This window comes from Malus sylvestris, chromosome 11 (genome assembly GCF_916048215.2).
Source record: "Malus sylvestris chromosome 11, drMalSylv7.2, whole genome shotgun sequence".
Taxonomy (NCBI): Eukaryota; Viridiplantae; Streptophyta; class Magnoliopsida; order Rosales; family Rosaceae; genus Malus; species Malus sylvestris.
Window position 1 is genome coordinate 32,786,167 of NC_062270.1, and position 63,919 is coordinate 32,850,085.

General features: G+C 36.2%; 6 protein-coding genes across 11 annotated transcripts; 4 read left to right on the forward strand and 2 right to left on the reverse strand.

The window, feature by feature from the left end:
- The first annotated feature begins 15,589 nt into the window (after positions 1–15,589).
- Positions 15,590–17,093, forward strand: LOC126589586 (chlorophyll a-b binding protein 3, chloroplastic-like). Its single transcript, XM_050254925.1, has 3 exons — positions 15,590–15,880; positions 15,987–16,148; positions 16,467–17,093. Exons 1-3 carry the CDS (start codon positions 15,758–15,760, stop codon positions 16,974–16,976), a joined length of 795 nt encoding a protein of 264 aa, XP_050110882.1. The 5' UTR covers positions 15,590–15,757; the 3' UTR covers positions 16,977–17,093.
- A 634-nt stretch (positions 17,094–17,727) lies between these two features.
- Positions 17,728–28,745, reverse strand: LOC126589585 (myosin-2-like). Of its 6 annotated transcripts, none has more exons than XM_050254922.1 (23): positions 27,749–28,745; positions 27,231–27,332; positions 26,989–27,132; positions 26,745–26,895; positions 26,589–26,616; positions 26,256–26,430; positions 26,034–26,097; positions 25,885–25,898; positions 25,711–25,795; positions 24,979–25,082; positions 24,715–24,853; positions 24,176–24,294; positions 23,367–23,519; positions 23,196–23,285; positions 23,017–23,094; positions 22,368–22,526; positions 21,486–21,689; positions 21,017–21,222; positions 20,796–20,931; positions 20,554–20,683; positions 20,124–20,251; positions 19,351–19,539; positions 17,728–18,581 (listed from the first exon to the last, which is right to left on the reverse strand). In XM_050254922.1, exons 1-23 carry the CDS (start codon positions 28,145–28,147, stop codon positions 18,153–18,155), a joined length of 3,426 nt encoding a protein of 1,141 aa, XP_050110879.1. In that variant the 5' UTR covers positions 28,148–28,745; the 3' UTR covers positions 17,728–18,152. The 6 variants fall into 6 exon arrangements, with proteins under 6 accessions (XP_050110879.1, XP_050110876.1, XP_050110877.1 ...); XM_050254919.1 differs by having other exon boundaries at positions 20,118–20,251; XM_050254920.1 differs by having other exon boundaries at positions 20,124–20,257.
- A 14,824-nt stretch (positions 28,746–43,569) lies between these two features.
- LOC126590097 (uncharacterized) lies at positions 43,570–46,034 on the forward strand. The gene is made up of 3 exons (XM_050255600.1): positions 43,570–43,740; positions 43,848–43,902; positions 45,684–46,034. The coding sequence occupies exons 1-3, from the start codon at positions 43,656–43,658 to the stop codon at positions 45,838–45,840; spliced, it is 297 nt and encodes a 98-aa protein (XP_050111557.1). The 5' UTR covers positions 43,570–43,655; the 3' UTR covers positions 45,841–46,034.
- Positions 46,035–47,029: 995 nt separating this feature from the next.
- Positions 47,030–48,469, forward strand: LOC126590096 (uncharacterized). Its single transcript, XM_050255599.1, has 2 exons — positions 47,030–47,634; positions 47,718–48,469. Exons 1-2 carry the CDS (start codon positions 47,344–47,346, stop codon positions 47,730–47,732), a joined length of 306 nt encoding a protein of 101 aa, XP_050111556.1. The 5' UTR covers positions 47,030–47,343; the 3' UTR covers positions 47,733–48,469.
- Positions 48,470–49,873: 1,404 nt separating this feature from the next.
- Positions 49,874–54,348, forward strand: LOC126590095 (cytochrome c-type biogenesis ccda-like chloroplastic protein). The gene is made up of 13 exons (XM_050255598.1): positions 49,874–50,003; positions 50,137–50,224; positions 50,388–50,543; positions 51,104–51,156; positions 51,387–51,517; positions 51,616–51,701; positions 51,839–51,870; positions 51,993–52,154; positions 52,303–52,375; positions 52,468–52,568; positions 53,138–53,230; positions 53,732–53,778; positions 54,068–54,348. The coding sequence occupies exons 2-13, from the start codon at positions 50,137–50,139 to the stop codon at positions 54,138–54,140; spliced, it is 1,095 nt and encodes a 364-aa protein (XP_050111555.1). The 5' UTR covers positions 49,874–50,003; the 3' UTR covers positions 54,141–54,348.
- Positions 54,349–57,456: 3,108 nt separating this feature from the next.
- On the reverse strand, positions 57,457–59,129 carry LOC126588401 (uncharacterized). The gene is made up of 2 exons (XM_050253488.1): positions 58,410–59,129; positions 57,457–58,125 (listed from the first exon to the last, which is right to left on the reverse strand). The coding sequence occupies exons 1-2, from the start codon at positions 59,044–59,046 to the stop codon at positions 57,653–57,655; spliced, it is 1,110 nt and encodes a 369-aa protein (XP_050109445.1). The 5' UTR covers positions 59,047–59,129; the 3' UTR covers positions 57,457–57,652.
- Between the last annotated feature and the right edge of the window lie 4,790 nt (positions 59,130–63,919).

Consider the following 63,919-nt stretch of genomic DNA (forward strand, 5'->3'; position numbering starts at 1 on the left):
TATGTATGTCAATCTTCGTCCTTTATGGCAAGGCACACCTCCAAAACGCCTAACTCTTCTTCCTTGCCGAGAATGCATCTTCAACCAAGCCTCATAAAATACTCAGTATTCCTCCTCTCAGAGAATACCTCTTCAACCAAGTCCCTCAAAAATGTCAAACTCATTTCCTCAACAAGAAACCTTTTTCGATCGAAAAGGTTTACACCAGCATCAAAATCTTACATTTTTTCCTTCAAGAGCAAAAGTTTCCCATATCATTAGGGTCAAGAGCAAGAGTATCTCATATCATGCTCTTTCCCTCTCTTTTCCTTTGCCCTTGCTCTTACCTGCAAGATAAGGAGAAAGAGAGCAATCAGTAGGAACCTAAAATCAAACTTCCAGTCAATAACTGATTGCCTAGAACCTTTCCCTAATTGCTTACCTTGCATTGCTATCAAGTAGTCATCTTCAACTGTTGTTGGAGCCGAGTCTTAAGTCACCAATAATTGGTACACTGTTGGCTCTTTACACTGAAGTTGCCAAGCATAAATAAGTCACCAAGAAGTGATAGACCATCCAAGGGTAAAGGTTGCACACCACTTCTACTATGCAAGAAACTGAAGCAGAAAGATTAACAATGAACCCATAGAAGTCTAAATGGAGAAAATTGGTGGCGGACTGAGTGAATGGAAGACCAAAGTTCAATGATGGGAATCCTACTCACAGTCCCAACAAACACTACCAGTTTATATAATTCACATAATGTACAAAAAGGTAATGAAAATTACTAATTGATTACAAGTTACAGAGATGCCGCATCGATTGAAGTCTTAGTAAGATTATCTATAAACTTGGCACTGCTTAACCGTTCATACCTGAAGCATGACAGTCGATGCATGGATTCAAGTTCCAAAAGGATAATCCATGGACACAATCATTTTAATATATCTTATGCCTGGAGCATGATCGATGTGTAGGTTCCAATGATCCAACTCTCCAGAATTGGAGATTATAAATTCAAGCTCTATAACGCTCTAAAAGAGGTTATGATCCAAATTCTCAAACAATTCATCTAATAAGAGATGACTGTCCTAAAAGAGACAATGTAAAGCCCCTGAAGAGGCAAAGATATCCAAAGTAATGAAATGCTTGTAAATATGTATGCGCATGCACACGAGAATTATATGATCACAAATTGATGATTACTAATGTCAATTTTGGTTTTACAGTAGCTACTAAATTCATCAATGATCGGTGTTGATATTGAGACACGTTCTTTTGTTTGTCGACGAAAGAAAGGAAACATTATTGGTAAAAATGGATAGGCAATTTCATTACAGTTTAATAAGAACGCAAAAAAATGGACCTATATATTGTACAAATAGCCAAAGGATGTTGAACCTAGAAGGTTACATATGGGTATTTGTGATACAATGAAATACACTAGTATGATATGACACCCGGTTCCTAGTCGAAACCTGAAATTGTAATACATTCCTTTAAACATGGTTTCTCATTGTGAAACCTATTCATTTTAATGGAGAATTATATATTTGCCTGAAGCATATCTCCATAAGTAATTCCATCAAGTATACATGGAAGCAAATTGCTTTGTATAAAATTCCAAAGGAGAATGTGTCATGAACTGTAGAAAATCCCTGAAGGATTCAAATAGCTTGAAGTAAGCCCTAGAAAGGTAAAACACAAATTATGTACACAATGCCAATGGATGGTATAAATTGCCTTAGTGAATACTATCATTATGATATTATTGCAATATACTAATCTCTTATAAGAGTTGATATTAAATTGGGACTTGTGAAGAGTCTAGAAAGATTATAAAGTGTTAAAAGGAATATTGTTCGAGCTGCAAATCGAACAATATGCCAACACGATTCTTATCCACCAAAAGAGTTTTATGGTGTTAAAGAACCATGTGGATTAAAGGTCATGAGTTGAACACTCAACTAATTAATTGATATTTAGACACTAAGGAAGATCATTCATCCTCGTGTGAATTGATATTTGGTCCAGAAGTATCACATCTTAGTGAAGTATGTGCCTTATTATATTTAGCCAATACATTGAATCAAATGAAACATTTTTTGTGAGGCACAATACCAACATATAGGTATTGGAATGAAATGAAGCTTATCTATTGATATCTCCGAGAAATTACAGACATGTACTTGTTCTATTCCAATGAAGTTACTAATAGCCATGGTCTTATTGGGCAAGCAAAATCTGAATACCTCTCTAGCCTGCATACAAATCGCTCTCGGAAAGGATTTGTATTTACATACGGAAATATATTGATTATGCAATGATCAACGAAGCAATGATCGTTTGTTGCATCTTCATATCTCTCAGAAATACATACTCCATGAAGCTAGTCATGAATGTGTTTGGCTGATACTTGTTGCCTATTAAAACTTGGAGCACATGTGATCCATATTCAGAAGCAAACACTTCAACTATCATGCGTGATATCAGATTACATCAACTTAATAATCAATCAGATTGGAGAATTCGAAATCAATGAGAGATACCCATTAGGCGGAGCATCCAAAACAGAACAAGGTTTTAACGAGGCAACCGAATTTGACATATAGTCATCCAAGGGGCAGCGTTGTAATGTAATAGGTAGATGGCCCACATGAATAGTTCTTTACTATTCATCTGAAGAAAAATTAGATGGATTACTTTTTATGCAATATTCATTTTTAAAAAATTTGTAAAGTGAATAGTGTTGCTACATTATTCTGTTGGATGAAAACCTCTATAAAGGGAGGCTCATTCGTTCATTGTAAACATACAATTCAAAATCAAAGAGAGAGATGAGAAGAGGAAATAAGAGAGATGCGGAAGAAATTAACAATGAGCTGAGCTAAAGAGAGAAGAGAAAATAGTGAGATTTATCTTTGTACTCCTATTGTTTCACATAAAGAAAGAAAGTATTGTTGCTGCACCCCAAGGATGTAGGCTCGTAAATATTGTGTCTCATTTATTTTATATTCCACAACACACATATCACCAATTTTATAACAATTATCACATTCCTAGAATTTGTTGAAAAGAAGGGAAAAACCAAAAAACAAAAAGGCTCCCATCATCCTAATAATAATGCCATCACCCCCAAAAATAAAAAAAAATAAAGTCTCCCATCATCCTAATAATCGGTGTAAAAGAAAGAAAATATGAGCTCTTTCTTCTTTCTTTTTTTCGACGTTTAAAATTTTTCTAGCAAAGCATGGCCGTTTTCCCATCTTCTTTAACACAGAAGCCGCCACCCCCTCCCAAAACAAAATCCCTACTTAACCGCTGACTCATTCCTCTTTGGTTGGGGTCGGCAGGCAACTTACTGGCTCTTTCTCCTTTTCCTTATCCTCTGTAGCCTTCTACCCCTCCCTCAAATCATCTTTCTGTAGAATTATCAGACAGACATGGCAAAGGCTCTCTTCCAACAACACCGATATTGTCCCTAACTTGATAATTACCACTTGCACATTCCATTAGGTGTGGGTTTTATCACAAAAGGTTTCGCTTTTCATTGGAGTGGAGTTAAGATATTTAAACTCTTCTTTTCATAGAGATATTGTCGATGTAGGATATTTCAACATACCCTATCACGTGGGACCAATTGGTGGGTCACACGTGGCAGATCCACACATCGACAACCATGTGGAGCCAATGGGACTCACCCTACACTTGGGGTCAAGGGACCAACCATCAACGCATGGGGCCAAAAGGACCCAATTATCACGTGGCAATATGGGCCCGTTCCTTGGCTCTGACATCATATTGAATTATCAAAGAGACGAACTGAATTCCCACCTCCAACAACACCGATATTGTCCCCAACTTGTTAACTATTACCTGCACAATCCATCAGGTGTGGGGTTTTATCACAAAAGGCCTCGGTATTAGTTAGAGTGGAGTTGGGATGTTTAAACTCTTTTTTTCACTGAGATACGGTCGATGTGGGATATTTCAACATTTTTTCCCTCCGATCTGGTCCCCCTTCAACTTACTTCTTCCCAGCCCCTCTCTCTTCCCTCCCATATTTTCTGGTCCCCAGTCCCTCTCCTCAATTTTCATGGTTTATTTCTCTTCCTTGTTTCCAATAATTTTCTTAATTTCTTGTTTTCTTGACCTTATATGCCCCTTTCTTCCTCCGTAGCTTGTCCCGTCGTCAGTTTTCCACCACCGACCTTTGCTACTCGGCCCATCGCGTGTCTCTCAGTAACAGCGCACTTTGGTGTTGTGTGATTGTTAAAGTACTTTTAGCACTAATTGGTACGATTATGGGAGTGCTTTTTGCGCGAGTGGCTCACTCACCCCCATTTTCCGTTCATCCAGCTTGTTCGTGGGTTCTTCATCTTGGTGGTGGTGTGACTACTATGGTGGAGGCAGCAGTCTTCCAGATCTAGGGTTTTTGTTGTTGTGGACTTGCTCTTTTGGGGCATCTATGATGTATTTCCTTTTGAACTATACTTGTATTTTGACTGTCTTTGGGCTTTTTATTTCATGTAATAGTTTTTTAATTAAGAAAGTTTCTAGTTTAACCACACAAAAAAAAAAGGAAAAGGCCATTATGCTAGGACCCGTCCTGCGGTTGTGTCAACAATTGTCTAGCGAGTCTAACAGCAATCGCGCGTGTGAGGCAAGTAGCCTTCTAGCAACACAACAACATTCAAGGTGGTGGGCCACGTTTTTTTACTCATTGTTGGTCCCTATATATAAGTACATACACTATGTATCTAGTGTCCCTATACTTTAAAGACTCAGTTTACGATCCATTGGAGATTCATTGTCCCTCAATTTGTTTATCCCATTTTATATGTTATTTGTCCCTATTTAGGGACTTCAATCAAGATGCTCTGAGCAACAATAAGAAGATCGACCACCTGAGCCCCGTATCAAAGAGGGCCCCCTTTTTTTTTAATTAGTACACATATACAAAAATACTATAAAAACGTAAATATTTAATATTAGGTTATGCGAAAGTAAGTTTTTAAATCTCAATATTTTTTTTAAAGACCCAACTCTAGTGTAGTGTAAAGGCCCAAACGAACAATATATTGATAGAATAATTAAAAAGAAAGAAGACTTTGGATGTGGTCTTTAGCCACTAATGTTCTTTGACTGAAACCTTATTGGTTTTTAGTTTTTATCGAAGTTCCTAACTTTTAATATTAATGTAATTAATGTATTTTCAAGCTGACGACCTTCGTCAAATCTAATCTCTACTATTATACAAAGCCTTGAGTGATTCTTCAATCAACCCAACTATTTTTAGCACAAACCTTATTGTTCTTCAGCAAAAAGCAATTCCCAGCTCTTCAGCTACAAACTCAAAACCTTCCTTCAAAGCAAACGCTGCTTATGACCCCTGAGATCTAAATTGTTATAGTTCTGTCACCCCATGGTATGATTTGGTTGACATGCAATTCCCTCTCTAAGGAGTACGTTTTGTACTAAGTCCAGTCTGAAGACAGTGATCTCAGTCGTCTAGCATTATCTTTCCCTTCATGTCCTGAATCTTGTTAAGAGCTTTTACTACTTTACATTTCTAGTGCGTTTACATTTAAAGTCATGTAGTTCGGCCCATCGACCTAATTTTACTTTATGAACATTTGCTTGACTCCATCATGAAATTATTAGATGTGCACATATAAACCACATCACATTCCATCATTCAAGCAATGTGAAATTTAAAGTTCACGCAAAGTCATCACAGTTTAGCCGTCTGATTATGCAAATCACATTTCAAACTAACAAATTATGTTCCTTTGCACATTTAGGATGATTATTCGGTAAAGATGTAAACATTTATGAATTTGGATGATTATTTGCATGGATGACACTTAAATAAACACCAAAGTACATACAATTTTTTATCATTGAATGCATTGTGGAGTAGCCATACAGGAATGTCCATATTTTTCTTCCAACATCTTATTGTAGAAATATTGTATATGGGTGCATATACATATGAGGCTTTCTATGTTGCGTTTCACTACAGTTTTTAACTGCAGATATGTCATTGTATGCAGTCGATATTTTGCAAACTATCGTCGTTAATGTGTACGATACTATACGATATAGTTATCGATATAGAAAATTTTATATAAACTCAAAAACAATGCCATGTCTTAGGAAAAACTCTAAATGTTAAAACTTTTTAATTTTTCAAAGGGTAATGCTAGGTAGACTAAATTTGCAAACTAAATAATGTGTCACCAATATCAAACAAGCATGTTAGTTAATACTTAAATAATAATTCAATCAACTTTTATGTCATTTAGTTTACAAATTTAGTCTCCCTAGCATTACTTTTTTTCAAATTAGTGGTGATGAGTCGGATGATATTTCGGTTGTAATTTTCTATTTCTTTGTACCTATTTTACCCTTCTAGCGTAGGCGATTCATTAATCAAGGCAAGTAATGTTAATTGTTTTATTAACGTTTTGAATTGCAATTTTTGGGTTTTCAATCAATTATGGTGTGCCAAACATGTATATTTAGTATTACTTAACCCTAAAATTCCAATAAATCAATCCATCCTCAAAAACAAGAAAAAAAAATTCCACATGCAGATGGTTGATTGCCCTAGTGGTTAGGGTTTTCTCTTCAATCCCCAAATTCAAACCCTCTCCCCTCCCCCTCAATATAGATTAGTATGGAATGTCGCTTACAATACAAACAATATTTCACTTATAATACATAGTCTAAGAGTAATGTTATTATTACCATTAAATATACCATAATTTCTTACCACCTTATGTGGCAATTGACATCCGTAGAGTGGACGATGTCTGAGCTTCTTAGGCATCCTAGAATCCTGAAAAAATTGCAGAGCGAGGTAAGAGAACAGACATTTTAACTGAGGATGATTTGGTTGGTTGGAATGCACCACTTGAAGGCAGCGATCAAGGAGAGTCTCCGATTACATCCTCCAGCTCTAATACTGCTATTGCCAAGGACGTTCTCGCAAAATGTGAAAATAAACGGTTACGACATTAAAGGCAACACACAAGTTCTTGTGAATGCATGGCAAACTGGAAGAGATCCAAAGTCGTAAGACCTGCAGCCGGAGGAGTACAGGCCAGAAAGGTTCTTGGATAGTACTATAGATTATTAAGAGAACGACTTCCAATTCATTCCGTTCGGCGCTGGAAGACGAGGCTGCTCAGGGATTCGGTTTGCCATGGCTACTAACGATATTGCTTTGGCAAATTTAGTGCACAAGTTCGACTAGGGACAGCTGCCTGATAGTACAAGAGGGGAGAACTTAGACATGACTGAAAACATTGGTGCAGCCCTACGTAGAAAGTATCGTCTTAAAGTTGTGGCTATTCCATATTCTTGCTGAAGTGTGCCACCGTGTGTATATTTAACGAGTCAGTCACGTAATAAAACTGTTTCAAGGACAGTGTGGTCCTATAATGGCCTTCAGATAGTTGCCCAAAAATAGAAAAGTACCTGCCGTCCAAACCATATTTCGATTAAGTAATTTGAATCGATTATGTTCTTCTGACTATGTGTACTTCTTTTTCTTAAATCAATCAAATGTCTCTTCCCAATCAGGTCATGATAAATAATTCATTGTGAGATGCAAAATAATGGATTATATAGTATTTTAGAGGATGATCAAGGGTCTGGTTGGTCACGTTTTACAAATCGGTTTTTCATTTTAGAGATACAAAAAGGAGTGTAAAGTATGTTTGGTATACTATTTTAAAAGAATAAGTTGGAAAAAAAAAATACCACAACATGCAATATTTAACTTAGGTTGTAAGACAAAGTTGGTGTTTTAAGAAGAAATAAAAAAAAATTATGCACTATGTTGATGCACAAAATCGGATTGACTTTGAAACAACGTGAAATGTCAAGGTGTGATCTTTGTAAGGTTGCCTCGATCACCAAATGTAGGTTATATGTAAAGAGATAGAGATAGGGAAACAAACACAAGATGTATGTAGTTGACTCTAAGTTAGGCTATGTCCACAAGAGTAAAGGAGTTCTCATTAATAATGTAGAGTTTACATGATACAAAGGTTTATGTATAATCATTATTAGTGAGTTTTAATAATGAATTAAGTAGAATAATGAAATTAGTGTTTGAAATGAATGATATGTGTGCAATGAAATAAAGTAAATAAGAAACAATATTTATGTGATTCGGCCATGCCCACGTCCTTGGGGCAGCTGTAGTACTTTATTTCATTATCTAAAATAATAGGAGTACAAAATAATTATCACTATTTTCTCTTTTTTCCTCTAGCCTAGCTCACTGGTATTTTTTTATGCATCTCTCTTCTTTCTTTCCTTTCTTTCTTTCCTTTCTTTCTTTCTCTCTTCTTTCTTTTCTCTCTTCCTTTCCTCTTTTCTTTCTTTTCCTCCGTATGTTTCTCACCTCTCTTTTTTCCTTTAGTCTTCAATCAAGAAAAATGTCTGATAAACTTGCCAAACCTACCAAGCCACTCTCTTTGACAATGTTGTAAAGGTGTGAGTCATCCATTCGAACCAAATAATAGATGGGAGCAAGTGGCCATCCATAATTACAACAATTAGGGATTAGTTGTAGGAGAATAGTCTCCTTTTAGAGTTGAGGATAGTCACATGCTTTCGTCCGCGGTCAATGTGAGACTTTATGAGCTTTAATCTGATGTTAACATGTGTCGCGTTGTGATTGGCTTCTTGGTTAGCAAGAAACTCTTGAGCATCCTCCACACTAATCCTTTAGTGGATCCCTAAAGGTATGAAGTTGAATGGTGTTCAGTAGTTTTGAAATTAGTGAAGTATGGTACAAACATACGACACCACCACCTTATTATAATGGTCATCACAACCGACACCTCAACCACCATTGCGATTACTACCACAATCACATCATCACTCCCCTCGAACCATTTACACCTCCATCTCTGCCACACCACCATCTATAGCACCATCAATTCCACTACCTCCCAACCACCATTTAAACCCCACCACCTTCACCACCACCACACTGTCAACAAAAAGAATACAGAAGAAATGAGCGAGAAAAATATTCAGAGAAGAGTAAGAGAATCTTGGAGGAAAAGACTTTTCATTTCACAACTTAACCTTTACAAGATATTTCCTTCAGATATAAATACTCACAGGAACTACTTTAGGACATAACACAACCAATCTCCTAATGACACTTGTCAGTCAATACAAGACTAACAATACTTTTCACCTATGTATATCCTAACATTCCCCCACAAGCTTATGTTGGGAATGTCCCAACATAAGATTGGAACAATGATCATTAAACAAAGAAGAACATAAGTCTTTGGTGAAGATATCTGCATATTGATGCTCAGAAGCAACAAACTGAAGGTAATGGTGCCTTGTTGAACTCTTTCTCGCACAAAGTGACAATCGATCTCAATGTGCTTGGCTTTAGAGTGTAAAACTGGATTTGTGGCAAGATCCATTGTTGAGATATTATCGCAGTGAATAACAGGTGCAAGAGAACCAGAAATATAAAGATCCTTAAGGAGTTGTTGTAGCCAAACCACTTCAGCAGTTGTGGTTGCCATTGCACGATATTTTGCTTCAGTAGAAGATCGACTAACAGTGTGCTGTTTTTTAGAACTCCAAGAAATAAGATTGTGTCCAAGGAAGATGACAAAACCAGTTGTAGATCTCCGATCATTGGGATCACCACCCCAATCGGCATTCGTATAAGCTCTCAGATCCAAAAAACCAGGTCTGAAACATAACCCCCAACCTATAGTGCCCTTTAGATACCGTAGAATCTTCTTGACTGCACCAAAATGTGACTCCAAAGGTGTGTGCATAAACTGGCAAACTTGATTGACAGAGTAGGTAATATCAGGTCGAGTGAAAGTTAAGTATTGTAAGCCACCAACAATGCTTCTATAGCTTTTCCGGTCTGCATAAGGATGACTGTTATTATTCAACAACTTGAGATTGGGGTGACAAGGAGTAACACAGGGCTTACAATCAATCATGGCTGTTTTGTGTAGTAAGTCATTCACATACTGGGACTGATGAACAAAGAAACCCTGGGATTGATACTCAATTTCCAAACCAAGGAAAAAATGCAAAAGCCCCAAGTCCGTCATGTCAAATTCGGTAGTTAATTGTTGAACCACAAAATGAACAGCAATGTCACTGTTACCAGTGAAGATAATATCGTCCACATAAAGTAACAACACAACCATAGATCGCCCATCATGTTTGATAAACAAAGAAGAATTAGCATAAGAAGATTTGAATCCTAAAGTGACTAGAAACTTTGTAAATCTGTCATTCCAAGCCCGAAGGGCTTGTTTTAAACCATAAAGAGACTTTTGAAGTTTGCACATAAATTCTGGATGATCTTTATCAATAAAGCCCTGTGGTTGACTCATGTATACTTCTTCATCCAAAACACCATGCAAAAATGCATTTTTAACATCCAACTGTTTCAACTTCCAACCATGAGTAGCAGCCAAGGACAATATCAACCGAACTGTTGTAGGTTTAACCATTAGGCTAAATGTCTCATAGTAATCCAAACCTGCAGCTTGAGAGAACCCTTTTGCGACAAGTCTGGCCTTATACCAAGCCACAGAACCATCAGGATTTCTTTTGACCTTATAAATCCATTTGCAACAGACGAGATTTTTATTTGGTGGAAGAAGAACCAGATTCCAAGTTTTCTGTTGGATAAGAGCTACCATTTCTTCATTCATAGCATGTTGCCACTCACTAGATTTAGAAGCAACATTAAAATATTGAGGTTCTGTGATACCATCACTCTGAACCTGAGCCGGAAAAGCAGTCTTCTTCTTAAAAATGCCCGACTTTGAATGTGTCTGCATAGGATGGGAATTATAGGATGCAATAGGCACAAGTTACAGATCAGGAGCTTGAGAAGTGACAGTAGATGGACGGAGATCAATATCTGTGTGAGCCACAGAATCTGGCCTTGATGAAGCAGGTGTACTTGTGGTAGAGGGGACAAGGTCACCATTGAGCAAGGACTGAGACTAAGTGAGCGGAAAGACTACAGTGGAATTATGCCAAAAAACTTGAGGAAGAGGTATAGGTATAACTGGAGAAGTGAATGTATTTGGATGAACTATAGGAGAAGCAGCACAGCAGAGGATAGAGAGACTGGAGGATGACTATGTGGTTGGACACCGGGAAAACTGTCTTCATCAAATAAGACATGCCTGGATACTATCAACTTATGTTCATGAAAAGAATAACAAATATACCCTTTGTACTGAGATGCATACCCCAAGAAAATGCATTCAGTGGTTTTTTACTCAAGTTTGTTGGACCTATAAGGTTTCATAGATGGGTAGCAGGCACACCCAAATATCCTCAAATGTTCTAACTTTTGTGGAGAGTGACATAAAGCCTCAAAGGGTGATTGCATGCCTAAGACAGAGGTGGGCATCCTATTAATTAGGTAGGTGGCAGTGGCACAACCTTGATACCAAAAAACAGAAGACAAAGAAGCTTGATGAAAAAGGGTAAGAGCAGTTTCAACTACATGTCGATTTTTCCTTTTAGCTAAGCCATTTTGAGCTGGTGTATAAGGACAAGACTTTTGATGAATAATGCCATTGGTTTGAAGAAAATTTTGAAACACATGACCAGTGTACTCTCCACCACCATCACTTTGTAAGATTTTAATAGAAGCATTAAATTGATTGAAAATAAAAGCATGAAAGTGCACAAATACTCCAAACACAGCAGCTTTATTCATTAATGGAAAAATCCAAGTATATCGAGTACATTCATCAATGAAAGACACATAATACCTATATCCTTCTATTGACAAAGTAGGAGAGGGACCCTACACATCAGTGTGAATGACTTTAAATGGTATGACAGACTTTGAAGCAGTAGAAGGAAATGGTAACTGAGTAAACTTGCCGTGCAAGCAAGATTTACATATGTGAGGTGATGCATTACAATTGACCAGAATGGATGACTTACGAAGGGAAAGTTGGACAATGGAATTAGTTGGATGACCCAACCTAGAATGCCACAAAGTAGAGGACACTTTTTGACCTATATAAGCTGCTGGAACGTGTTGAGTAGATTTGAGCACAGGTAGAGGATACACTGCATTACTGCTCAGTCCTTGATAAAGAGGTTTCTGAGTGACCTTGTCCTGTACACAGAGAGAAAACTCATCAATAATACAACGACAATTATTATCTTTCCACAGTTGATGCATAGACAATAAATGTTGAGATAACTGGGGAACATGGAGAACTGAATTAAGTTTTGAAATTATGAGAAAGAGTATTAAGAGTTGAACAGCCAATGTGTGCAATGTCCAAACCTTCACCATTAGCACCAGTAACTTTCCCTGTAGAGGAATAAGGAGTAGCAATCTGCATGTTAGACAGATCCAATGTCATATGATTAGTAGCCCCAGAGTTTAAGAGCCAGAACTCTTGTTGTGGTGCGGAAAGTGATGGAGAGGATCGCACATTCATAGCAATATGAGACTGAGACTGAGATACTCCACCCCCTGAAAAAGGTACTTGAGACTGAAAAGCCACAGAAGAATAATAAGAAAGTGGGGAGCCAGATTGAGGTCCGGAGGGAGCCATTGAGAGTTGAGAACGTGGATAGCTCTACGGAGAGAAACCCTGTGTTGAATGAAACTGATCAGAAGAGGAACCATTTCTGTCAAAGCATGTGGCAGCAGTATGACCAACCCTATGACATATCTGACATCCATTCTGAAAACAAGTAAGTGCAGAATGTCTTTTCCTGTCACAGATTTGACAAACTTGCAGTGGGTGATAGGCCTGAGAAGAAGACCTTTGGGACCTGGAAGAGAGAACACCAGGTTGAGAAACGTGGGCATAAGGATTTGCACCATAGGAATTTTATGAAGAGAATTGAGACTGATTACCTGAGAAGAATTTATTTCCTTTTCCTTTCCCTTTGAAGTTATTTCCCCTGAAATTATTGTAAGTGCCAGATTCTTGTTGTGATATAAAAGCAAATGGTCTTGGAGTGAACATAGGTGGCACATGAGATGGAAAAGCCATTGGTTGCAGTGGTGGAAAAGACTGAACAGAAGACTGAACATGAGAACCAGGTGCAAAACATCCAAAGTTTGAGCCTGGATTTGAAGGGCAGAACTTAGTACCAGATGAACTGCCAGCATCAAATATAGAACCTAAGGATTGAGCTATCATTGCAGACATAAAAGGAACCTATTTTGTTGTTTCATCCAATGTGAACTCTTCAACCTTAAGTTGGGACCTTAATTCAATCAAAGAAACAAGACTTTCTCTACCACGAATGACAGCTTTAATAGTGTTGTATTCAGGTGGGAGTCATCTAAGGGCAACAATAACAACATCTTCATCAGGCAGAACAACACCAGTAGCAGCCAACTTATCCTTTGCATCTTTAATCCGTTTAAGATAACCATCAATAGACTCAGGTCCTTTCTTAATATTCTGCAAATCAATCTTCAGTTGCACAATACTAGTTCTTGTCAAATTGGCAAATCTTGCACGAAGATTAGTCCAAACTTCCTTAGAAGTCTGACAACCAATCACACAAGAGAGTGCAGCAGTGGACAAAGTCGCAGTAAGTAGCGTCATCAAAGCTTTGTCATGGATGGTCCAGATTTTATAAGCATCAGACACCACAAGTATATTGTCAATAATTTCGCCTTCAGAGTCAGACTCATTAAACTTTGGTGGACATGGAAGTGAACCATCAACAAATCCACGAATTACATTACCATCAAGTAACAATTCCATTTGAAAATTCCACGTAACATAATTCGAGTCAACAAGTTTGATAGTAACAGTATTGCCTACACTAGGAATCAAAGAGGAAATAGGTGACTATGTAAGAGCTAACTGAGGAGATGTAACCATGACAATTAAACCAACAATTACTTCAATGCGAAGGAATTCACAAATTGAACAGGTAGATATCGAAATCACCACTCCAAAACAACAATTAAGACCAGGTAGAAGATCGAATCACAAACCAGACGAAAAACCCAAAAAAAAAATTAGGGTTTATACACAATCGCAGATGTGATGAAGAGAAATTCAACAGATCAGCAGTAACAGAGAATAAAAGATATCACCTCTGTGTGCGCTAAGAACACAAACAACCAACAAAATCATCGACGAAATCACCGACTAAACAGTGCAACGAAAGCACCGACTATCGCAACCAACAAACAACAGCAAGAATTAGCAACAAGAACAAGCACCAACCAAGCATGGCGGAAGCAGTAGGATCGCAATCAATGGCGCAAGCTTTTGATCGGCGATGATACCATGTCAACAGAAAGAATACAGAAGAAATGAGAGAGAAAAATATTCAAAGAAAAGTAAGAGAATCTTGGAGGAAAAGACTTTTCATTTCACAACTTAACCTTTACAAGATATTTCCTTCAGATATAAATACTCACAGGAACTACTTTAGGACATAACACAACCAATCTCCTAATGACACTTGTCAGTCAATACAAGACTAACAATACTCTTCACCTATGTATATCCTAACACACACATGCCACCATCGATATAGTTGCCTTCGCCGCCACTGCCGGCTATCATCACCACCTTCGCCATCATGACTCCCACAACAATTGCTCCCTCCTCCCAACTATTGTCACCACCCATACTAGCACTACCACCTCCATTATCAAGCCCTGTTAATATAGTCAAATAATCTCGGGATCATCTTAACGAGATAATCATCTTGCAAATCATGGCCCCTCATAGGCCATGATTTTCGAGGATATATACTAAAAGTCCCCTGACTGAGGGCTCTTAATGTCGCCGTTCATCGCGTCTCCTCAAGTCCAATAGTTAATTGACAAGGGACGTAAGAAAAACTCCAGCACGAGTAAAGCCATTACCATGCTTGTACGTATATAACCTTAATTACTTGTGAAAGACTAAAGAATTCATAACAAGAACTTATTAGTTGGCTCATTATGCACTTGTTTAGGTGCGTATAAAACATGACCTTTAGTTGGCTCATTATCTGTTTACTTGTAGGTAAGGGGTTCAAATATCGTGGATGGCTAGTTTGAAACCAATTTATTATGTCACTCTTTAGTGTAAATTTATCATGATATAATAAAATGTGTTGTTTCAAGCCCCTTCCCCCAGGCAAGGGCAACATGTCCCTATCAGTTTGGAGAATGACTAACATGCAATGGGTACATAGCTACTATGGCATCCCAAGCCAATAATATAATATACATTATACAGTAACATGTCATGTGTAAGTTTTTGTTATTTGATATTATATTATTAACCACAACGTCCGGTATAGTAGTGAGCCCGTTTTGTTTAAGTTACTCCCAAGCAATTAGAGACGTTAAATCACAACCACCATTCATTGATCCATCAGGAATTTGCCGTAGGGCCCCATACAAACACTAAATCCATCTGTGCCACACAGTGCAAGTTTTACCAACAAATTAATATTAAGGACTTGTGAGTTTGTGATGTGCCTTTGGCTAGATAAAATGCGGATAGAAAGATATGAGTTAGAGATGCTTAAAAATCCTTTGAAGCCTTCTCATTGGTTGATTCAAACCGTCAGAATCCCCACCATTACTTCCCACTCCTGCATTCTCAACCACCCATCTGTGCATAATATTGCACACACAGCTTTCCTTTCTACACACTTCCAAGCTTCAAACACAATTCCACCAATTAATTCATCAGAACACAAATCAAGTCAACTGAATTAAGTTTTCAAAGCTTGGAAAGTCATGGCAGCAGCTGCTAGCTCAAGCACGCTTCTAAGAACCACCCCATTTCTTGGCCAAAGCCGAGGGCCAAGTTTTAACACTCTCAGAGATGTTGTCCCAGTGGGAACTGGCAAATACACCATGGTACGTATCTGTGTAATTTTTTTTTTTTATTCGAGCGATGGTCTACACTAAATTAGTCTAAACTACAGAATGCATGTCTAATATTCGGGGTTTGTGACATGAATAGGGGAATGATTTGTGGTATGGACCAGACAGAGTGAAGTATTTGGGACCCTTTTCTGCTCAGACTCCTTCGTACCTGAACGGAGAATTTCCTGGTGATTACGGATGGGATACTGCAGGGTTGTCAGCTGACCCAGAGGCCTTTGCTAAGAACCGGGCTCTTGAGGTATTTCAACACTTCAAGTACTGTTAATTTTTCACTCCCATTAGTGTTAATTTTCCACTTCCCAAATAACCCAAATAGTTACAAAAGATTAAGAATGAATGAAGCAAGACTTTAAGCATATTTTTCAAAAATACATGCATGTTATTGCCTTCTATTCGCAATTCAAAACCAAAATGAGTGGAGACTGATGATGCAGTCTTTATTCACAGTCGAACAACATAACTTTTTTGATATTTGACGAGAGATTGTTGTTGATAACGATTATACTACTTTGCATTGATTTGGAAGTAGAGGTTTAGTAATGTTGTGCAACTTTAGGTGATCCATAGCCGGTGGGCTATGCTTGGAGCACTAGGCTGCATCACCCCAGAAGTTCTCGAGAAATGGGTGAGAGTGGACTTCAAAGAGCCAGTGTGGTTCAAAGCCGGAGCTCAAATCTTCTCAGAAGGAGGCCTCGACTATTTGGGCAACCCCAACCTAGTCCACGCTCAGAGCATCCTAGCAGTGCTTGGGTTCCAAGTCATCCTCATGGGTCTCGTTGAAGGATTCCGTATCAACGGTCTTGATGGCGTAGGAGAGGGCAACAACCTCTACCCCGGAGGGCAATACTTCGACCCCCTCGGCCTTGCCGATGACCCTGTCACCTTTGCCGAGCTCAAGGTGAAGGAAATCAAGAATGGGAGGCTAGCCATGTTCTCCATGTTTGGGTTCTTTGTCCAAGCCATTGTGACTGGGAAGGGTCCCCTAGAGAACCTCTTGGACCACCTTGACAACCCTGTAGCTAACAATGCATGGGTCTATGCCACCAAGTTTGTGCCCGGATCATAAATTAATCTTCAGTTCCTCTAATTAGTAATTATTAATCTTGTTTGGGAGAATGTAATTGAACAGAAAATTTTATGGAGATGTTAATACTTGCCGTTTTAATTGATCAGATTTCTCAAATGTCACTATGAGTATCAACTCTATAACTGTGATCCAATCTTCATAGTTCCATCATTTAATATCTACTTTGAATCATTTCTTTTGTTCGAGCTATATTTTAATTTAATCTAAATAACAAGAGGGAGATATCAAACTTGAGTGCAAGGAGACAACAGACTGCTCAAGCCCTTTAGCTAAGCCCAAGTCAAAATATAAATTACTCATCCAAGCGGATTTTTTTTTTTTTTAACAAAAGATATTATCTAAACCAATGGATGTGGAAGTGAGCTAAATCTCACAATAGGCTAGCAATAATGTGATTCAAATTCACCTTTGCTGAGAATTAAACCTAAGACCTCTCACTTACAAGTAAAAAAAAGATATCATTAGACCGTAATACTAAGTGACCTGAAACCTTTCAAATATACACAACGGCACAATAAGAAGGATGAGTTTCTTTCACGTGTCATCGCTTCTAAATATACAATTATTCACCTCTATCCTCAACATATATACTTTAAACTTATAAAATTATCCAATCCAATCCTAGGCACCAAACTCCCCCACACAAACACATTGCTAAGGAGTTGAATATAGAATAACCATAACCCTACAATTATATATGTAATCTGCTTTTAGAAAGATAAAAAACACATTGGAAAATCAGGTACTAATCACTTCATACGCAGACAATGTGAACATATTTTCCCACATCTTCACTAACAAGGTCTACACTGTAGCACATTACATCAATGCCAACTGATTATACACAAACTAAGTAAACTAATCAACAAAGAAATAGCGGCTGAAAACCACTTAAAAGTCCCTAGTTTTCTGTTCACTTGATCATCAACGTTCCCACAAAGTCACAAAAATTTGGTAGATCTACAAGTTTCTCTCCATAATACTACACCGCACCAAGAATCACCAATATGCGATGCGAGATATATAAACAGAGGAGTAGCTAGCTACTGAAGGAGGTAGCTTACTGAGAAAGTTACTTCCCTTCTTCAATCATCCTCTTAGGTATCTCCTTCTTGGTCCACCATGAGATGGTGATTGATCATCTAAAACAAGATACTACAATGCTCTTGAGCCTATCTTTGCCCACCATTTTCTCTGTCGTTTTTCCTCTTCTGAGTGCCAAATTTTATGAAGCTTTGTCTTTGTTTCCCGTAATCTTGCCTTGTACTCTTTCTTCCAGGACTCAAACCGGTGTTTAAGTTTTCGTAAATCTTCCTCAGGATTCATATTTGCAGCTGACTGCCCAGGTTTTACCTCAACTAGAGCTTTCGCATCATCATCGAATGTCTGTCTCCGCTGCTCAAATTCCTTCACCAGACTGCTGACTGCATTTGAACTGCCATTAGCCTCAAGCCCTGCTCCATTGAATCCCATGGATGTGGCTTCTTCAGAATCGTATCGGGGTGATGAAACAGAACCTAGTCTTCCAGGTTGACCAGCAGTATTGTCAGATGCAAGACTCTTTCTGGCTGCAGCAAGACTCGTCTGCATAATAATAGAGAGTATTAAAGGTGATGCAAAGTTCAATCTAAGATGTCAATCATCAACAAGGAACCATCCATTTCTTTCAAAGGAGACAAAATGTAAATATAATGTGAAGATGCATGTGCATGCACATTGGTTGTGGTGAAGTAAATGATGATCCCAAAAGCTTACGACTAAGGTGGCGGTTCATCAATGTTGATCGAAAAAAGGTGGGGGTTCAACAAACTTCATCAAGTTCTTTTTTTTTTTTTTCTCAAAATTTTTAATACAGGGGGGAGGGGGAAGAGTTTGAAACTATTACAATAAATTAGGGGGGGGGGAGTTTCGAACCCATGACGCATGGGTACAAACACAACACCCTATCGAGTTCAACTTAATAACATACACTAACAGTTGACTTCTTCTAAGTCGACATAAACTGGATAATCATCTCCAAGTCACCAGAACAACAAACTCACTGGTCAATTTGGGTTTTCATCGCATGCAGCAAGAATATGATTTTAATTGGATGAAGATAACCATCTCTGGTGCAGCTTTATAATGCAGTTTTACAGAATAAATTAAAATTGCATAATTTTAGCATCCATTAGTTTTCCAGATCTGAATATTCAGATTGACTGTGAGTTGGAACAACCATACAAGTTGCATCATTTTCCCCAATTCTTCGACTCATTTCAGGATTCGCTTTTGGTTCTATAAGCATAAATTGCATAATACCACTTGTGCATATCTCTTAAAACTAAGATCAAGCATACACAAGAAAACTCACCTGTAAAGACGCCATCTGCTTTTGCCACACATCCTGCATCGATTTCATCTTTGATTCATATTCTGACCATCTTGTTTCAAATTGCTGCAGTTGCTCCTGTAATTCAGCATTTTCCTCCTCCTTCCGCACCAGAGTTGCCTCAGCCTGAAGCACCCGCCTTTGAAGCTCTGCCAAATCTGATGGCAAATCCTGTTCAGAAAACATTTCCATTTTCAGTTATTCAGATCCGCAAACCTCAGAGACATAAGAGAGTGGAAAATAGTCGGCCTTTCATTTACAAAACCTCCAAACTGAAAAATTTACCAAAATGCACAAGTATTTCTTGCAATTTTCAGCTTTAAGTGTAAGCATACTGTTTCAAAGAACAGATTTTCACAATTTAAATTTTTCGAGCCTTGGAGAATTTTGTCTATATAGTGGGGCGACTTAAATTCAATAGCCAAGGAAAATAAAATTCTTTAACCACACTGGAAAAGACTTCTATTTAAAACTGAAACTCAAGTTTAAAGCTAATGCAGTGCTTTTGAAAACTCAACCTTAAACCTACCGGACTTGTTTTTGGTTCTATTAAATAAAGTTAGATTGTTTCATGTGGTTAGGTAAAAGTAAAACTATAACTATTGAACAATTTTTTGACAAATCAGCTAAAAAAGAGCAAGTATTGGGTAATGACTAGTCAAATTTCAGTGTGGTTTCAGCATTAAGATTTCATAAGGAGATGAAGCAAAGGAAACAGGTTTAGCAAGTAATTACTTTATCGGAAGTACCTTCACCTCTGACATCTTCCTGCCGGCCTTCCTTTTAGCTTTCCCATTCTCAGGATGTGACTTCTTCAAATTTTGACGCTCATCAAGAGTTTCATGAGAACCTGCTTTCCTTCCAGTATTTTCACCAAGACCGTCTGCATCTTAAAAGTAATTTTCATTAATACTAAAAAGTAGTCAAAAGTGATTATTTTTCATTATACATGAATTGGGCAACAAATGGAGTTTGAACCACAAATTCAAGCATGTTCACTTCATAACATAAAGAACAGTATGGTCAGCCAAACTACAACGTCCTGAAGAGAGTCCAAAATTTGTATTGAACCAGGATTTTGTTTTTCAGAAGAAATATCAAATTGTACCAAACAATGCTGTAATATATGATAAAAACAGCTAAATGTCTTGACCAAATGAAACTATAAAAGTTAGTAGGCATTACTTGATGGTATCTTTGGGACTCCTTCCTTAAGTTGATCAAAGTGGCAACGAGCCCGGTGACCACGGAAGTATTTTTGGACACCAATTATTCCTCTCAGAACTTTCTTTCTCTTATCCTCCAATGATGCAATCTATGAACAACCAGACTCAGCAACATTAGGAAAGCCACCAGAGAAATAAACTTATAAAAAAAAAACAGAAAGTGATGACGAGAAAAATTTCAAAACTCTTAAAGGAGCTCACCTGCCCTGTTCTAAGAAACACTTTTGTATAGCCAATTTGGTACATCTCAGGGAGGACACTGAATCTTTTTAGAACAGCAATGGATAGACTTAATGGATCCCGAGGTAAATCGTCCTCCAAAAGTAGAAAACCATACCTAATCCAAAAGACACATGAGAAAAGATAGTTGAGAAAACCAGTACTAACTAAAAACCTGAAACTCCGGTTCAATGTATACCAACCTTCCTGCAAATTCTTGATGCGCCATTCTAGTAGGGTATCCAGATCGTGATATCCTAACAACCTCCAAAACTCCACAACACTTGAGCTGTTGTAAAACAAGGTTTACTTCATACATGCCGGGAAGCTGCTTACTGTTTGGCTTTACGCAGCTAATGAAGTGAGGGGTGCTGCTCTCCAACTGGTGCAGTAGTTTAAACAATTGACCCTACAGGAATGAATGATGTACAATTAAACTTTAAACGATGCAGTACAGCTATGTCTCAGCCACTGTTAAATAATTTAGAATGAGATGTAGCTTTCTGAACAAATAAGATCATCGACCCCCATATGTTACCAAAAGAAAACTATCATCCAAACTCATCTAACAGAGTCCCATCCTACTCAGATGACATTCAAAATTTTGGCATCTGATCTAAGCATACAAAAGCTACTCCTATATCCAGCTAAAACTTGTGCAAGCATATGTACCTTGAAGTCAATACCAGCGCCTGATTTTGAAGGGTCCAATGCATCTATCTGGTACGAATCATTTTCAGGTTTCTGGAACTGCTTAAGCTCTTTGGAAGTAAACAACTGCAGAAGCCGGCATCTGCACGATGACAGGAGTTGGACGAAAACAGAAGGCAACTTATCTCTGTTTTTTTTTAGGAAGCCACTTGTGTCATATAGAACCTAATAAAAATACAAATGTTAGTAAAACTATTACACTATGAAAACCAATAGCAATTTTATAGAAATAAAGGTCATCAAACTTGCATCAATGTGTACAGGCTTACATCATGTATTGCCTAGTACGAAAACATAAGTTCGACTATCCTCAAATTACATTTAAGAGAATCAAGAGCAACCAATGCAATGTCTCGTAAGCCAGTCCTTCCTTATGGTCAAGGCTTAAGTTATTTAATAAAGCCAAGGAACAAGTCATAAGGAAAAAAAATGTGTTAATCAAGTGGTTGCAAACTCGCAATTAACAATGGTAGCTTGAGGAGACTCAAATTAACAATGAAGATTGGTGATGAGAATGAGGATAAAGGTTAAGAATTAAAGAAGTAAAAATTTTGGGAAGGATGAGTTGAAGACACCTTTGATATCAATAAAGCCAAGGCAACAGTCATAAGGAAACATGTGTGTTAATCAAGTGGTTGCAAACTTGCAATAATTTGTCACCACTGTTATTTTTACCTTTCCATGATTCACTTAGCTACTTTCTATGCACTACTTTCAGGGCATGCAGAAAGAATGATAAAAAGCAGAGTCAAACAATTCTTAAGTTGGTGTGTACATATACAATAGTGCAAATGAAGTCAGCACACAACTAAAGCTTGGGAACATGCTCAAACAAAAACTAACCTCTCCAGCATGATGACGAATACTGAAAGTGCTTCCTTTTTCTGCTTTAAAGCAAGAATTAGCATTCAAGTGTTGCTTAAATTTATTGGCAAGGGTCAAATCATTTGCCTTAGGGAAGTTCGATTCCTCATCCAACACGGATAGTAGCCCAAAAGGTTTCTGCCCACAACACAGTAAAAAGTGGCTTTAAGGATAGAGGCAAATACTATGATCACTTCAGTAATACACCCTTCTTACTTTGCAATGGGAGAAGGGTACCAAATGAATTTACAATTTTTTTTTTTTTTTTTTTTTGAGAAGAAACGAACCAAATGAATTTACAATTAAGAATCAATTAGAACATACAAGTGGATAGTTGAGGGGTTTTCCTCCAGCTGAGCTAATAAAGTTTTTCTTTAAAACATATAAAGAGAACAGAAGACTAATACCACCTAATTCATTGCTTTTGTAGCTATCATGCAATGTGAAACTCTATTAAGATATCATAAGCATTAATCAAGGTAAAGCAAAATGTGAAGGCCCAACCCCTAATTATCACAAATTATACAAGTTGATTTGAATGTCACATATACTATACAGTGAAAATGAATCTAATGAAATTCTGATGAAAAATTAGCAGGTCAGTGATATAGAAGGCTCAATGAAATACCTTCTCAAACAGATTCAAGCATTCTTGATTGTCTTGAAAATCAACTTTAGTCCAATCAACCCCATCCAATTCACATTCCTGAAGTAAAAGGAATAAGCAATCACAATTCACACATTTAGTCATAACATGTAGTCTGACACTAAGCAACCTTAATGCTACATTGCACTTGAGATGCTCACCTCCTGCTCAAGCTTAAATAAATGTCGGTTGAAATGTTGTTGCAGCCTCTCATTTGCATAATTAATGCACATTTGTTCAAAGCTGTTCTTCTGAAAAATAGCCCTTAAGATCATTACTAAATACACAAATCTTATTGCAAACATCACCAAAAGTGAAGTATATATTAGTACCTGGAATGACTCAAACCCATAAATATCAAGTATACTGATGGATCTCCCAGCACGGCATTTTCCCACTGCAAGTGACTTATTAATTTGTTCTACAAGCCAGTCAAACAAGCTAACATAGATAAATTTTGCCAACGCATCTCTTGCATCAATTGCCTGAATACGAAAGAAAGAAAGAAAAAATAAGCCTCATTTTCATCAAAAAGTGCATTTAAAGGCTGACAGGACCAATGTTTTAAAAGGTTCGCCTCAGGGCCCGCCTAGGCGCCTTCTGAGGCTGGGCTTGAGGGTTGCCGCCTCTGTTTTGAGGGAGTGGGCATAAGGCTTTGCCGGAGCTGCCTAGGCGGCGGAAGGCACACCTCAGGGCTTCTTTTTTTTTTTTTTTTTTTAACTCTCAAACCCGAATTTTGGGTAGGGTTTTAACTGCCTCATACCTCTTCCTTGCACTATCGTCTCTTTGCCTTTTTTTCTGATTTTTATTTTTTATATAATGGATGTGTGTGTTGTCTGCGTGCATTGTTATATGTGTGCTCATTGTGCTTTTCATCATTTATTTTATATATATATATAATATATGTCTATATATGTGTGTATATATTTATGAGTGTACTCAGGGTGATTATTGGTTAATAATCTTCTTCTTTTTTAATATAATATATGTGTACGCTTAGTGTACATATTAAAAAATTTAGGTCCCGTGAGGCTTCGCCTCACTCCTAGGCCGGACTATCCCTCGGACGCCTCCCCCACGCCTCACGCTTTTAATACACTGGTCAGGACTCAAGCATAGATTGTTACAGAAATTAGCAAACCTGTCTCAGTGTCAGCCTTGTGTCAATACTATCCTTGGCACCACGGATTTCGGGGGTGGACAAAGAAAGAATTAGCTCCTGGGAACTACAACCCATCAGCATGGAAGCAATGGTTACAGCTGCCCAATGGAAAAACGAAGAGAAGTTACTCATATGTAGGCATCTGTTCATGTGCTCAAGTGTAAGTCTAAAAGTAATGTTTGACTTAATAGAACAAACACATTCTGAGACCGCAGATGGTTGACATGGAATGAAATCAGACACCGAGGGAAACCTCTTACAAAAATTTGGATAGACAAAATTTTAAAGGTCTTTTTGGACATATATGTGCACAACACTCTTTAACACTGCTCAATAATATGACTGCAGTAGCGGACCCCAAAATGCCATTCCAGTGATCCAGTTAATGACCAGATAGAAAACCTTAGTAGTTAGAACTATCATTAAAAATCCAAGCCAGGAATGCAACTGGCTTAGAATCAGCATTCTATACAAAATATCCCATGGAAAGATCACCAAGTGAATGACCTATTTCTTACCTTCATCAGCTAACACTTCCACATGCTTCTCATTGTCAATCGCTTGAAATGATATGTTTCCCAGCCATAACACTGCGGCCAGCAATGAAAACATGTGTTCTTGATCTTCCTTACAAACTTGAACAACATCTAGCGCTTTCTGAGGAGATGCAAAAACAATACAACATGGGAGAATGTGACACTTTGGTTATAGAAGGAACAAACTGGAAAAGAAAGTATATTGATTGCATGAATGGTGATATAAACAATTATCTCTTTACTTACCACAAGTGTATGAAACTTTCGCACATCATCTACACCATCAATTTCCAAACAATCACTCTGATTAAGATACTTGTACTCACTAGCCCTTTTAAGGTTTAGCCTCTCTGCAACCAAAAACAAACAATGATTCCCCAATACTTGTACAGCAGAACTGTTGAAGGCTCTAATTTTGGCTAATAACAGAACTAAACATTAAAAGGCAAATGGTTATCATAGAACTTGTAATGAACCCATTTAATATGTTTCCTGCCAGCTTCTGAAACACAAGCAAGGGCCATTACTGATATAACTGATCATTGATAATCACCATACGAACCAATTTTGTAAAAAGCAATCAAGAAGACTAGACTGGAACTCAATATTTTTATGTGGCGTTAGTGGTTCCAAACATTATGTGGTGCTATAGTGGTCCCAAACATTAGGTTCCATGCCAACTACTGTATAGTTTTCCTTTCTTGCTTAGAAGAGGAATTCAACCTAAGATTTACTTTTCACGTAACCTCAACCCATGCCAATTATGTTAAAGCTCATGGGTCATACAGCAAGATTTCAACAAAGTAGACCCCCGAACTTATGATGTGACGATTTCAAAATCACTATAATTTATAAATCTAGGCATCCCATAAAGAGGACATAAATTTAGAAAAGAGATTAATGGGCACGAATTTGCCATTTTGCCACATATGGTGAAACAAGCAACTAGAATTGATGATTAAAATAAAGCTTCCCTACCTTTTAGCGTTGATGGAGCGCCAGCACAGAGTTGATAAAAGACATGATACGACCTCTCACCGTTTTCTAGTTGAGCAACTCTGGACTGCTCAAATGAGATATTATAGTGTCAGAAAAGGCATATTTAGACAGCTAAAACTAAGCTGATTAAACTCATAAAGGGCAACTAATTACCTTGTCCAAAAAAACTGTTCACAATCATGATAGCCGCATTGGAGTTGACATGTGAATGAGGTAGTAAAATCAAGTCAGTCACTCTGATTGAAATGCAAGTCAGGTAATAGCATACCAGAAAAGGAATTTATTCAATTCAAACAGCTTACATGTTTGGATAAAAGCACCACATATTCTTCCCGCAGTGCTAAAATGAAGTTCAATCAATTTCCCCTGAAGCAAAGCAGAAATCATGTTTAAGTGCATACCCTTTAGACCTCAATTAAGTAATGAAAAACAAAGGATGGATATCAGTAACAAAATAAATAACCAATTCCAGGCAATAATTTTGAATAAAACTTCAAAAAGAAGAAAGAAATAAAGTAACTTACGAATCGGCTAGCATTATGATTTCTGGATGTTTTTGCATTTCCAAACGCTTCTAGTATACAATTGGTCTGAAGGATTGCATTTGCATGCTCTGTGCCACAACTGCCACTACCAATAGCAGCCAAGTATTGCATTGCAACTTTTGCTGTCTCGGTTTTCCCAGCTCCACTTTCCCCACTGTAAAAGAAAATCTATTGACTATTTATTTGCAAACTACATTCTGATTTAACAATGAACTTTATGATCTAGTATAGGATAACACTGCACACAAGTACTAAGCGTGATTCACAAAGAAGATTCTAATATACCAGAAACCAATTTGAAAAGGTTCTAACCTTATGATTATGGACTGATTTACATCATCTGCAAAATAAAAGTTACATCCAGGAAAACGGTCAAAAACAAGTTACAGAACAAGTTAAACAATGCCACCATAAAAAGAAAAGATTCGGCACAAAAGTAAATATATAAATAAAATAGGTGTCATGCACCTGTCATCATCTCGTCATAAGCAGCGTCTGCCACAGCATAGACATGAGGTTTGTCTGTTAGTTTCTGCCTATAAGCTCTAATAGAATCTTTTCCATAAATTTGAACATCTTTGAAAGGATTGATTGCAATCAAAACTGGCCCGGCTTTGCTCTACGGAAGAAAAACACGAGAATGTAAAAGGAGAATAGAAGAAGACATGAATCTGAAACGAAAGCATCAGCAACAGGAAAATGTGATACTTACATAAATCATATCCTGGGAATATCTACACTGAAGATTGTAAAGAACAGCAGGCTCATTCAAATAACTAAGCTGTATAAGATCATCCACACCTTCGAGAACATCTGGGTTTGCAGGTAAGAGGTCAACTCTGTGCACTTTGATTACCTACAGTAACAGAACAAGGGCATAAACAGCCCATCAATCTAAGTGCCTTCAGTAGTTGAAATGGGATTTGGGGTGAAGCCAAAAACTGATGAACTTACATTTCCACTAGAGAGTGAAACAAGTGCAGCGTCCCCTGAAGTTGACTGTATCGTTCCTAACTCCCACAGCCCACTAGGTAGCCAACACCAAACACGAAGTTTCTGAAACCAAATATTTCAACATCAATTCATGTTTTACAAATAAATTTCCTATGCCCAAAGAACAAAGATGCTATATTACAAAATGATATCAAACAAAAATAATTTTTTTTCTTACGGATCTATGACATTTCAACAAAAAGGTTTGACCTCTAATTTTAAAGTACAGGTGTTCATCATAACCAAAATCCAAATTCTGCGGAATCATTGCAATCATATAAAATCCATGCTCTATCACATTACCCAAAACTTATCATATGGACTAAAGTTCTTGGACTACCATACTCCAAATAGCACTGTAAAGTTCAGTTAAGAACACAAAGCAATGCGTAAGAGTAAAGAATCATAAAAAAAATAAAAATAAAAATAAAATAAAATAAAAAGGAGATCAGCCAACTAACTGTCACCCTCCTAATTACCTTCTTGATGAAATAACCAATGTTGTCATCGCAATCCGATTTTGCAATCTTCTCCGGCCTCGTTCCACTGTCCTCAGGTGACCCACCGTAGGGCGACTCAACAGTTTGATCATTCTCCGTCTTCTTCACGCCAAAATGACCTGCCTTGAACCCCAAGTCCCCCTCTTTTCTCTTATTCAAACTAGGTAAACACTCCAGAGAACCCTCTGCGTCTTCGACCCTGAAGTTGTTGGGCATAGAGCGGCGGGCTGATGGCAGACGAGCCTTGGAAGGCGGCCGAGCTGGTAATGCCGGCGGCAATTCCTTCGGCTTTTCGACCGTATCTCTTCGCTGAAGCGACTCCAGCATTTCCTCCAACGAGCTCCTCGCTATCATCGACGGAGACGCGGAAGCCATCATTTTCACAACCACAAGCTACAAATTCAGTCTATGCACACCTCCCGAACCCCCAAATTCACACCTCGAAACGTCAATTCAATCCCTCAGACTTGGACCCCGACCCAATTCAAACCCCGCATTGCAAAGAAAACCAAGAACCCACAAAATCCGAAGATCCGAGTGTCCAGAAACAGCGACCCAATTCTTCAAATTCTCCCATCAGACTGAAACCCAAAAACCCAATTGGGGATTGGACGGACGGCGAGCTGTGGAAATGGAAATGAAAAATCTTTTTCTTGTTAGGCGAGAAAGAAAAACCGAGGGAGACGAACTCCGAAACTGGGCTGGCTAATCGAGGGGTTTACGTTTTGGGGATTTTGATACTGAAAGCCGAAGCTACGAGGTTTAGAGAGAGAAAAAGAGAGGAGAGAAGGAAGGGGGGAGGTTGAGTTTGTTGAGGAGACAAACCTCTTTTTCTAGAGAGAGAAAGAGAGGAGAGAGAGAGAGAGAGAGAGAGAGAGAGAGAGAGAGAGAGAGAGAGGGAAGGAGGAAGAAGAAGAGAGTTGGGAAAATGGAGGAAAGAAAATGGACAATCTGTTTGTCGTATGAAAACAGATAGATGAGCCCCTGTTTCTGTTCTGTTTGTTTTTATTCTCCTCTCTTTTTTTTTTTGAAAAAAATAAATAAATAACTTTTTCTTGCCAAACGATAAATTTATTATATTATAAATTTAAATGTTAGATTAAAGAGTTAATGGTGTTTGAATTTATTCCGATGCAGAGATAGCACTCCTTTCTACTATGATGGTAGAGAGCCACTTGAAAAAAAAATTAAATAAATTGGAAACCAACTCTTGAGTTGGAGCGTGCGAAGAAGATTAATATAAACGTTGGTTTGCTTTAAAGCGTTGTTTTGTTTGTTATTTTCTTTGGTTTGAATTTAAATCTAATTTTTTATTTCTCTGCAGATTGGTTCCAAAATTTTGCCTCTTCCAGTTCAGAGAGCCGTTTGGTTCCGATAATAAGGATAAAAATAAAATAAAGAAGTTAGAATTTAGGGATTTAAAAGATGCAAATTTTGAATAAAATGGGACCTACTGAGCCACAGTGGTAATTGTTAGTTAATGGGGTTTTGGATTAGCACGGAGATTTTGAGGAAATTACAATAATAGAATCATCCTATTTTTGGTTTGATCAATTTTTATTTGTTACCAAAGAAAAAGATTTTTTTATATTTTTTTATAGGGTTTGGTGTATTTCTATTTTCTATTTACGTACAATTTCACAATCACACCCAACAAACTTGAAAATGTCAATTTTACCATTATTAAACTAAATTTCTAACCGGGGGGGTGTGTGGATCACACCCTTTTTTACTTCTCACTCTCTTTTAATTTTCGATCGTCGGATCGGATAAATTAAAGAATATCAAAAAACATAAATTAACAAAAAAACGTGTAAAAAATTAAAAAGAGGAGTGTGGATAATGATTTGTACAAATGTGGTTGACCATTTTTCTATTTTTTTTTTCTTTTGTTTGAAGTTCAAGGGGACAATGTTTAAAAATTAGTTAGGTGAAATTAGATATCTAGCATCTCTTAAAAACTTGTAGTTTCTTTATTTGTCAAATCTTAAATACTTGCGTTTAATGTGTAAAATATCGTTACTTTAACAAAAAAACGTGTAGAGTATCACAATCACTAGAATCATGATGCTCATATTTATCCTCACCATTCGTAAGTGATTTTGATACAAAATTATTACTATCCCAAACCCCACTCTCAATATGTTACATAAAAAATAAAAAAAAATCTTAGAATATCGCTTGTGTAAAGAAAATAAAAGTGTCAAGTTGTTTGTTAGTAAAAATATAAAAGCACCTATTTCAACTCCTGGTTAAATTTTTTTATATATTTATTTAAATTTGGTATAGAATTCAACGTCTACAAAAGTTTCACTTATGTTTACCAAAAAATAAACTTCACTTATAAATAGAGAAGAGTACTATTAGACTCTAGTCCTAAGAGACAATTGTTTGATCAATTTTAAAGAAAATGAACTCTGGTTAGAAAGTGCGTTAAAATATGTTATGAAGTAAACAAATATGAGAAACTTGTGCAAATATATAATTAGGTGAAGGACTTAAAACCCAACTATCATAGAATGGCATTTGCTTTCGAAAGAAACAAGTATACTCTCATTTTTCTCTTTCGTATGGACCACACTTCACATTATGCTCGTCAAATGATGAACCAAACTTCATCGATCTGGTCCCAACAATATATATCAAGCTTAAACGAGCACAACATGCATGTTTTCTTAGCATATATATAAAAAAAAATGGCACATCTCGAAATAACTTTGGAAATGTTTCTATCTTCGGTTATTTTAGATTGATGGAGCCCTACCTATTGAATTAAATTTGGACGTGACTCAAAGCTTTACTCTACATATCCTTTATGTATAAGTGCTTCTATTTTTGAATGAGATTGATATTTTTGGGGTACAACCCTTCATTTTAGCAGTGGTCTAAAATATCATAAGAAATTTAGAATAACAAAATGAAAAAAAAAACATAAACTCATTTTGTTGGTTAATTTATTTCTTGTAAGTTCTTGCTAAGAATGCTTAGCAACTCATTTCTAAAGTAATCGAATAATTTTTTTTAATTCAAGTAATACCAAGACAAGCTGAAATTCTGTTTTGAAGTGAAATGTCAAATTATCAAAGAGACGGATTAAGGGCTCACTTTCAAAAATATCAATATTGTCTTCAACTTGTTAATTACCACATGCATAATTCGTCAGATGTGGATTTTTGTCACAAAACACCTCAATATTAGTTGGAGTGGAGTTAGGATATTTAAACTCTTGTTTCTTTCTTTCTCTGGCTGATGTGGGACATTCAACAACTAAAACTTTTTATCTTAATTCACAGATCAAAGTCACACCAATTATTTTTTTAAGAATAATTTAATTTATTTTGTTCTGACTATTGATGTTAATGTTGTTATTCATACTCGACTGATAAAATTATATTTTGTTTTCGAAAAAAAATTAAACATTAAAATGTTCAAAATAGCTAATATATTGAAGAATCTAGATTTTGTATTAAAAGTTTTTGACATTGAAGAGGTATGTTATCAACATCAGTATTAGTTTGAATGGAGTTAAGATATTTAAACTCTTATTTATTTCTTTATTTCTTTGGCCAATGTATGACATTCAACAGCTGAAATTTCTTATCTTAATTCATAAATCAAAGTCGCACTTATTATTTTTTTTTCAAAATAATTTAATTTATTTTGTTCTGACTATTGATGTTAATGTTGCTATTCCTACTCGACCGATAAAATTATCTTTTACTTTGAAAAAAAAAATTAAACATGACAACGTTTCAAAATCAAAATAGCTAATATATTGAAGAATCTAGATTTTGTATTAAAAGTTTTGACATTGAAGAGTTATGTTATCCACATAAAGGGTACATGAGTAATTTGACCTTACCAAGTCGCACACATCAATCAATTCATATTTTAAATGGAGGGGATTCAATCATAACGGTAACGTGGCTCGCGCTAATTAGGGCAGAAAGGAAACTGATGAAAGTCAAAAACAAGTTGAAAAATAAAGGTAATACTAAATAAATTAAATTTACGAAATAAGGAATAAGTACATAAATAATAATTTAAATAATAATTTAATAATCAATAAGTACATTATTTGATATACAAAATTTAATTTAAAATTTTAATCCTTTAACATTATCTGAAAAAAATAATATCAGGGCCCAGCAAACACCACCATACCTCTTTCTCTTCCTGGGGCAGGGGATTTTGGAACTTAATGTTATAGTTGCTTTCCCTTTTTTTATTGCCAAATCCTTTCAATGCGATGCTACGTACATCAGTCTAATCTGTGACCCCATTTGGTTGAACTAGAGTCATGGTATTAGGTTGAATTGAGATTCATGCCTGCATACACTAGCACATAGTCCCTTGAAATGTAATTATTTTTCTTTTAGTTTATATAAATTCTCGTACGAGTTCTATTTTAGTGACCAGGAATTCATAGTCATATGGTATTAAATTTAAGTTATAGCATTTAATCAATAAAAGATGGAAATAAATAGATGCGTTATAATGCTTTAATCTTATCCATAAAAATTGTTCTAATCTGAACTATTCAAATCAAATTTAATAGCGAGTGAATATGCATTCTTTACCAAATGACGAGAGGATTCTTCATTTAATCTATGTTTATTATGGAAAAACAAAAAATATGGAAAACTTCAAACTTGTTTTGTGGGAGTTTTCTTCTTAATTTAATAGTAAAGTTAGCTTCTATACTAGTTTAAATAAAAAATTTAATAACAATAATTTTTGTCATTAGTACTACGGCTTAGTGATATTTCTTTTTAGTTGTAAGTAAAGTGTCTTAAGTTTAAATATTATGACGGGCAAGTTCAATACAAACTTACTAATTACTATGGCTATATATAATTTGGCTTAAATTCACCTCCTCTTTGTAAAAATATATCATTTAAAATACAAAAAAGAGATACAACTGTTACAACATAAACTATTGTTTTTGAACTAGTACATGCTTACCACAATCATAAGGAAGTGGTTTTGGCAAAAGCCAATCGATTATATGTGCAAGACTCAAGACTGTGATTAATCTCTTCAGGTGAGGCAAAGGACAAACCATCATCTTTGTTGGAGTGCACGCATGCATGCATGTATATATGCAACCAGCACGTTCGTTAAATATAGCCACATTAATGTAATGCGATTAAAAGAAAGTTCGATCGATTGTTTTTTTAGACAAACACAACACAACTTTTTTTAGACATAAATAATCGTCATATATACTTTATCTTTTAGAGGATTACATATATAATATTCTCTTAACAAACAGGTTTTTTTTTTTTTTTGTCGACTCTTAAAAAACAGTTGGAGCACACGCACACAAGAGCCAACCATGAAGGTGTGCAACAGGTGCCACAGTACAGGCCCCCGATTCAGAAGGGCCCCTAAATTTTCATTACATGTATACAGATGCATATAAAATAATGGAAAAATTAGTATCAGGTCCCTAGTTTTTACTGTTCATTGACTAAGACCTTATTAGTTCTCAAATTTTGATTCAAGTCCCTAGCATTAATGTGATAATGAATTTACATGTTTATTATATAATTTTTTAATATAAAAATTAGTAATTAATTTAGGGTTTAATACTCACACCTCTATTAAACTTCTAATTAATTTTCAATTCAAACATTTCCAAAATAATAAAAAATTAAATTAAATTAAGTTTGTACCTATTAGTTTTTTTTTTATATATATAAAAAGATTCTCAATGTTTTAATCTTAAATGTACCCATTCATATAATTTTTCAATTTTTTTAATCTTAAATGTACCCATTCTCAAATATATCAATTTGTTATATGTAAAATGTACCCTTTTTTTAATATAAAATCCATTCAAATTTTTTAATCCATGTTTAAACTTATATGGGTACATTCTTTTTCGTTGATTTGAGAATGTATCCATGTTTTGGTACAATAACTTTTTTTGTTAATTTTGGTTAATGTACCCATACATATATGTACACACACACACACAATATAATAGAGAGTATAATTTATATTTTATTATTTTTAATCCCATAAATTATGGGTTTTATTTAAAATCTCATTAATATAAACAATTACAAATTTCAATTTTTATTTTTTAATTAAAAAAATATAGTAACTTACATTATTACATTAATGTCAGGGACCTCAATCAAAAACTAAAAACTAACAAGGTTTCAATCAAATAATATTGATAGCTAGGGACCGCATCCAAAGTGTCCCTAAAATAATTAGATGCAAAAGACAATCTTATATGTGGTTCTAGAGCAAGCAGTTTATCTCTTCTTTCTTATAGCCCATGTGCTGGGTTCGAATCCTAGTGATATTGTTTTGTTATATTTTAAGCTTTTGCAAATTTGTAAACAGGAGATAACAAAAAGACATCCAACATATATCGAACTTAGGACCTTTGAAGGTAAGGAAAAATACCTGGCTGATCAAACAACTTATTTTTGTTGCAGTAACTTGTAATATTTTAGTTTTATAGATGAAAAAATAAAAAAAATAATAATAAAGAAATATAACATTAAAAAAAAATGAAGGGCCTCCATCTAAGTTTTGCACAGAGCCCCTTAATACTCAGGGCCGGCCCTCACACACACACACACACACACACACACACACACACATATATATATATATATATATATGTATGTATGTATGTATGTATGTATGTATGTATGTATGTATGTATGTATGTATGTATGTATGTATGTATGTATATAGTAGGTATCATTTAAATCAAGATCATATCACGTACGTGTTTAAATAAGACTTAATTGTGATGGTTTTGTACGCATCCTACCTTATCATGATATATCACTGTTTTAATCTTCTTCTTTTTATTTTTTCTTTTTTTTTATGCTTTTATGACAGAGGAATGCATAATAGATTTTAAAAATTCAAATAAGGATTCATCTTCACATGTAAATAAAAGATATTAGGTTCGACTGGCGAGTTCAATTCGATATTACTCTTGTCACGTTGCGAGGGTTAATCCAACTCCCTTCTCATAATATCGTTGTATCAAAATAAAACTCAAATAAGAATTCCTTATTTTAAAATGGATAATACTTGCATTCCACTTTGAAGGGATGAGGAAATTCCCCCATTTGTGAGTAACGTATCTTGACCAAATAAAATCAACGATTTGAAACATTCAATCTATTATTCTTAATTTGAAGATCATCAATATAAAAAATCATTTAATTGGAGAAACCTAGTCATTCACATTTATAAAAAAGATTGACGGTTTAGGTACCAAGTATATTCATGATGAACCGTCTATTTAAATAAAGATTAATAAATTGAATGATTCTGATTGTTGATTTTATTCGGTCAAGATACGTTATTTGCAAATGGAGAAATATGTGCATCCTCCACATGGGCGCGGTAAGTATTATTATATAAAAATTGTCGTCATTAATATTAGGATCTAATAGTATTCATCTTCAATTGTAAGTGCGAGATCTAAATTTGGCTCATAAATAATTAATGAATTCGATACCAAATTATTATGACAGTTTTATGGTGTGACAGCTCAAATTCCTCTTTGTAATATAAAATATACATTTGAACACAAAATAAAAGTAAATACTCTTTTTTCACAAACATTTTGGCATTGTACCATATGCATATATATCTACTTTCTGTGGCAAACGGCATCTTTAATTTTTCTCTGCAAAGCTGAAGAAAAAGAGGAAAAGAGAAAAAGGTTTTGCTTATTCTGGTAGTGGTAGTTCCAAAATCTCGAAATCCTAATTGGTTATCATAGCGTGAACCTGATATATGGATTGAGATGGAGCTTTGATATATGTAAAGTGACAAGTTTTGCCTCTAAAATAACAACAAACTCATTCAATCAATGATTTTCATCCAAAATGGTTCTTGATAACTCATCACTTTGGTCTTTAAGATTAAAATTGATAGAAGCGCTTCTTGAGATTGTCATCCGTCAATTATTTTGGTCATTCTGTAAGAAATCTCCATTAAATTAAGAGAATTTTTGTTAAATCTATCCATTCCCTTGAAATGGTGGTTTCTTTAACTCAATATAGATTTTTCACATATTGATCAACATAATTGATGGTGGACAATCTAAACGACTACTTCAATCGATTTTAAATCTCAATGATCAAATTAAAGAGTTATGACAACTTAGCTAAAAAGCTTTCAATTAATTAACAAAATCCCAAACCCTAATGAACGTGCCACTTGCTTAATTTCGATGATGGTGTTTCCCAAAGGCAATATACCAAAAAGTTTGTCTGGGAATATGATAATTAACTTACCTAACGATGCGGATCTAAACTGGCACACAGTCTAAAAATAATATTTCAATCCCAAATTTTACATGTTCGATATTTCTCTTAAGCAGCAGACCAATAATTAGGGCATGCACCATGTCCACATGGTTTGATTTTTATGAGGCGGATCTAAGATTTCAAGACCGGGGGTTCCAAAATAAAAGTTCAAAAAAAAAAATATATTAGACTAGTTTGGTTCCATATCACTATTTTTATTGAATTTGGTTCATTAAATAGTCAAAATTAATCAACCACATCAAGTGGCTCAATGGTAAAGGCGCGGATTTCGGCTTTCCAAATACAAAAAACAGGGAGGTCCTAGGTTTGAGGCTCCAAGCCGGTGCCTATCTGAGTTTTCCAGACCCCTAGAAGGGGTGGATAACTGTGGCTTGCCACTAGTTGTCCCGCTTTTAAAAAAAATTAATAATAATAGATTAATCTCAAAGGTAATAAAACCAACAAATTCTTCCCAACAACATAACACATCAATTAATGACTTTACAAAGATGAAATTTGTTAATGTAGCATATATATTACAATTGGGAGTTAAGACTAGAGTATAGGATTAAAAAACTTAAATGAATTTGGAAGAAATAAAATTAAAATTAGGCAGCTAGAGGTGGTGGAATGGCAAATGGTGCTTAGGGATGGGGTAACTTGAGTTTAAAGTTGGGAGGTTGCGACAATTTGGGGTTGGGAGTTTTTAAATATAATTTGGGGATATTAGAAAGGACCGGGGTTCTCGGGTTCTGTATAAAAAACAGAGATATTTTAGTTTTTAAATCTTTTTTAATTACCTAGCTAAAAAACACTGTCGTTTCGGCTAGATCTTTAAAACAAAAATTAGAAATCTCTTCTTCTTCGTTACAAGCACTGCTGCATGCACATCCATGGAGGTAACAAGCCTCTCCATTGCACCTGCCCAAATTGTTGGAGAGTCCCAAAGGTCGATCACAAGTGTTTCTTCGGGCTTCTAAAAGATTCTAGGACCTCCTGGAAGCCCTATATGGATCCGCCGATGACCGAATGCCCTTTTATGCATGTCAATTGTACCTAAAAGCTTTAAAAGGCTTGAAAGTTGGTATTGGCAATAATTCAGCATCTAAAAGCCTGAACTAACTACTGGAATTTAAAAAGTTTAGGGTCATCATTTGCTTAAGTAAGGTTTCTAGACAAGGAATTTGAGTGAACCAGGTATATCTTCATAATAACAATTCGGGTGATGCTAGACAGTAAAGAGATCAAATTTTAAACTATTTTTTGTAGACAGAATAATATGACAATTGATAGTTAGATTTTTTCTTTAAATCATTAAAAAAAAAAGCCCAACCATCAGTTATCACATCATGTGGTCATTAAAAAATGGTTCAAAAATTTAGTATTCCTAGCATTTCCCTAACAATTTGGTCCAATAACATAATGTCTTAATATATAACATTGTATTATTGTGTTATTCAATTAAAATGCCATCAAGATAGTGTACTTGATCCATATAATTTGTTCTTGTAATTTGAGAGACTCCAACTTCTTCATCAAGTTTATTAATTCATCTAACAGTATATCCTGAGTCTTATTCAGTAAAAATAAATGAAGTCTAAAGTGAATACTCCTTAGATGAATATATACTATATTAGAACATCATTTGGTGAATAAAATTTAATAAAAAGAATTTGGTTGAATATAATAAGGGGTAGTGCTATTCACATTCCAAACAACCATTTTTATCTCTTTTACACTATTTTCAATTTTCAACCGTCGAATTAAATAAATTAAAGAATAGCAATGAATAAAAATTAATAAAGATGCATGAGAGATAAAGAATAGTGTCCCAAATAACACTACCCTAAAACAAGACTTGAAATTAGAGGAGATAGAAGCCGGGGTTCGGGTCAATCAAAGTCAACACAAATGTGGCTTGGTGCAAGGAGACTCTACGTGCTGGAGTGGGTTGGGTTGCCCGCGATTTTGCAGGTCTGTTGCAAGCGGCGGGAGGCTCGGGCGGTTTATTCTGCCATAGTGCTGTAGCGGCTGAGGGCACTGCAATTTGTGACGCCTTGGAGTTATGTATTAAGCAAGGTTTCGACACTGTGATAGTTGAATCTGATGCAAAGGTTCTTATCCAAATGATTAGGAAGGAGCTAACCCACGAGTTTAGCTTGGAATGCATTCTTGGTGACATCGAGACTCTAGCACGTGGCTTGGAGTTGGTAACTTTTGATTATATTTTTAGAGAAAGTAACTGTGCGGCTTACTCGGTGACTAAGTATATGTTTAAGGAGGACCGTGTTTTTGTTTAGGATTGTATTGACCCTGATTTCCTGTTTAACATCTTGGAGCAAGATGCAAACCTTTCTGTCCATTTATAAAATTCCTACCTTGAATTGAAAAAAAAAAAAAAATTGGAGGAGATAGAAAAATGGAGTATGGATTTGCTTTTGTACGAAACAGCATGTGTCAATGTCATTGGCTGCCCCTACCTTCTCTATGTTGTCATGTTGGACAACGGAATTCCCTTTAATCATTATTGGTGAAAGGTAAAGTTCTGACAACAACTGAGATATCTGGTGGGAGGGAATGTTCAATCGATTTTTGGTCTTAAAAATGGGAAAAAGATCTTTTCTGGTTTTACTCTGTGAAGATTTTAGAGATAATCACATCCTAATCGTTTATCTTATATTATGCTGTCAATTTTTGTCAAATACTATATATGTTTTATTTAAAAGGTCGTACCTAGTGTACAAGGCTCTCGCTTTACGCAGGGTCTAGGAGAGGTGAATGTCGGCTAGCCTTACCCCCATTTATGGAGAGGCTGCTCCCAAGTCTCGAACCCGAGACCTACCGCTCATGGGCGAAGGCACTTGCCATCGCACCAAGTGAGACCTCTACTATATATGTTTTATTTAAAAAATAAAAAATAATTTCTAACCGTACGATACATAATGAATGACTAAAATATAAAGATCCTTAAAATTAGATCCGAATGGATCCAATTCCTTAAAAAATGGTTGCCAACTCTCCATACTTAAGTACTTCTTAGCAGCTTTTGTTCATCTGTTATCTTGCTTGGTTGAGTAGCAGCTTTTGTTCCTCTGTTATCTTGCTTGCTTGAGTAGTTTCTAAGGTGAAGGACAATGCCAGTACAAACAGTTTCATCACATTGAATTCAATAGTAAATTAGAAAGCCCTAAACGGAATTTACAATAAGTGATCGACAAATGTCAAATTCAAGAACAAAAGCATAGAGTTCGGATCCTAGTCGGATCTTTTTTGTGAGGATTCTTGATATTCTTGAATCATATTCGTTCATCATACATCGTACGGTCAGAAATTATTTTAAATATTTTTATTTCAAAATAAACATAAACAATACTTGAGATTCGGATCTCTTCCACCAAGGCCACCGGATCAAGTGATCAGGACCTTCCAAATTTCATCTAACGGCCCATCTGTTTTGATCCCTTAAAAATTGTGATAATTTTTTGCCGTTTGATGAAATTTGAAAGACCAGGATTACTTGATTCGGTGGTCTTGTTGAAAGAGATCCGGAGATGATCTTTTTCCCTAGGATACCATAGAGGTTGCAGAATATTCATAACTACTTGTTGACCAAGAAAGCAACCCTGACTCATGGGCAATAAATATAAAAAATTTCAAGAAGATCAAACTTCCTTACAACAACAACAACAACAAAGCCTTTTCCCACTAAGTGGGGTCAGTTATGTGAATCCTAGAACGCCATTGTGCTCGGTTTTGTGTCATGTCCTCCGTTAGATCCAAGTACTCTAAGTCTTTTCTTAGGGTCTCTTCCAAAGTTTTCCTAGGTCTTCCTCTACCCCTTCGGCCCTGAACCTCTGTCCCGTAGTCACATCTTCGAACTGGAGTGTCAGTAGGCCTTCTTTGCACATGTCCAACCCACTCATTCCTAATCTTATCCTTTCTCGTGAGCCCACACCTCCAACAAAGCATCCTCATCTCCACTACACCCATTTTGTGTACGTGTTGATGCTTCATCGCCCAACATTCTGTGCCATACAGCATCGCCGACCTTATTGTCGTCCTATAAAATTTTCCCTTTAGCTTCAGTGGCATACGACGGTTACACAACACGTCGGATGCACTATTCCACTTTATCCATCACTCTTCAGATCAAACTTCCTTAAAGTCTCTAAAAACCCAATGTTAATTATTTAGGCAAGACATTCTACCAAAGTTTTACTGTGCTCATTGCAAACCAATGCGTCTTATAAATCTTGTCGTTCCTTTTAAATCCATAGCCTGTGCAGCCTGAAAAGTCGAAAACGTCAATTCATGAATTTATATTTTGAATCATTTTCTATGTTAAACAATTCCCATAATATTTAAGGGGAAAAGAAAAAAAAAGGCATGGGAGTCTGGTTATGTTATGTGGTCTGATAAAAGTGGGCAACAACTGGCTGTTGCTCTTGCTGTTTTGTTGGTGAATTGTTCTGTTCTTGTTGGCCCTCCTGGGCTTCTTGTTTGGTACGATTTGAACCCAATTGATCATTGTGTAACAAGTCCTGGCCCATTTGAAATTACAAAATATAAATTGCCAAAAACAAAAAACCAAACCTGTCCAGCCGTGTACTGCATCCATGTCAATAATGTGCAGCCATATGTAGTGGGGAAAACATGGATTGAAAAGTGCAAACTGATATGATAAAATAAAATATAAAAAAAGCAGTAGCCACTTAACTTGATTTGTTCACTTATTTGTATCAGGGCATAAGTAATTAGCTCTTTGTTAAATCTTTTGAAATTGCCTGTTAATCGACTATGAGTATCAACTAGCTCATAATCTACATGTATTTTTCAATCCGAGTTCAAATCTCCCTCCCCTGTTATAAACAAACTTGAATACTCTACAAATTAGAATTAATGATTGACACAACAATGGACAAGCACGTGTAGATATAGGTATGGAAAATTTTCGAAGGATCATCATCTGGATTATGAAAATGATGGACTCATTTTAAGCAGAGGTGCAACTAAAGCCAGACTTTGGAAAACTTGAGCTGACTAGGCCTTGAGATTAGGGTTGGATTTTTGCTAACAAGATTAGTAACCAAATGTGCCAAGTGGCTAAAATAAAGGAGTATGGTGATGGGTGATTAATACCGGTCCAACCACATAGGGGCATGTTTGGTGGAACGGACTTGATAGGAATTTGTATTTCAGACTGGTTAGGATAGGATTGGAGTGGATAGGTTGAGTTTTTTGTCCACTGTTTGGTGTAGACGATCTCAATTGTACTGGAATTGGATTGAAAAGTGAAAACGTGAAAGAAAATAGAAAAGGGTCGATGATGCGGGCTGGGGATGCGATGCACTGGCAGTGTTCACCATGCATGCACGACAATACCACCCATTCACCAACAACCCACGACGGTTGCTCACGATGTCGTTTCCGGCCCGCTCACACCTTTGTTTGGGACAACATGTCCCAGCTAGCACACCAACACAAGCCTTGTACTATACTAGGTGTTATTTTATAAACGTGAAAACGCAAACTCGTTTCACTTTTATCTCTCATCCACCAAGTCGCCGTTGGCAACGTCAACCAAAGTTCATCGTCAACGTCGTCCTTCTCTCATCTCTCAAAACCCAATCAATCTATATTTCTCCTCATTACCATTTACTAAATTGATAAGTCATTGCTATGTCATAGTCCCACTGTTGATAATTTCTCAATATAACATCGTTTCTCATCATTGGCTTCGTTGATGTAGTTTGTGACTTCCTATGTATTATAACAGGCTAGTACGATCCGCTTGTACCGGTCACTTAGTATTATGGTCTAGTGGTATTTATTTTCATTTCTAAGTAAGAGGTATTGGATTCGATTCTCGCCAAATGCGAGTTTAAATCATATTATTGCTAGCCTATTGTGAGACTATGCACATTCTTTTCCTCTTAATGTAGAAGCTTCCCCAAATATGAATCCCATAGGAATCAACAGTTAGAAATCAGTCACCTGATGAATAATTTCAATTGATGTTTTCCCACTACAATGGACCATGAGGAAAACACTTACAAATGTAGATCCACTTTCTCCTTCATTAAACTGAAATTCCTTTAAATTCTTTTTCTATTACAAAGTCACTTGGTCCAGAACGACTTGTAAAGTGCATCCGCTTTTCGAGATGCCAAACGGAGACGAAAACTGCAAAGAGACGTATTCAAGACCGTGCAACTCGTACATGAACACCAAGGACATAGAAATTAATTGAAGAAAATTAAGGTTTGCTATTTCTGTAGGATAATATAAATGATTATAGTCATAATACACACATATATTAATAAACAAAGCAGTAAAACTAAAAGGTAAGGAATGATTTGGCGTGTGATATCAAGAATTGTGTTGTTAGCTGTGGACGCCTCTTTACATGCAGGTATAACAATTATCTACAACTCCAAGATACAATCCTTGAATCTCATAAAGTGTCTGATCTATAAACATGATTATGGCAAACGGGGTCGTGATCAATTGCCCATTAATGGTGAAGATGAGTAGGAGGATAATAGGAAGAAAAAAAAAGAGCATTTTGGAACAAGGCTTTTTTGAAAGGTAGTTTTCTACAAGGGCTACTTGAATCAAATTTTTAAAAAGAAAAAAACTTGAAAAGAGAGATTGTTTTTTTTATGGGAGACTTTAGATGTGGTCCCTAGTTATGAACAATCTTTGACTGAAACCTTGTTGTTTTTCAATTTTTGATCCAAGTCCCTAAAATTAATTGATAATTTATTTCTATGTACGTTACTATATTTTTTAAATTAAAAATTAAAATTTATAGTTGTTTATAGTAATGAGATTTTAAATAAAAAACCATAATTTGTGGGATTAAAAATATTAAAATATAAATATACTATTGTGTGTGTGTGTGTGTAAACATGGGTACATTCATAAAAAATAACCAAAAAATTATTGTATCAAAACATGGGTACATTCTTCAAAATGGGTACATTTAGCAAAAATAAAAATGGGTACAAATAAATAAAAAAATATGGGTACAATACAAATAAAACTTTAAAAAATATGGGCACAAAAAGAAATTAATATATGGGTACAAATTAAAATTGAAAGGAAAATTGGTACAAATTAAAAAAGGGTTGCAAATTAAAAATGGGTACAAACTAAAAATAAAAATATATGATAAAAAATTTAGCCATAAATATAAATATACTAATTGTAACATTTTTAATATTAAATGAATATATTTAGAAATAAAAAATATTTTATTATTGAAATAATTAATGATATTATTAATACAAAGGACCTTGATCAAAAATTGAAAAGTAATAAGGTTTTAATCAATAGAGTAGTAAAAATAAGGATGAAAACCTAATTACTCATTTTTTTATTTATTTTTATGTAAGAGTGGGCAAGATGTCCGAGAAAAAACAATGGGCTAGATGTCCAAAATCCTCATGGGCCAATGGCCCAACAGGGTCTAACGTAGTTAAAGGTCCAATTAGCCCGCTTTTCCGCGGGTTCTCTCTCCGTGCAACGAGCTAGGGTTTATTATTCCCTAAAACCTCTCTCAGATTTTCGGCTCTCTGTACATAGCCATGGCGAAGAACAGGAACAAGAAGAAGAAAACCGGCGCCGCTTCAATGGACATCGCCGAAGATCCCGTCTCAGATCTGCCTCAAGGTATCGAATTGGAAGAAAACACACGAGAATTTGGAATCATTTTTTATAATTCCTTCCAATTCCATGGTTATGAAATTTGGATTTCTGACGTTTTGATCTTTGTGCAGCAATGGATACGTCAGAGTCTGGAGCTCATAACCCAAGTGCTGCTGCTTCCAATTTGTAAGTATCAAGTATTAAAAACCAGTCAATTTTTATTTTTTTTAATTTTTTGAAGAATTTTAGATTGCCAATCAAGACCACAAATTGAAACCCTAAACCTTAATCACAAGTCTAAGCATGATTCCATGTGAATGAATGAATTGATTAACATTCTGATAAAGTATGCTAGGTTCTGTGCAGCATTGAGATGGTATTATTGTACGGTTACGTGTGAGATTATTCGTTATGGGTTTTAATTTTAAAAAAAATGAATATATATATATATATATATATATATATATATATATATATATATATATATATATGGGTAATGCTATGGAAACTAAATTTGCAAACTAGATGATGTGTCACCAATAAAAATAAGCACGTTAATTAATAGTTAAGTAATGATTTAATCGTCAACTTCCATATCATTTAGTTTACAAAATTTAGCCTCTCTAACATTATGTGTGTATGTACATACTTATGTCTGTATGCATTCAATGCATGTTTATCTGTCTTCTTCTTTTGTGTGAAAATATCGGCGTTTACTTTATAAAATGTAGTAATAGTCCCTTATCTTTAACTCAGTTGAATCAATGATCCCTCAACTAAAAATTCATTGCCATTGGTCCCTCAACTTTAATCCAACTGGAGAAATGATCCTGAACTTTAACCTAATTGGAGTAATGTTTTCTCAATTTTAACCTAATTGTAGCAATGGTCCTTCCAACATAACTCATGTCGACAAAATTCTGACGAAGTTGACGAAAAAGACCATAGCTACACGTTTTGATGAGTTGAGGGATCCCAATTGTAGCAATGGTCATTCCAATATAACTTATTTTGACACAATTGTGACGAAGTTGACGAAAAAGACCATAGCTACACATTTTGATGAGTTGAGGAACCAATGGTAATGAATTTTTAGTTGAGGGACCATTACTCCAATTTGATTAAAGTTAAGGGACCATTGCTACAATTTACTCTTATAAAATGGTGCAGAATTTCAAATTTTAAGCTTGAATGTATATTGTTTTGGTTTACATGCTAGATGTTACCCAATTATATGCATATTGTGAGCAATTCCAGAATTCGATCAAAAAATGTCTTGGTTGTATATCGTATGTCTGAAAGTTTTATTAAGTCCTCAAGCGAGATTGCTCCGTAAATGGCTCGAACGGTTTTATTATGGACAGTGATCAGTGGCATTACTGAATGATCATCAATTTGATAGTCAACTTATGATGGTACTCTAGTCCCAAGTTCTTCAACAGAGGGCATCTCTGCTACTCTCATTATGAAGTATTTGTTGCGTACAAGCTAGCATAATTACTTCTTTGCCTGTTTTGGGGCTGTGAAAATCAGTTTTACCACATTTCTATGTTTTTGAGGGTCAGTTGAGCATGCTAGAATTGGTAATGAGGAGACTTGTTTTTGTCTCTAGGTGATACCTGTGACTGTTCATGTCACAGGTGCAGGAATATAGGGTTCAAATCATGGGAAGAGATTGAGGAAGGGAGGGTTCATTGATGTGTCACGTGATTGCCATTTGATTATGTTTTGTCCTTTGAAAATAGGGTCAAGTATTTAGTATTTTGGTGGCTTCGTAGTTACTTTCCCCTCCGATTGATGTTTTATTTGTTCTTTCTGTGATGTCTAAGTTGTCTGTTCAAGTTACTCGTTTATGTTTTTGTAATCTTCCTTCTCTGGTTTCGTTTTATTTCTATATCCTTTGTTTTCCCGAAGCAATCTGTTTTCTGTTTCATACACCTTTATAATCGTGAAAATTTCTCTGACAGAAAGATAAAGGGAAGACAAATGAAGAGATCGAAAAATGCTCGAAAGAAAAAAGCCGTTGTGAGAGCTATATCTAAAACAGAGAAGGCTGTTGAGAAAGTTAAGAAGCATGAAAACAAAACCTTGAGAACTCAATCTGCAAAGTTGCTGTATGACTGAGGATTCTGGTCGACCATATTGATAGTCTTAAGATTCAACTCTTTTTATGATCCATGTATCAGTTTCCTTATAAGTTTCCTTCCCAATTGATATTTTGATAATGAATGTAATTAGTTGGATGTTTTCGGGTCTTGACGTTGAAATTTCCCAGATCTTCATCTATAAATGCTTAATAGCAGGTTCATCGTCTACAATCCAGCCTTGTGTTGTACAATTCTAATACAGATTCAGTCGACGGAAAGGCATATCGTAACTTACCTTAAGCTAGAGCAGGCGGATCAGACGAAGCAGCCTTTATCGTTCCAATTTGAAGCTTTCCTTTCGGAAACAATTCCATGTAATGTCACTGAACACCAGTTCGTAAGAAATATTCGGAACAACAAGATATTAGGATCGCAAATTTAATAACCTAGTCTACAATTAACTAATTACAATCAACTTATCTATAGAAGAGGAATCGGCACATGCATAAGAACGTCTTATTCTCTCTCCAAATTATATGTTCTTACTATGAATAGAGTTTAGCACATAATAGAACGATTATTTATTTCATGTACAATCTGGGTTCTGTAGATCATAAATGATGAATCAAAATATTTAAAGAGACATTCCATAATTTTCACAAAGCAATCCACCTTTGAGATTGTTATGGGGTGCACAAAGGGGAATTGATCCTGTAATAAATCATTGACTCCATTCTACGGGAAAAAAAAAAACAGGAACTTCTTGAAAAACACTAACGTTAAGTATCAAGTTCTACAACGCTGAAGAAACACATGCCATACTTCAAGAAAAAGCTTGAACGATCTTCAACAAAAGCGTACTCGTACACGAAACCAACACAGGGGATAAATGTGAGTTCTTTAATACAGTTGGTATTAGACCAAAGTTTAACAATGTGAGTCAATTTGGAATTTGCTTCTACAAGACCATCTCTAAGACCAACTCCAACCATGACTTATAACCTAAAATTCCCCTTCCCCCCCCCCCCCAAAAAAAAAACCCACTCCAACTCATGACCTAAAATAAACTTAAAACCTAAAACTCAAATGGGGGCCAAATTCCAGTCACATTTTAAGCCACAAAGTAAAATGGGCCCCACATTTCTGCTAAAGAAAAGCAACCCCGTGTTCCCCCAGCTTTCAATGCAAAAAGTAGTTGTTGGCTACTTTATATCATCAGCCCAATGCAAAAAATAGCGGTTGGCTACTTTATATCATCCAAGTTCAAATTTTTTTTTTTTAGTTTTTTATGTATATATATTGAATCAAACGGTTTAGATCGAATATAATCAAATCTAATGGTAAAAAAAAAAAGATCTAACTGTCCAAATTTAAATCCAACGGCTAAAATAATTAAAAACAATTATTTAACTTAAAATTCAACCAAAAACTCTATAAATACCTATGTATTTGTTCAAACATCCACACAAAACTCAATTTTCTCCTACAATTCTTCCAATTTTTCTTTCTACCATTTCTTCTCATTTCCAAAATTTTCAAGATGGCAAAAGAGCATGTTAGAGGTCGTAATTGGACCTTTGATGAAGATATTCCTTTATGTTTGGCATGGATATCTGTTAGTGAAGATGGTGTCGTCGGCACCAATCAAAATAGAAAGGATTTGTGGGGTAAAATCGTTGATAAGTTCCATGAAAACTCCAACACCGGTCGAAGGGAAGTTGGTGATGTTTATGATCGGTGGAAGATTATCAACAAAGCGTGCACTTTGTGGAAGGGAAGCTTGGAGAGAGCCATGGTTGACATGCCTAGTGGAAGGGGCGCCTCAGAAATTGTGAGTTTCTTTGTTGATATTTTACTTGTCATGTACATAATAGTATTTTGCAACTAATTATTTTTATGTATTTGTTGCATTAGGTGACAAAGCAATGATAATTTACAAGACAAGAACTACACCAAAAAATCAAGCTTTTAAGTTGCATCATGCTTGGAACATCCTCAAGGATTGTCCGAGATGGGGAACCGATGCGAATCAACAATGTGGAAGATTATTTCATAATGAAGCCCCACCCCCAAATGATGTTAATGAAGGTGTGAATTTTGCCGACAATGAAGGTATCAACCAAATGAGCCTAACTTCTTCTTTGCCAAGGCCCTCGGGTAGAGATAAACAAAAGGAAGCAAAGAGAAAAGGGAAGTCCTAAGATCCGATACGTGCACAATTTGCTAGCAAAATGGCAAGAATGAACGAAAACCAGTGTCGTCGGCAAGAAGAATCGGCCCAAATGTTTTTGGCCATGAAGCAAGAAGGGGATAGGGAGTAAGAAAAGTACGAAACTAATTTGATAATGGAGGACCTCGACAAATACACTCCAGAGAGGAAGAGATACTTACGTGGTAAGCAAAAAGAAATTTTACGAAGGAATGCCACAATGAGTATATTTCAAGATGATGATTCATTTCAAGACTATCACCCAAGTCCACCACCAAGTCAAGATGATGGATATCATTATTAGGTTTATGTAGTCTATGAGTTTTCGATTGTATTAAGTTTATGTGGTTTATTAATTGTCTTTTTTTTTAAAGTTTATGTGGTTTATCATGATTTTCATGTATTGATTTAGTGATTTTTCAAAATTTATCGGAATTTAAATATTTTTAGGTTAAAATGTTCATAAAATTAATTTAGGATAGTCTACATAATTTGTATTTTAAAGTTAATTTAAAAAAAAATTAGCCTTAATTCATTTTTGATAATCTAGGGCTAAAATTTTAGGCCAAAAAGGTTGGAGTAGAAAAGTTGTTTCTGGGCTAAAACCTAAATTTTCTGGGCTAAATATTTTTAGGTTTTAGGTCATGATTGGATATGGTCTAATGGTGGCTTATAACCTAAATTTTCCCTTCCCCCCTCCCCCCCCCCCCCCCCCCAAAAATCCATTCCAACCCAAAACCAAACCTAAAACCTAAAACTTAAAATAAAGGCAAATACCGGTCACAAATTTAGCCCACAAATTGAAGTGGGACCCACGAATGAGACTGATTGTGCTATGAAGCCCAAACGCCCATCCACACTTCCTCCACGTGCAGACGCGCAAGTCATTCAGCCGAGGTGAACCCCCACCCACGTGGGTGTGTCCCCCGGCGTGTCAGAAAATATATGTAGCCAACGGCTACTTTTCTCCATTGCACGGATGTGGTAATTGGACCATTGGTTAATCCAATGGTCCACATTCAAATGTTTTTTTTTAGTTTTATATTTATATATTTATTGAATCAAACGGCTTAGATCAAATATAATTAAATCTAACGGTAAAAAAAAAGATCTAACGGTCCAAATTTAAATCCAACGGCTAAAATAATTTAAAAACATTATTTAACTTAAAATTCAACCAAAAATTCTATAAATACCTATGTATTTGTTCAAACATCCACACAAAACTCACTTTTCTCCTACAATTCTTCCAATTTTTCTTTCTACTATTTCTTCTCATTTCCAAAATTTTCAAGATGGTAAAAGAGCATGTTAGAGGTCGTAATTGGACATTTGACAAAGATATTGCTTTATGTTTGACATGGATTTCTGTTAGCGAAGATGGTGCCGTCGGCACCAATCAAAATAGAAAGGTTTTGTGGGGTAAAATCGTTGATAAGTTCCATGAAAACTCCAACGCCGGTCAAAGGGAAGTTGGTGGTGTTTATCATCGGTGGAAGATTATCAACAAAACGTGCACTTTGTCGAAGGGAAACTTGGAGAGAGCCATGGTTGACATGCCTAGTGGAAGGGGCGCCTCAGAAATTGTGATTTTCTTTGTTGATATTTTATTTGTCATGTACATAATAGTATTTTGCAACTACACTTGAGTTTTTAATAAAAACATCACGCGTGTGTATAATAAAGTCGCTTTCTAACACAAGCGTTTAAGAGCAAAAGTGATTCCTAAAAAAAGTAATTACAACCAATGTCTAACTCTTATAACTCATGCCTCTAATCATAAACATCTGAAAACAACTATTGGGCCTCAAATGTGTCTTCTGAGTTTTAAACCCAATGTGCTGTGGGTGTTACTGGAGATGCCCATTAGCCTAGTAAGCCCATATATGGTGATATTATTTCTTCCAAAGTTTGTGTTGATATTTCTGCCAATGATTGCTTGCTTGCTTGCTTCCACTGCTGCTGTGTGAACCAAATCCGAAAAATTTAAGGTAAAAGCAAAAAGCTTTGAGATTTTCTCTGCTCAAATCCACTAATGATTGAAAATGTAGCCGAACAATTTTCTGGGTTCCCGATCATTTCTTCCAGTGTTTAATTTTTATGTTTTGAGATTTCTGTATGCAGATGAATTTGGCTATCAACAATTGCGGCAGTTATGGAATTAATCCTTTCACAATTTCAAGCTGCAAGGGTGGCCAGAAAATCAGTCACAGTGAGTAAACTGTGATTATAATTTTGCATGTTGGGATATATTATCAAGTTCAAGCACTGAATCTTTTGTATATATTTGTAGAGATTTCGTGTGGGTTTTACTACTAAATACTAATTAATGCATGTTATGGCATTTTATTGTTTCCCAAATTCGTGTGTTGAAGGTAAAAAGTATATGGTGCCCAGCAGAATGCTGAAGGGACCTGCTTCTACTTCTACACCTCAGGATGCTTGCCAAGATTCTGCATCATTGGCAAAGACTGATAGAAGCAGCAGCACTAGCAGCTTCCCAATTAAGACTTTTTTAAATTCCATGGCAGGTAACAAGCCTTCGTCTTTTGCAGCTTCGCTTAACACGGATTAACTTCTGTTTCTATGGCCTCTGTTTATTTTCTCCCAAAGAAGTGAGCTTTCATATGATTAATGAATTGAATAGGTCTATCTTCAAAGGTAGAGACATATAATTAGCCAGGAGCTTTTGATTTCCTTTGTCTTCTGGATACCATTGACAATTCGTGAATATTTTTATACCCTTCGAACTGTGAGAAATTAGCTGTTGTTTTAGCTCACTCGTTTCCTGATGGTTTTTTGGCGGGTTCGGAAGGTTTTTTTTGTTGAAATTTGAAAATGTATTAGTTTTGAATAAGTTATGGAAATCTTCCATTTATATTTGTGGTTTGGCTATTCATTTTAACATTTACGTTTTATTGATTCACTTGCATATTTATATAATATACATGTAGATAATTACATTCATTAACAGCCATGGCACGAAGGAAATCTTCCATGTTACTTGTGATTCTCAGTTGATTCAAGGCGATCGGATGTACTCTATAAACTTTCTTGTAACTGAGTTGGTTTTTTGTTTCTCATTTTTCAGCGGCGAATTTGGTCTTTGCCGACTTGGCAAAGGCTAGCACGGAGAAAATGTTGGTGAGAATTTGCTTCATTGCTGCTGCCATTATACCTTCTCAGTGATTTTTTTTTTCTTTTCAAAATTTCGGTATCATTTTGCTGCACAGTCCTTACAGTTTTTGTCGTTCTGTTGTTTCATGATGATGGTTTAGATTGTCAGTACCTGGGTCAGAACTACTATTAAAGTCTGTATCCTAGTTATAGTTCTCATATATAATCTCAGGAACTAGAATTCTTTTCCGAGACAGGACGGTGCTGTTTCAGTATATACCTTGGCTGATGGAGGCCCTGGAGAATGGTTTGGAGGCTTCCTATTTTCTGCTGGACAAGATGCTAATGAAGCTGTTCAAGACCAGCTATCAGCCCTCAGTTTCTCTAGGTTCAGTCCCACCTTCACGTCTTCATTTACAATTTTATTTTTGATGATTTACTGTCTTCGAATATGCACTGTTTCTCATTGCTTGTTCGTCTTTACAGTTTGGCAGTTATTTTTGGGGCTGGGCTGGTGACCAGCCTTTCTCCTTGTACTCTTAGCGTTTTACCGCTGACCCTAGGTTACATAGGTGAGCATTTATAAGTCTTTTATTTCATGGATATGGAGACAAATGGGGGGAGAGGAGTCGTTTTGCATGAAGATAGACAGTGACTCCTTTGCATATATCATGCGTAATGCTTATATGAATTTATTTGAATCATACAGGAGCATTTGGCTCAGGGAAAAGCAAGGCAGAGGTGATAACTTGCTACTTTTGATTGCCTTTGTTACTCTCTCTTTCTCTTTTGCTCTCTTTCTGACAGCTGACACGCACATATTCCTAGCAATAGCATGAGGTTAATGTTCCTTTATTGGTCAGGTTCTTGGGAATTCAATTGCGTTCTCCTTAGGATTGGCAACTACACTTGCACTCTTAGGCATAGGAGCCTCATTCGCTGGAAAGGCATATGGACAGACAGGGCAGGGGTTACCTTTGACTGCTTCAGGTTTAGCTATTATTATGGGCCTGAATCTCCTTGAGGTATTTATTCATGTGCTAACATTTTTTTTTTTTTGGCCTAGAATGCGCTTATTTTATTGGATATTATCTTTCACTTTGATTGACTACTCTTTCTGATTTTATGCTATCCCTTAGTTTTATGCTATCACCATATGGGTTGATGTTGCAGGTAATTGAACTACAGCTCCCCTCATTTTTTAGCAATTTTGATCCCCGGGCTGCTGCTGCTAATTTCCCTTCAAGTAACTACCCACCATAATGTTATAGACTTTTGTGGTTTAGATAAAAGCTGGTTGTCCAACTGATCTTACAAGTTTCAACTTGGACGTATTAGGTGTGCAAGCATATCTAGCTGGGCTTACATTTGCTTTAGCTGCCTCACCATGCAGTACGCCAGTGCTGGCCACTCTGCTTGGATATGTTGCTACGTCTAAGGTAAACTCAAATGTTTGATGTTCATGAATTTCTTTTTAGCTTTCAGGTTTCTTGAGATTACTGATAGCAAAAGCTGTTGCTTTACATTTGTGCATGCGTTAATAGCCTGGCATATTCAGAATCTCTTACTCTTGAAAGGAGATAGATAGATGCAGAAGAATCTTTATATTTTTAGTACAAGTTCTTCACTAATGCTTGAGAGACTCGACTGATGCTCTTGGACCAGTTATTAAACTCCCTCAAACCCTTTGTTAACTGGAGGTTATGGATGATCACATTTTTGGAGGAAAACTCAATATTTTATTGTAGTGTAAATCAGTTGCAGTTAGGCAGATGATGTAGGAGGGTCATTGTAAATTCCTTCGATGTTGCTTATTGGTCTCAGTCAATCATCTCTGGAATGTCATATATAAGATTTTTATTTTATCCATCCTGATATCATATTATAGCATGCAAATTCAAAACAGTTGATGCTCTCAGTACTCTTTGCCAGCTTAAGTTGTGCCTTTCGCAGTTTGTGTACATACATAGCGGATATTTTTAGTTTAAGTGGACAAATTTTATTACAGAATCCAGTTATAGGAGGCAGCTTACTTTTGACGTACACAAGCGGTTATGTTGCTCCTCTACTTCTTGCTGCTTCTTTTGCTGGAGCACTGCAGGTATGTGGTCTATCACCTTCTAGATGTGTTGTAAGTTCTGTTAGAACATAACGGTTAGTGAATGCTTCCAGTATATTTCTTTCCTATTGCGTTCTCCCGCCTGTGACGGGCCTCATACTAAAAGATTCAAGACTTATGAGTGAATGTCTCTGGAAAGTCTGCTTAGCAATGTTGGCAACTTTAACCTTCCATTTCATATGTAATTGTGAGTTGAATATTGAATGAATTTAAATCACAAGAAACAACAAAGAATGGTTCGGAAGTTGGGAAAAGAAAAAAGAAATCAGAAAGAATATGCAAGAACACAATAATAGAAGTCATATCAACTGACAAAAAACTACGTGGATGGGAACTCAAAATGAGATCATAGTCGTTTCTGTGGAAACCTATGCATTCAATCTTTTGTTTCAAAGTCGTGATTAATTAGAGTAAATAATTATCGTATTCTGCTTCAATGTTTTTTCCTTTTTCCTGAGCAAAACCTATGTATGTTTTTTGTAGAGCCTACTTTCATTTCGCAAATTTTCAGCATGGATAAACCCAATCAGGTAACACTCAATACCTTTCCTTGTCGTTTTAATTCTTCGAAAACTTGTTAGTATATTTGAGTTCACCCAAATTATAGGAACTAAGCTCCATCATCAGGAATCGACTGTTGAGGTGGTATATATTGTACAAGTCTGTCAACTTTCAACCCCCTTCCTAGTGAGCACTTTGGTGATTCTCGGGCCATCACAAGGCAACTAGGATGTCTTATGAGCTATTTGCTCATTTCTCAAATACCTGGGGTCGCTGAACGACTTTCACTAACATATTTGAATTTTGTTGTTTTAACAGCGGTGCACTTCTGTTAGGAGGGGGTGTGTATACTTTCTTGGATAGGCTTTTCCCAGTTACAATGGCAATGTAGAGATTTGCTTAATGAAATAAACGTCGAAACACTTCCACAATGGCAATGTACAGGATGCAACAGTTCTAGTTATGTGTAAATCTATACTAAAATTGCATAAGATGGTAAGAGCGAAAATAATGTGAATCCCTTGTAAAGTATTCTGATTTCATCATTCAAACTGAGGTAAATAGGAATCCTGTAAGGAAGAACATCATATTTGACCAAACCATATTTTTGTTTTTTGTTTTCTTCTGAATAAACAATATTATCTACATTAAGGGGGGGAGGGGATGAGCTTAATCTCACAATGGGTTAGCAATAATGTGGTTCAAATTCGCGTTTGGCGAGAATCGAACCTAAGACCTCTCACTTACAAGTGAAGAAAAATATTATTAGACCGTAGTACTAGGTGGTTTGACCAAACCATGTCAGTTATGAACTTATTAGGAAAGCCTCATCGGTTTAACTGTCAGCTAGAATAGCGAACATTTTTTCGTTCTCTTGACAAAAGGAAAGGTGTTTAATGACATTATGGCATGAAAGGTTTTGGATGTTGGCCATTAGGTAAAGATTCTTAGCCATTGCTAAGAGCTCATTGGTGGAACTTGCCCTAAAAACCGAGCAATACCCGGCTGTTCAAAGATGAGTAGGAACTTTGAGCTTTGTGCTTACAATTAGAAAACTGTTTATAATATTAATCACTTTGTAAAGTCATCTTTGCAAAAAGTGAGTTAAAACTAAGATCATTTAGTCAATCTATTGAAGCAAAATTCTAGATGATCCACAATGCTTTTACCAATTCCGTTCATCGATTCTTATCCAATTCGAAGACAAAACAATCTTAATTTTAAGTGATTTTTTGCAAATATGATCTTTATAGAGTGCTTTACATATGAACAGTTTCGATCATAAACATAAAGTTCTTCAAATCGACAACGAACAATTCAGTGTAAGAAATCCTACTCATCTTTTGAGTAGCGAAGTATTATTAGCGCCTAAGGAAAGGGGTGCCCAATAACTCCGAAACGCGTATGGTATATTTTTTTTCTAAACATGGATACGGTTTCCATACACCGCAAACTCGTCGACGCATTCTGTCGATTGAATTGGCCGATGGTAGCCATTTTCTTCGACCATTGACACAAAGGAGAGTGAAAACGATGTCTAAATTGTGTAGGTCTGATAACCTTCATATTAGGAATTGGGAAAAATGACATCATTAATCAGAAATGATGTGGTCCAAGAAGATGGCAACAGTATAAATACAAGGGAAGGGAAGCCCAAACGGTGGATACTGGTGGAGTATGCAGACTGGACTATTTCTTCAAGTCTGAAATGGAAGATTTTGTAGGCCAGCCAAAACAAAATTTCCACTATTTTTTATTTACGTGGTTATAAAAAGCACTTAACAGGTTAGCCACTACAAGTACGTGGAGGTGTACTTTTTCTGAAGTGCTTTATCCAGAAGCAGAAACATTTTCCAAAGCTTTTTGGCCACGTCCACAGTGCCAAATTTAGGCTAAATATTTAGGGATGTGATATTTACACAACTCATTTTACTTCTCACATATCTTTTTAATTTTCGACTATCGGATCAGATGAATTGAAGAAGATCAACGGAAAGACATTATCAAGGAGTGTGTGAGAAGTAAAATAGAATGTGTGGATAGCACACCCCAATATTTATTGGGGTTAGACTTACCTCACCACCCACCGCCTTCGCAATTATGATACAAACATGATGTCTTCTTCTCTTCCAGGGTTTTACTCCATAAATGTTTCATGATCTCATCATCTCTGCATTTGAAATGCTTTGGCTGCTGTGATTGGTGAAAGGAATTCAGAGTAGGGCAAAGAACTAGACGAAAAATACTTGTACTGAAAGCATTATGGGCATGAGAATGATTGGGTATGCGATAAATAACTCCCTACGTTAATAGGATACTCGTCATTTTTCAGGCATGCCATATCAAACCAATAGAAGGGACTTACTTTTCAATGCGTTAGTAAACACATGAGCAGGAATGATACTCATACCATTTAGCTTTATTTATTTATTTATTTATTTTATGTGAACACGCCCTATAATTCTTGTATTTCTTTGTGTTTACTATATATACTAACACAGGTTATTAAGTACATGCTATCGATAAATAAATACTTGAAAATTAGCAAGTAATTGATCTCATTTCCATTCCTCCGAGTCTCAACCTTATTCTTGATCTCCTCAAGAAGGTTTTGGTAAACAAATGAATCTAGAAGGGCTCATAGTCATAGCCAGAAGCGGATCCATCCATGGACCCGAGTGGTCTTGGGATCATCAAGGTCTTAAGAACCGCTTGTGAGGATCTCTGAGAACCACCCAACAGTCTGGGCAAGTGGTGGAAGAAAGAAGGCTACCATGACTGGATGCTATGCAAGGGAAGCTTTTTGTAAAGTACTACGAATTCCAAATGATCTTTCATCTCATACCATCAAATTCACTAAAATACTAAAGCAAAAATTATGATATTTTTGTATGTCATATATATGTTAAACAATACACCTAATTAAAATAATAAACGCAAATTCACAATGCAAGTATAGTTTCTAAGTGTAAATATACACTTACTAGCTCGTTTAAAATAATAAACACACATTCTCAATACTCTAAGTGTAAATAAACACTTAATAGCCCGCCCTCCCATTTGTGCCTACTATACCTTGATTAGGACTACCCAATGTTATAATTATGAATCCACCAGTACCGGTCATTGACATAAAAGTTTTTTAATATTCGAACAATATTACAATTAACGTAATCTAATTCAAAAATTTGGACAATGAAACTCCAACTTAAGGGAAAAAAAGCATGTTGTTTAACCAATTTCGCTACACTTGAGTATGCAGATATTGATTTGGATTTCAAACATCTTTACAACTTAACCGTTGGAGTTGATTGCAATTTTCAATACCCACAAAAACAACTTTGCATGTTTTTTATTTCTTTATAATTATAAATACAAACAACAAAGCTTTTTCTCATGGGGTCGGCTATATGAATCATAAAACGCTATTGCGCTCGATTATGTGTTACATCTTCCGTTAGATTCAAGTATTCTATAAGTACAACTTAACCGTTGGAGTTGATTGCAATTTTCAAAACCCACAAGAACAACTTTGCATGTTTTTTATTTGTTTATAATTATAAATACAAACAACAACAAAGCATTTTCCCACTAAGTGAGGTCGGCTGTATGAATCATAAAACGTTATTGCGTTCGATTCTATGTCACATCTTCCGTTAGATTCAAGTACTCTATAAGTACAACTTAACCGTTGGAGTTGATTGCAATTTTCAAAACCCACAAGAACAACTTTGCATGTTTTTTATTTGTTTATTATTATAAATACAAACTACAACAAAGCTTTTTCCCATTAAGTAGGATCAGCTATATGAATCATAAAACGTCATTATGCTCGATTTTGTGTCACGTCTTCCATTAGATTCAAGTAACTCTATAAGTTTATAATTATAAATATATATTAAACTAATGAGCCATTGGAGCCTTGGCCCCGCGGTTCACCATCTTCTGGTACTGATTCAACGACTCCTGCCTCTGCAGCCTCATTTCCTCGTTAAACTTGTTGATGAACGCCTCCACCCGCCGGTTCAATTCGTCCTGACTCAGCGACGGCTCCTTCCTCAGCCGCCCCGACCCCGACGACCGAGCCAGCGACGGCGAGTTCGCGCTGCTTCTCTCCTGCAACGTCTCCGACTTGTTCATCTTCGGCTTCGGATGCGGAGAGTTCGCGCTGCTCCGCTCCTGGAACGTCTCCGACTTGTTCATCTTGGGCTTCGGAGGCGGCGTGTTCTCGTCTATCCCCCGCACTTGCGTGTCCCACGTGTCCGACTTCTTCAGGTGCCTCGTTAACGGCACCGAGCGCCCTTCCGTTATCGTCCTCCACGTGCTCTCCAGCGTGTCGTTCCGCTTCGGCTTCGACACTCCCAACGACTTTCCCCCTGCCAAAACAAACTCGTTAATTTACCATTGTGACATCGTCTACTCAAATTCCACGCCGGGCATTTCACAGTGCAATTACACTTCTGCCCCGACACGACGAGGTCAATTCCGATATTTTACAATCAGAAATAAATTTGAATTTACACGATAATAACAAAAGCAAAATCCAGGCGGCGCTCTGACCACCGAACGGTAAAGCGGTCCGGCCAGTCCGGTTCTTTGTTCCTATCCGAATATTCCAAGGCTTATACGACAAGTCGTACACAGAGAAAGAGAGTGGTACCTTCAGGGCTAGCTTTAACGGATTTTCTGTGACCGATACGAGCGGAAACCGGCGGTTTCTGGTTCTCGTTCAACCAGAACTCCATAGAGTCCTTCCTCTGCAAACTCGTCTTTACAGGCGTCGATACCGCGGCTGCCTCATCTCCGCCTTCAATCGCCCCCAGATCTTCGCTATTCTCCTCCTTCCCCTTCACCACCTCCGAAACCATTGGTTCCACTACCACTCCTCCGTACGAATCCGAAACCTTCGTCAGAACATTCTCATCGTAACCGGACTCACTCGGAACGAAGCCGTCGTACGCTGAGTAGTCGGGACTAATTTGTGCAGATATCTTTGCTGTCGTCACGGGAGAGGCCCTCACCAGCTCCGGCTCCGTCACCGGCGTCAAATCTTCGGGTTTGGGGTGGAGCTTGGAGGAGGCGATGATGCTGATGATGATGCAGTTGATGATTATGTAGAGATACAGAGGACTGAGCCAGGAGACGGCGGAGCTCCAGAGAGAAGGGACATGGGAGGTGACGGCGTCGGCGACCACTGGAGCTGAGAGTTTCAGCCCCACGGCCATGGAGACCACACCAGTGGATATCAGCGCAACCTTTAGAGTGAGTAACCAGGTGTTGCTCGTGCTCGTAGACATTTTTTTTCCGGCGACGCAGGTTGGGAACCAATCGGAATCTTACCTTTTCCGGCGAGAGCTCTATATAGGAAGTTTAAGGAATGAGTGAATGGGGTGAGGAGGTGGATTATAAATAGGGGCGGAGGGGAGGGCTAGTGAGTTTTTTTGCGATGAAACGATAATGGGTGACACGTAAGCATGTAATGGTTTCTTCCACGTGGCATTGGGGTTTTTAGCGAATGCTTGGAAAAATAATAGGAAATGAGACTTGAATAACCCTCATTTTGGTCATTAAAATTTGAAATCAATAAAAGTAGTTTATAAGTTTGTCCATCATCAATTATTTTGATTATTTCGGAAGAATTATGTTGAATAAGGATCAAAATGACAAAAATATACTTGATTAATAAACAATGGGCCCAAATAATTTGACAAAAATTGATAGCATTTTTGTTATTTTATACTTATTTAATTGAAATTGTTTATGGAATAACTAAAATGATTGATTGTGAACAACAACTTCTGCCAATTTCAAACTCCAATGACCAAAATTATTAGTTATGTCAATTATTTTGACTATATATATGAATAATATCATTCATATTTTTAGTTTTATAAGCATCAAACCAAAAATGTCATATTTATTAAAAAAAATCATTTTTAAGGTTAAGCGGGTTTAGAATCATTACACTAGCAAATGTTATTATTTATTAACATTACATTAAGACATGTTTGAGATTACTTTTAAAATTGTTAAAAATGTGTTTTGATAAGTGTTTTTAGTTGCGTTTGACAGAAAAAGTTAGAAGTACTTTTTATAAATTTCTTATGAAAGCACTTCTAACCGAAGCACTTAGAGCAAAAGTATTTCCCGCTAAAGTAGTCGCAAAACCCCGATACGAAAATTGTGACTTGAGGAGCACTTGATTTATCTATCCTATGATTTTTCAAGCTCAATAATTTAGTTTAACAATTTAAGTGATGATCTTGGATACGTAAATAAGAATTTAACTGCCATTTCTTGGATTAGGGTCTCTCACACACAAAAATAGATGTGACTTTTAGCTGTTATTTCTTGGATAAGAAGTTTCGTGTCCATAAATAATCAGTTTCTTCTACTTCTCCAGACCGTTCTGGTGGTGGGAGGTGGGACATGTTCTTTCCTTCTTTTTAATTTCTTTATTTACTTAATTATCATTTCATCATAAAAGTAAATAAAAAAGGTGATTAATTGTTTAATCTTTGTACAGGAAGAATTAATATTTAAAAGGTACCACTACCACATCTCAACGGCTATATTTTTATAAATGTGACCGTTAACTCCGGCGGGGTGTTGATCATGAAGGATCCTAAATGCCCGGTTCGTGGGTATCGCATTGGACCACTCGCTCACTCACCCTTGGAGACTGGGTAATGGATTTTTCTTAATTAATCTTAAGCTTCCCCACACGCTTGCCACCCTACTTAATTAACCGACCGTGTTTAGAAGGTAATTAAGAAAGAATTCGTGAGTTGTTAATCAATGTTCAAAATATTAATTGGTGAAAATATTTGTCACAGCCCGTCCTGAACTTCTATTATCGATGATGTAAAATGACGGAATTGTCCTTGGACGTTAATTGATGTGTGTGAATTATTATTGGGTTAAATTGTTTTAGATTGGTGACCCAATTAGAACTAAGACTTTTCTTAGTTTTGATTGGTGGCTTTTGGACCACACACACACACCCACCCACCTTTTCTCTCTCTCATTCCCGTACTCTCTCTCTCAGACTTTCACTCTCTCTCTCCCTTCTTCGTACGGACCAACCCATAAACCCTCTCAAACCTTGTAGATCGAAGGTTTTAAGATCACCATTGTGTTCGTGAGGACCATACGAGTTCAAAGGTACCATTTTCAGGTAAGGAAACCTTCGATTTCATGTGGAAACCCTAGCTCCGATTTTGTCACTGTTCATGCATACGTGAAATCTTGTGTTTCAGGGAATTTGAAGCTTAAGGAGGTCCTCACGAGTCTCGGGGTACTTCGTTGGAAGGAATTGGATGTCGGAGGCCTAAGATCGACGTATATCTAGGTAAGCCAAACTATCGAGCTTTTTCGGGGAAAACCTATTAGATTTTAAGCCTTGAAACTTATATAACGTGATTCTACATGTTATTAGCTTCATTTTGGTACCAATTTTGTGGAAAATGGTGAAGAAATGAAAGAGAATAAGCGATTTAAAGTTTTACCCAGAAACCGGCAAAGTCACCGGCGATCGGCGACTTGCCGGAGAAGAAAGGAGCATATTCTGTTAAGTTGACGGAATATGCTAATGCTGTCAATCATCTTTAATAGTTACCGTTGGGTTTTAACGGAATGTTCCATGGAATATTCCTAACGGCAGTTAGAGAATCCGTCAGGATTCCTTGCACGTGGCCGCGCGTGTTGCCATGCACTCGCCGGAGCGTGGAGGCGCGTGAGGGGTTAGAAAAATATTCTAAAAATTTGGGAATGATCCTGAGGTTGTGTAGGTCACCGTGGTATATTCAAATACCAAAATTGAGCATTGTATGAGAAGTTATTAGCTAGTTTTGCCTATGTGCTTTAAATAACGTTTTTATAGTTAATTCGCATATAGTATTGAGCATAATTATATTACACCCATTATTGTCGTATAGACCTTTTCCTTTGGTTCCAACTCTTGTGCAGTATGTTGCCGTATAGGTCATTGTAGTGACTTCGGCTAGATTGATGTTGAGTTATGAATTCAGCCGTACAGACTACCACAGGGGTTCCGGCTAGCATGTTATATTTATATGAAATTATTCTTACCTGAATTGTTTACTCTGTTATATCTTGGCATGGCATACATATGAATATGATTATGTGAAGCATGATTTGAATTGATATAATTTCATATATATTTATGTATATGCATATATCTTGATTCTGGGAAAAATTATACATGTTTTACAGCAAGGGGTTAGATATGTTGATAAATGAAATGGTTTTGTAAAACATTTGTTTTTGCCCATTCACGTTTTCTGTTTTGCGCCCCTCCAGGTTTTAGGTAAGTTTGTAGTTGCTGGGTGCGAGGACTTCGGCGATTCTGACATATCTAAATAATTGTAAGACATCTTATGGTACTAACTTGTTCTACTGGACTGCACCTAGACTTTATATGCTCTGATTAGGAGTGTTTGCTTTTGTATCTTACTCCTAACACTTCCTGTTTAGGAGTGCACTCTAGTAGTTTCGATTTTTAATTATTCATATAATTCTTATCTTCATTGTTTCCGCACTGTGCACATGGCTACGTCACCCTCAAGTGACGGCCAGCATGCCTTGATCTCGATCGGGGTGTGTCAATATTGATATGTAAATTTGTGGAAATACGATGAATATATCGATATCAGTTGCATTTGATGGAAATGATGAAAATTTGCTAAAACATGGAAATTTAAACTGAAATTTTAGAGAATACCATACGACAGTTTGTCGATATTTAACCAATATGCTGGATTTATTGAAAAAATATGTCGATTTTAGCCGAAATTTAAGAGTTTATCTGATATAAAGTGAAATCAACTTCACCCCATTTCCATATCTTTTTTTTTTATTAATCTCAACCAAATCGAAGAAATTTCAAACATTGTGATACAAGAGAAGAGAAGGTCAAATATGGTACCATAACCAAATTAATTAGAATGCAACGAAAGCCATTAGCCATGCAAGATGCATTGCGAAAAAATTTGAATGGAACCGAAATATTGTCATACTATGTACTAATCTATGTCTTATAAAATTGTGGCATTTTAGAAGCATAAGATATATTATAATACGCTTATTATAACATAAGCTAGTTAGTATAACACTAATTCTTCCTCATACAATATTTACTTCTCACCTAAGAAACAAGCACTTACAAGCAACAGGATCCAAGAATGCATCTCCAGATTTCGTGAGAATAGTATATGAACATAATAAATATATATCTCGTGACATGTAACTCCAGATTTCATGAGAATAGTATATGAACTTATTGAATATATATCTCGTGACATGTAAGTTCTGTCAGGTCAACAACATAAACAAGTTATCTTCTCGAAAGAGTATGTTGCCGAGTGTAGATTGAGCAATGATGCCTATATATAGAGCTCGGGATCCCAATATATGCAGAGTCAACGACCGAGTACAAACAATGAACATGTGATTTGGGTTCACCAAAGCCAAAAAAAATGAAATGAAATACTAAGATAAAATGTGGGTTTGCCATGCCATGTTCTTGTCACTATAACCTAGATTAACAATAAAATTAAGCATTTTCTTCGAAACCACACTATCATTAAGCAACCACACTCAATGTAATGTTAGAGAGACTATGTTGTACTATAACAAGTTAATTATTGGATAGATCCTCCTTAATCTGAAAATTAAACTTTAGCCCCTCATAATTAATTTTCTCCACATAAACTCAATATTTTTTTTTTTACACAAAGAAAACTCAATGATTAGGATCCACATCAGCAAATTCAATAAGTATGCTTTACAGATTTTACAGTTATTGGATCCCTAAAATACCCCTATTACATGTTTGATGTAAACAATTAATTCTATGCAAATTGTAAAGCGGGATTAATGACTTTGCTAAAAAAATTATTAGTATACGAAATTATGTGTCACCAGTCACATTTATACTTTAATACAAATTAGAATTTGATTAATTGTAATAAAAATTTATATGGTGTAGAATGTGCCATATTATTTTATGCACAAATTTGATATATGTAGTACCACCCTATAAATATAGGTAAATTCACGTAAAAAAATATAGGTAAATTATTTATACAACATATATATAAGGGTTAACCTCAGTTTACTACCATGAAGTTTCGTGATTTTCAACATTTG

Bases quoted from the DNA above. Each gene is read 5' to 3' on its own strand.
- LOC126589585 (XM_050254918.1), bottom strand. From the start codon at position 28,147: ATGATGGCTTCCGCGTCTCCGTCGATGATAGCGAGGAGCTCGTTGGAG. The intron at 27,333-27,748 runs GTAATTAGGAGG...ATTTGGTTTCAG, and splicing joins TTGGTTATTTCATCAAGAAG to AAACTTCGTGTTTGGTGTTG. The intron at 26,617-26,744 runs GTGCATGACACC...TTTATTTTGCAG, and splicing joins TTATGACGAGATGATGACAG to ATGATGTAAATCAGTCCATA.
- LOC126589586 (XM_050254925.1), top strand. From the start codon at position 15,758: ATGGCAGCAGCTGCTAGCTCAAGCACGCTTCTAAGAACCACCCCATTT. The intron at 15,881-15,986 runs GTACGTATCTGT...TGACATGAATAG, and splicing joins GAACTGGCAAATACACCATG to GGGAATGATTTGTGGTATGG. The intron at 16,149-16,466 runs GTATTTCAACAC...GTGCAACTTTAG, and splicing joins CTAAGAACCGGGCTCTTGAG to GTGATCCATAGCCGGTGGGC.
- LOC126590097 (XM_050255600.1), top strand. From the start codon at position 43,656: ATGGCGAAGAACAGGAACAAGAAGAAGAAAACCGGCGCCGCTTCAATG. The intron at 43,741-43,847 runs GTATCGAATTGG...ATCTTTGTGCAG, and splicing joins CGTCTCAGATCTGCCTCAAG to CAATGGATACGTCAGAGTCT. The intron at 43,903-45,683 runs GTAAGTATCAAG...TTTCTCTGACAG, and splicing joins AGTGCTGCTGCTTCCAATTT to AAAGATAAAGGGAAGACAAA.
- LOC126590096 (XM_050255599.1), top strand. From the start codon at position 47,344: ATGGCAAAAGAGCATGTTAGAGGTCGTAATTGGACCTTTGATGAAGAT.
- LOC126590095 (XM_050255598.1), top strand. From the start codon at position 50,137: ATGAATTTGGCTATCAACAATTGCGGCAGTTATGGAATTAATCCTTTC. The intron at 51,871-51,992 runs GTGATAACTTGC...TTTATTGGTCAG, and splicing joins CAGGGAAAAGCAAGGCAGAG to GTTCTTGGGAATTCAATTGC. The intron at 52,569-53,137 runs GTAAACTCAAAT...ATTTTATTACAG, and splicing joins GATATGTTGCTACGTCTAAG to AATCCAGTTATAGGAGGCAG.
- LOC126588401 (XM_050253488.1), bottom strand. From the start codon at position 59,046: ATGTCTACGAGCACGAGCAACACCTGGTTACTCACTCTAAAGGTTGCG. The intron at 58,126-58,409 runs GTACCACTCTCT...TTGTTTTGGCAG, and splicing joins CGTTAAAGCTAGCCCTGAAG to GGGGAAAGTCGTTGGGAGTG.